General features: G+C 43.8%; 1 protein-coding gene across 1 annotated transcript; it reads right to left on the bottom strand.

The window, feature by feature from the left end:
• Positions 1-1,044: 1,044 nt before the first annotated feature.
• On the bottom strand, positions 1,045-25,110 carry LOC124553339 (TD and POZ domain-containing protein 1-like). The gene is made up of 4 exons (XM_047127215.1): positions 24,557-25,110; positions 19,458-19,607; positions 15,661-15,679; positions 1,045-1,380 (listed from the first exon to the last, which is right to left on the bottom strand). The coding sequence occupies exons 1-4, from the start codon at positions 25,108-25,110 to the stop codon at positions 1,045-1,047; spliced, it is 1,059 nt and encodes a 352-aa protein (XP_046983171.1).
• Between the last annotated feature and the right edge of the window lie 36,560 nt (positions 25,111-61,670).

The following is a 61,670-nucleotide window of genomic DNA, read 5'->3' as shown; positions in this document are numbered from 1 at the left end:
CCACATGAGGGCCACAGAGGCTCTTGTTCAGAATGCAGTCTGCCACTTTGGTCACACATGCACGCATGGGGATGCCAAGTCTAATTGTATCACAGCAGACAGGGGAATGAATGTTCCAAATGTGGTCTGCTTCCAAACCGCCTACAAAGACGCAAAAGTGTACTTTTTGAAAGTGATGTATATTTCCACTACTGGCTGCATGTCCCACACGATTGAGTATAATTGCCTGAGAGATGGTAGTTTGTTCTGTAAGAGGAGCAAGTGAGGTGTTTGGGAGTGGAATGATTTTAGGTGGTTCTTCAATTCTCTTTATGTGAAGGTGAGCTGCAAGAAGGCTGCAGATGGTGTGAGCATGATGTGGTGTGAGCATTGCTACAAATGTGACATCACAATTAAACATGAAAAGTACTTGTGCAGTGGACGCACAGAAGTGAATTCAGTGTGAAGTCGGAAGTGAAGATACATTCTAACTGAACAGGTTATATGGCAGTAATATGAGTATGGTGCAGTTTCCAGGGATGTAATGTAGCAACGTAGACACTGCTAGCAAATAGTTTGCAGTAATTAGGTAATGTAGCGGACTGGTGGGAAAAAGTGACGTTGTTGCAGCTGGGCGACGTGTTACACAACAACCGGTATTCTCGCATTTGTCTCTTGGAAGAGATTGGGTGTTTACGTTTCGAGATACACGCGGTTGTGAGAGACGTCGGCTGTATTCGTGTAACCTGATTGAATACTGTATGTGGGACGAGAAACACAAGAGGGAGAGAGAAGTGGAGTTTATGAATGATGGAGTATTTGTCAGTTGTTGCCGAGTTTTTGCAGAAATTGCTTGCAAAATGTTTTACAGAGTGAATTCTGAAAAGGAAGGTTTGTCACGGTGGTTTACAGATATCTCCTGTTGTTGCAGTAGTTGTCGTGTTACTGGAGTAATTGTGTGGACTGCAAAAGGTAGAAATGAATAGAGAAAGCGAACTTTTTTTCAATTTTTTATTTTACTATCATGTAGAATGAAGTACATGTCATTTCCTCTAGTGGCACGTATTAACGCTCTGTTAGCATCTGGACGAGCTGGTGATGGTTTTCCTCCCTGGCGTAGTCCAGGGGGGTCCTCCCATCTTCATTCGTCGCCCCCCTGTCGGCTCCGGCCTGCAGCAACGCAGCCGCCGCTTCTGCTTCGCCATTCCGTGCCGCATCGTGCAGCGGCGTCTCCCCCCACCGATCCCTGGCGTTGGGGTCGGACGCCGCAGAGAGCAGCAGCCGCACCACAGCCGCGTCGCCTCTCCGTGCAGCGCAGTGCAGGGCGGTCCACCCGCCCCAGTCCCTCGCCCCCACGTCCGCCCCAGCCGCGAGCAACGCCCGCACCTCCTCCACCGCCCCCTCCTCAGCCGCGTCTATCAGCCTCCTGCCTCGCTCCTCCTCGGAAAGGCTCCTGCACAAAACATCGACACACTTACTCTCTACTATCGAGACACACACGCACCAAATGAAAGAAACTGTCACAACCGCAAAACTGCCAACAATTCGGAATACACTTCTTCCGAGCAACGAGTCACAACTCTAGAAATCTCGCTTCTGCGATACGGGTTAACCAGCGTATTACAGACACATCCACAACACTAGCCCATAATCAAAAACTTCAGCCATCTGCCATTAAAAATAGGTGCACTCCATCTCCTAACATATTCATTTGGTTTTCCTCGTAATTCACTCCACAGATCCGCCTCCTTTCACCTCGGCATGCAGTTGCTACCCAATCCTTCATCTACATTCAAACACACCCCTAAAACTACCTTCTCTGGGTACCAATTCCTTCTGTCACTTAGGAAGAAAAGACTAGAAACTATACACATCTGTAAGTACAGAAATACAATTTCCTCACCAGACAGCTAAGTGATTCAGACCAGTAACATGGAAATTTCCTAACATACCGACAAAAAATATAAGTCACTGCTTCGTACACAATAAGTTGGTCGACATATTTCAAATACAACAAGGGCACCAGGTAGACTCTCCCTGACACACACACACACACACACACACACACACACACACACACACACACACACACACCAAGAGATACATCCACTGCAACATTCATTTCCATCTACTTACACACTCTGCAAGCCACCATATGGTCTGTGGTAGGCGGTATCCTGCACAACTACTATACTCAGTCATGTTAACTTTGTGTAACTTTTTGCAATTTTTGAAAATTCTGAACACAAACTAAGTTACACACCGCTACAGGCAGCATAACACTTTACATTTATAGTTAAAAAGGTCTTCGGAACTGTAAACGTACACCAACTATGTTGCTCTTGAGTAAAATTTCTGTTTCAGTAGTAGTAGAAACACTTAAACCGTAACTTTAGACCAGTCTCAAAAATGTACTATATTTCCTGTATCTAATGCTAGGCATAAATCAGATCATGCCAGAAAGAAATCGGGTGTTTGTAAGAAATAGAAAAACTCAGTGTTAAATTGATTATTGCATGTTCACTTACAAATATCAAAGTACTTGTACAGATCTGGCATTGCTGAACTTGAACCAATGTCACGAGAACCTCTCCCCACAGCTGATGCAAGTTAAAGGCTAATCCCAAGCGAGAGAGCCAGTAAGAAGCTCCAAAGACATGTGAAATACCAACTAGAAACTACAGAGGTAATAAAACTGGTGCATTTAGTTCAAAATAATCAATGTAGGTCGAGCAGCAACCATATGAAACAATAGTAGTAACTGGTACACATAGAAAGTTATCCTAACCGACTGCAGTCATTTCCTCTTTCCGTTCTGCTCGCAAATTCAGCGAGGGAGAAACGACTGCCCGTATGCCTCTGTACGAGCGATAATGCCTCTCACCCTACCTTCACACCCCTTGTCTCAAGTGTACATTGCCAGAACTAGAATTGTTCTGCAGTCAGCGTCAAAAAACAGTTCCCTAAACTTTCTCAACAGAATTCCTCGAAAAGAATTTCGCCTCCCCTCCATTGATTCCGATTTGAGTTCCTGAAGCTTCTGCACAATACCTCTGCGCCACTCGAAACTACCGGTAGCAAATCTAGCAGCTCAGCTCTCAGTCCTACAGCTGCCTTCCTTTAATTCTACCTGTTGCCGATACGAAACACTCCAGCAGTACTCGAGAATAGGTCGCACCAGCGGCCTACATGCAGCCTCATCTACAGGCCAACCACACTTTCCAAAAATTCTCCCAACAAACTAAAGTCGACCTCCCGCCTTCCCTACCACAGTCCTCTCAACCTCGTTCCATTTCGTATCGCTTTACGAACTTTCGCTCAGACATTTAAGCGACGCCTCTGTGACTAGCGGAACACCTCCACTGTTGTTTTTTTTTCCTACTCACCTGCATCAACTTACATTTTTCTACTTTAACAACTGACTGCCATTCATCACACCAACTAGAAATTTTGTCCAACTCGCCTTGTGTCCTCCTACACTCACTTAACGACATCTTACTGTACACTAGGGGACAGTCAGCAAACAGCCACAGATACCTGTCCACCAGACCATTTATGGATACAGACAGTAACAGCGGTCCCATCACCCTTTTCTGGAGCACTCCTGCCTCTGGCGAACGCTCGCCACTGAGGACAACATACTGGGTTCTGTCACTTAAGAGCTGAGGTCCACTCACATACATGGGAACCTATTCCACACGTTTCTATCTCCTTCAACAGTCGACAGTAATCCACCGTCTGAAATACTCTGTGGACATGTACAAATATGTTATTCAGAGGTGATCGATAAGCGCACCACATCACAGGAAAATCTGCACAATGCAAAGAATTCCGATCTTTGGTGTAAAAATGGCTCCGTCACCTCTATTGCAATCACGGATTGTATTAAAGAGTCGGCGCAGAAAGAACTGGGGGTAATGTCGCCCGTCTCAAAGAAAAGGATTGTAGTTTACACAAAAGTCAGCCTTGCCGCTATTGGACGCATCAGAAAGGCGACTGAAAATAAACCACGCGGTTTGCCAGAACCGCCAAGAAAGTGCACTACAAAATTTGGGGAATAAATCCGTCATTTGCAGGCAGCTTCTCAAAATCGGTAATTTGATCAACCATAGGGACTTTTCTATGGCTAGAAGATAGTGCTGACATTACACAAATTAGTTGTTGCCGTAAAAACAAAAGCAAAAATTATTTTCCTTGGAAGAAAGCTGTTTAGTGTAAGACACTGCATGAAATGCAATTTACTTGCAACAGACCTGTAAGTAAAGGAAAGGTCTCTCTAGAGAGAAGTCATTACTGGCTGGCGATGCAAATACTTGATACAAGTCAGGAAATTAACAGAACTCTTTTCTATCGACGAAACTTGGGTGGTGAACCAACGACATTCCTCTTAGAAGACTATGACAGGGTCGTGACATTGGCACCAAAATGGACAATATGACAGTCCAAGCAACAGCGGTGAATGTTGAAACCAATACTTGGTTTATTTATTAGTCTACATCAATGTCGTCTTCACCAAAATATTTCCTATTACATATTATACATTTATTCCAGTGGTTCTTCCAATGCTTAAAACTGTTCTGGAACAATCCTTATGGTAGCGTTTAGTTCTCTCAGAGGTGCAGTTTGAATGTCATCTTTTATGTAAAAGACAGCTCTTTAAGGTTTGTCTTTATTTTTGAGAACAAAATGTCACACATGGAGCGAACGTGGGGCCAAGGACATCACTACAGTATTGTTTCTAGCCAAACATGCACAAGCACGCAACGAACTGTGAGCAGGTGCGTTATCGCAGTGCAGAAACAATGAACTGTTCCGCCACAAAGCCGGACTTCTTTCTGCGTTGCTTCAGGCCATCGGGGTTGAGCTGGTGAGAAGGACTGTATACTGGCCGTTTCATCTTGGGACGAGGAGTCGTGGTGCACTGTACTGTCAAAACCGAAGATCACTGTCAGACACGTAACATTCACATTTCAGTGGTCTTGGCCATCTGTCACCGAGACGATTGAGTTTTAGTTTACGCATCGTTTGGTTTAACTTTCAGTTCGTCTTCTATTATGACCTTCTCGTCATCCTCATCTTCTTCGAAAGGTTTATACCGACCGTAAACACCTATTTTACTCGTAGGAGACTCAGCAAAAGCAATATATAATATTTCTAAAACCGTGATGAATTTTAATCCGTTCTCATAGCGAAATTTAATACAAATGCGGTAATCCGTTTTTACAGTAAACAAATAATCGCCGATACTCTTAAAATACCAGTAACCTATCTACAGGGTGTATACGTGGACAAGGAAAAAAAATCCCGGATTTCTCCCGTATTTCCCAGTTAAAAATACACTTTCTCCCAGGTGAAAATACACTTTTCCGTGTTAAGTGACAGTATACTTTTCCTCGGAACTATAAAACTTATCAATTTATAGAGATTGCAACGCGCTGTTGTAAGCCAGTCGTAGTTCATGTCACGTGATCTGGCCAGCCGATACAGCGGATATTCAAAGCAAAGGACACGTCATGTCTTCAGCCAATAGCATTATCACTGTTAAGTAGCGCGCACACACAAACAGGAAAAGTTAATGGTTTACATTAAGATACATAGTGTTGCTACAAAAAAGCAAAGCTTTCACGTACAATATTGGTATCAATGATTAATAAGCTGCAAGAGAAGCTTAACTTTCACGTTTCACGTATAACGTTGATCGTCTTTGCGCGTGTTACACTTTAAGATACATCACACAAATGTGCCAGTAAATTTTTTAATGACGACATGAATGTATGATCTTCTGGGATCGAAATTTTTCTAAATGGTCATCCTGAAAGAGTTGATTTTTAAATGAGAGTCAAACGCTCTGTGATTAAAGAAATTCATCGCACATAGTTCATCTTCGGTAAAAGGAAATTTACTTTGAAAGTAACGCTTTTCAGTCAATCATTCGCAATATTATCCCGCGACCTGTTAGAGGTTTGTTTCAGCAGTTGCCAGAGAGCGCCAATTACAGGCGTCACACCGCTTGTGCAGCTACGATGACGCAAGAAGCCCGCTATGTTCGTACATGTAAAACATTAAAAGATCATACGTTACGTCATAAAAGAACAAGGCATCAGAGGATATTCCAAGGGCATCGGAATTTCGTGAACCATAATAACGTGCATAATTCGGTTTAAAGTGCGCATTCGTACGTCCAGATTCGGTTGTAAATTTTCTTGGAATACCAGTACTGTTTTATTTCATATTTGGTTCTATATTATGGCATAATGCCATACTTGCAAGAAGACGAAAACATGCTCTTTTGAAATGCAGAGAACAGTTAAAACTAGCCAATAGTGTGGAATTAAGCATTTCGTTACAAATAAATTGACTGCCTCAGCGGAACAGGTTAATAAATACCACTTTTCTTTAGCAAACAGACAAAAATAACTTCATTGTTCTGCAAGGCGATTAATGCTTGACTGAAATTGCCGCCTGGGGCAGATACAGATACCCCGGTTCGCTCCTAGTGAATATGGCAGCTTGCGCGCGACAGTAAAATTTTTCCGAATAGCATCTTGCTGCTACTGCTTATATACCTAACACACACACTTTAGTAGCCAGAAGCGGGAGAATGTACTACACACACACACACACACACACACACACACACACACACACACAGACGTGCGCGCGCGCGCGCGACGCAACTGCGCATGCGCATGGGCCCGCACGCAACTTGCGACGTCACGCTCATCGGAGGCAATTTGTTGCCTTCCTAAAGCCTCTGACACATTTTGCCGCTGGCAGATGCTTGTATGAGCACTGTGTTTTGTTGTTTTACATGGCACATTTCCTTTGCAACTTAAGTTTTATTTTAGTTTTTTTATCTCGTTCATGTTTTATTGCTGCAGTATTATTCTGCAGTAGCGGGATACAGTAATATCCTTTGTTTGAATATTATTTCTTACCTGTCAAAATGACAAAAATTTACCTGAAAACTAAAACAAAAAACTTCCAGAATTCTAAAAAATTCTTGTGTTTTTCGCGGTTTTCTCCCAATGAAAAAATTCCCGGGTTTTTCCCGGATCTCCCAGTTGTACCAGGTCATATACACCCTGTTCTAACACCTGACAACACACTAAATAACCGATACGCATAACGTTGTACACACAATGACAAAAAGGAAGTACGAATCTCAGTAATAAAACGCGTGAAATGACGAGTTTCCCCTTACTTCTGAACAGTACTTGTATCACAAGAATGGTTGCGTTTCAATCCACCCAATCAAGGGGAAGTTTTACCTCTTAGAGCAAACACAATGGAAGAGCAAGTCTTCAGTTGTCCGGTATAATTACACCACATTTCGTTTATAATCGCTTCAGAATGTATCCATACAATTAGAAGGGAATTGTAAATGAAAATGCATTCACATGAACAGGCATTCGGTTCTGACGTATATTTGTAATAGATGTAGCAACCCTGGTTTTTTATTTCTGTTCCTGTGTTGATGTAATTTACTCCACAATGTTGTGTTTCGAAAGAGGGCTATCGTCTGCTGTCTCGCAGTGGTGCCAACTCATTTACCTAAAAATGAACGCTGCCCGGATGCGTCTGCACAGTGCGTCGCCACCGATTTAAGGCGCGCGCCGCGGAAACGCCGGCACGGCATTTCGGAACCGAGGCGTATAGGAAAAGCAGGCAGGCCATTCCGGCCCCAAGCGAGTAAAAAACTCGCAGACGCCCTCGCGCGCCTTGACGTCACGGAGAGGAGGCTGCAGCGCCGAGCATTCAGCTTTGAGACAGCCACGAGCAAGGCTCGCTGTAAGTGCGCCGTGGCACATTGCATCAATAGTGCTCGGACGACGACGGACGTTACGTATCACGTGTTTCCCAAGGATGGGCACTTGCGACGTGAATGGATGGTTCGATGCAAACGCAAGGTCAAAGTGAATGTGAAAACTGCACGTATGTGGTCAGGTCACTATCGGCCAGAAGATTGTGAACGGGATTTGAGAAATGAGCTCCTAGGGTTACCTTCAAGAAAGAAGTTATTACCAGCAGCAATCCCCTGCATAAACATTCCGAACTGGCGTGGACAAGAAATTGTGGAAAGCGGTGATGCAAACGAAAGGGTAAGACGTCTGCACATACATAACACTTTCAATAATTTAAACTGAAAAATTACCGTAATACAAACGAAATCACATAAATGGAATGCTTTTTGACGCATTAGTATATTGCTTTACGGGAGTGAATGACTCGCTATATTGTACGGGCAATAAATAATGTTGCTCAAGTGTATTTGCTTTTCCTCATGGATATAATAGCTACATTTGTCTTAGAAATAGCCGTTTTTTTAAGTATTCTCGATATGTTGACTATTTTAAAGCTAGTATATAATTCAGATGACAAAATCAGCATATTTCGCGTAATTTGTTTACATTCACTTCTGTAGCAATAGCTGATGCTGACCAGTTGACTTCGCAGCGTAGTGGTATGCTTTCTGACTCCCATGTTGGAGGTTATGGGTTGGTATACCTGTATTTCCTCTTACATTGTATTTCTACATTTTATCAAACTACGCTATTGTAGCCGCTTATGCCACTGATATTTAATCGCTTTTGTCAATTGATCTTCTTTTTAGTGAGAAATTAATGCAGTTGCATAGTACTTGGTCAAAAATTTTAGGAATAGTAGGCCTACCTCTATAAATAATTTTAGGAATAATAAAATTAAAATTAAATTTATTCCTTAGGGATCCGGAAATAGTGCACAACGCTGTGGAGCAAGAAGTTTGCAAAAGCGAGCTTTGACGGCTTTAGAAACTGCGTCACCGAAAAAAAAAAAAAAGTCGACCGAAGCACATGTACAGATTGCGTTCATGCAACCATTGAACTAGTGAATAAGAATTTGGAAATTAAGGGACTGAGGGCCGAGATTGAATGCACAGAAAGAAGCGGCACCAAAAAATGTGATGCAGCCTTACGAAGTAAAACGAAAGATCTCCGACGTCTTCTTTCGCTGAAGCGGGTAGAAAAGTCATCTGACGTGAAAGCAAAAGTCAAATTGCACAAAAGTGTAAATAGTGTATTGTCAAAGTGTTTTACACCGGCGCAAATAAGATGCCTATTAAACGAAAATAAAAGGGTAAAGTGGAATTCAGAGGACATAGCCCATGCATTAACTTTAAGAGCTGTGTCACGTAAAGCATACACTTATTTGCGAAAGCGAAAAATTCCTTAGTAGTGCAGGGCAACGCTTCAGAAATGGACAAAGGAATTTAAATGCAGACTTGGCATTCTTGAAGATATCCTGTGTTTATTGAAAGCCAAGTCACACACTTACTACTCGAGAGAGAGAGAGAGAGAGAGAGAGAGAGAGAGAGAGAGACTAGCTGTTCTGACATTTCACGGAATCAATTTTGATGGCCGCATGTGTTACGATTCGTCTGGAGACGTAGTAGTCGGACCACATTCCAATGTACACGTTTGCATGATACGTGGGTTGTGGAAGCAGTGGAAACCACCAGTTTACTATGATTTTGACACTGTGATGACCAGTAATTTGCTTCAGAGCATCATTAAGGCGGTTGGAGAATCAGGAATCGGTGTTGCTGTGACGTGTGATATAGACGGAAAAAATATAAAAGTTTGGAAGGAACTGTCTGTCGATACAGAGAGAACTTATTTCGTAAATCAAGCAGACGGCACCACGAATGTATGGGTTTTCTTCGGTGTACCACACCTGTTAAAGTTATTACGGAACCGTTTCTTGGATACAGGCATTACGCTACCTGATGGATCCAAAATATCTAAGGCAGCTATACAGGAACTTTTAAAGCATCAGAAGAGTGACTTAACGATAACACACCACATTACTGAAGCGCACTTAAACGTAACTCGACGAGCAATGCAGAATGTGCAGATGGCAGCGCGACTATTTTCACGACAAACAGCTCAGGCTTTGAAGTATGTTCTTCATAAAGACGTTGAAAGTAATTTTATTGAACTCGTTAACGACGTCTTTGATGTCTTGAACTCAAGAGTTCCAAAATATGAATGCTGATCCCTGTGTAGTGGGTTTGGAATCCATCTCTCAATTTGAGAAAATACTTTGAACAGATTCTTAGATATCTGTCCAGCAATGCGCGTTGGTGACAAAGGAAGAATGTTGCCTTTCCAAAAAGGTTTTATAGCTTCAATAAAATCTCCCTTTGGTCTTTTCGAAAGTCTGAAAAGTATGAAAGTTAGCTATATATTAACTTGTAGGCTGAATCAAGCTTTTTTTCTAGGGTATGAGGATTAGGTATATTTCATAACAATCCTACACCTATTTAAGTAAGGAACAGGGCAAGTCTCCTCATACTGACAGGTAATGCAAGTGATATATATCTCTCTCTGGGAACACGCCAGTTACTAAAGAATTAAACACGGAGTCTTCCCAGTGTGACGTCGACCCGGATCCTGCATCCCCAAGTTTCATTACCAGTGAGCTCTGTGTGTATGTTGTTGAAGAAGCGCCACTATGAGAAATCCCAGAAACTGTGAATGTGGAAGAAAATTAACTGACAGATGTGGTAACAATGGGGGATGACTCTGTAATGTGAGATGTTCTTCCAGATGCAGTACAATACAGTACAGGCTGTATTGCATTTAAGTGCCACAACATTGATAAATCACTAGGCTTTCCAGCAGCAAAAAGTGAAGGAGATCATGCTGCAGACTGGATATCAATTACATCTCGTGGTGGTCTTTACACTCCAACGCCAGCATGGGAGAACAACAGTGTTGCTGTTTGAAGAAGAATTTGCTGCTTTTCATGGAAATGGATTGTGTAAACAAAAAATGTAAAGTCTCTGTGGTCTATTACAAAACAAAAGTTTCCTGAGGTTCATGAAGCAGTTATTACTCCTTACATAAAAACGAGAATATTTATAAGGATTAGGTATCTCAATCAAGAAGCAAAGTTGGAAGCAATGAAGAAATGTGCTGCAAAGAGGAAGCAGTTATGGATTGCATCGTCGTCTGGTAAACGGCAGTAGAAACAGACTACATTCATATTTGCTTCTTCATCAAATGAGCGAGTTATTTTCCAACTTAATTATCATCTATTTACTGTTAATGTGTACAAAACCTGCCGTGCCCCTGGTTTTGACTTTTACAGATGCGTATCGAACGAAAGCGAAAGTAAAGTGAACGAGTAACATGGCACCGAGTCTGTGGTGCGGCGCACTTGCCGTGTAAGCACACGGCTGCGCCGCGCCAGGGTCCTCGTCGTGACGTCACGGCGCTCCACCCAATAGCAAGCGTTTTCGCCTGAGTGCCTGCCCCCCTCCCCCCCCCCCCCCGCCAGTGTTTCGGAACATCCCGTAGAAGCACCTCGTGACGTGGCTGGGTAGGAAGGGCGGGCACTCGCTAGCTCGCTCGCTCGCTCACGAGGTTTCAGACACACGGTACTCCGCTGTAAACACAACACGGCCAGGCTAGGCTACGCCACTGTACCAGACCCCTCCACTGTTTACTTGTCTGCACTGCAGAACTACCAAGCAACCGTGTCGTCTATATGCAGGTCATTTCTGGTACAATTTACGTTGCATGCAGACGTGTACACTAATGAGGCGAATTTACACTGCTACTTTTATATGGCGAATGTCAAAGAAATTTTGTCGAAACAGGAACGTCTGTCCTTTCCGTCGTCGTTCATCCCGCCGGACCCTTGCACGCATTATTAGGTCAGTAGTGCGAAGAGGCAGCTTCGACGTCTCACAGAGGACGAGGGCGAAGGCTGCAGCCGACAGGGCACTGGAGGAAGCCGCTCTGGCTGCGACGCCTATCATTTCGCACAGTGGCACCAGACGTACAGCCGAGGAATGAGGGGTCACCAGACGAGTGTCACTCCCACCTCGCATTTACATTAATGCCACCCTTACCATCTGACACTCCACAGGGAACTCCTGAGGACGTGATTTCTAACGTGGCTTAAAATATTGTCTTTCTGCGCTGCAGTGCATGGCAGACGATTCTGAAAATCGCTTCATCAGGTAGAATACTAACGGCCTTGAATTACCAATGTATGATTTGGCATGATACGAAATTACATTGTGGGACCTCACTTCATCCACGGGGTGATTAAATGGTAATACGTATGCACATATTCTTACTAACATTCAGCCCGTTCTTGTAGAGGTAGTTCTGTGGACAAGCGACAGTGTATGTGGATCGAACACGGCCGCTGCCCAGACCCTCCCCTGCTCCAAAGCGACCAATGAATGGGAAGTTTCCCGGCCGTTGTATGGGACGGAATGCTGCAGTACAAAGGCCAGCCAGGTACCCTGATATGACTCAAATGGATTTCTTTCTACGGGGAGCACTGAAAGATAGAGTCTGTCATGAACCTGAGGTACGTCAGATGATGCGCGCCAGACCACACAACGACGTATCATCCAATGTAGCTTGTCCAGTACATCTCCCTCTCTCAAACAGCCATTCCAAATGTGCCTAGCAGTCGATGGTGTGCAATTTGACTATATTCTTAATTAAAATGTAACAACACACTTCACTAAGGAAAGTATTTAGTTTGTGGATGACAAGGCATCAGTTATTTTGAATAAATGTTTAGCTTATTTAAAATCTATTCCGTCTACGTACAATTTCGAGTAGTTTCTGATTTCTAATTGACAGCAGGTCTTTTGCGCTGTAGAACCACCCGGGTGCTTCCAGGCAGAGACAGGCTGAGCTGACAGAAGGTCATGGGATAGCGATATCTACACATACAGATGGCAGCAGTATCGCGTTCGCAAGGTATAAAAGGGCAGTGCGTTGGCGGCGCTGTCACCTGTACTGAGGTGGCTCCTGGGAAAGGCTTTCCGACGTCTTGATGGCCGCACGACGGGTTTTAACAGACGTCGATTGTGGAATGATAGAGCTTGCCTATGACTTGATATTTTTAAAATGTACAGTATCCGATGTATCGACATAAAATAAAATACCGTTATCTGCTCCCCATGTATCGCGGAAAGTATGGATATATCAGCGCAAAATCATCAACGTGCCTGCCTATAAAAATATGGGCTGCACGTTGTAAGTAGGCTGCCGGTTTTAGACCTGTACGTTGGAGTATTGATTTATTATTGGATACTCTGTACATCAACAAGCTATCCCCTCAGAGCAAGAACTGAAAGGGAAACGACGGATGTTCACGCCTCCCGACAACCACCGTGCAAGCTGCGGTAACTGCATGTAAGTGGCACACTGAAAGGTGTCTCATGGGTCCATCGTTCGGTATCGTCACGTATCGGATTTGTCCGCAACACTTCACGTCGACTTCCCTGCTTTTTCATTTCAGCAAACGCCAGCGACCCTGCGGCTGTAGCGCCAAAACTGGGTCGTGAATCTGCAAGTTTGCCGTTTCTGTTGGTAGAGCTGGGCGCCGATTACGTCAGAAGTTCCCTCAGTCCACTGCAGCGACCAGTTTTGTCGTTTAGATTTTTGTTCATTTTCAACGTCTGTTTTTGAAGAATGTCGATGTGGAGAAAGAGCACACTAGTGTCGATAAAAATTGTTTTTAAACGCCAGTGGTGTGCTGTTCTTTCACATCGGAAATCTTTGTGTCATTCACACCGCCACCCCGTAGTGCAATCGCTGTTGTACGTTTGTGGCACAAGTGCTTGTTTCACTCAGTCAAAGAGAAAGATTGGACGCCATACAGTCGAAGAGAAAGGTTGGACGTGACGAAAACTCAAAAACTAGTAAGACTCCTTCACCCAGTGAAAATAAAATTATATCATACAACAATTTCAAAAGAACAACGTATGATGTTGAAACTTCCTGGCAGATTAAAACTGTGTCCCCGACCGAGACTCGAACTCGGGACCTTTGCCTTTCACGTGCAAGTGCTCTGCCATCTGAGCTACCGAAGCGCGACTCACAGCCGGCCCTCACAGCTTTACTTCTGCCAGTATCTCGTCCCGAGTTCGAGTCTCGGTAGGGCACACAGTTTTAATATGCCAGGAAGTTTCATATAAGCGCACACTCCGCTGCAGAGTGAAAATCTCATTTTGGAAACGTATGATATTTTATGAACGTTGTGAAAAGAATAAAAATAAAAATTCAAGTAGTCGATATTGTTTTTTGATATCGATATATTGATATCCAGAACTGAACTGAACATTCCGACATGCACAGTTCCAAGAGTGTGCCAAGGATACCACATTTCAAGCATTGTGTCTCAGCGTGGACAACGCAGAAGCCGATGGCCTTCACTTAACGACAAAATGCAGCGGTATTTGCGTAGTAGCATTGTGACTGCTGACAGGAAAACAACACTGCGTGAAATAACCAAAGAAATCAGTGTGGGACGGTACGACAAAGATATATGGCAGACAATGCAGCGAAATACGGTGTTAATGGGATACGGTAGTGGCCGACCTAGGCGAGTGTCTTTGGCAACACCACAACGCCTGCAGTGACTCTGCTGGGCTGGCGAGCATATCGGGTAAGAGCTGATGGTTGAGTTCGCGTGTGGCGCAGGCCCCACGAAGCCACGGACGCAAGTAGCCAACGAGGCACTGTGCAAGCTGGCCGTGGCTCCATAATGGTGTGGGCTGTGTTTACGTGTAGTGTACTGTGTCCTCTGGTCCAACTGAACCGATCATTGATTGGAAGTCGTCATGTTCGGCTACTCGGAGGGCATCTGCAGCGATTTACGGACTTCACGTTCCCAAACAGTGGTGGAATGTTTACGGATGACAATACGGCACGTCACCGGGCCAAAACTGTTCGAGATCGGTTTGGAGAACATTCAGGACAATTCGAGCGAATGATTTGGCCATCCAGATCGCCCTGCATGAATTCCATCTAAAATTTATGAGACGTAGTCGAGGGGATAGTTGGCGCCCAAAAGTCAGGAAACCCGCTGCAACAGCGTTTTTGCAATTATGGGCGGCTGTAGAGGCAGCTTGGCTCGATTATTTCTGCAGGAGACTGCCGAAGGCTTGTCGAGTCTGTGCCGCGTCTGGCAGCCACTCTGCGTCGAGCGTGAGGAGGTCCGGCGCGATGTCAGGAGGTGCCCCGCGACCGTCGGCACCTCAGTGCACTGTCGCTGACGGAACAGCAGGTGCCTGTGCTGTTACGAAGGGCGACGCAATGTTCCTGAAGAAAAAGGCACTGCGGCGACCGCAGCCACTGCAAAATACATCAAAAGTATCCGCAGATGCGTATGCGGACAACCGTCAGCTGTATAAGGGAATGAAGACTGAAGATGTGTGCCGGGCCGGGACTGGACCCCGGGTCGGTCGCCTTAACCGCTTTGTCTGCTTTGCACGACACACGGTCAGCCACTAACTTCCACACGTCGCCGTTCTTGCATCACAGCCTGTACTCGTATACACACTAATCTCCGTACAGGGGAGGTCACTGCAATTGAAAGTGATTGTCTGGTATGGACGGATAAATACGATAATACAGAGCTGCTGTTGTTAATTCACACTCATCACAACAGCTGTAGCTGCCGCAGTGCCTGTTCGCTCTCAATGTCCAAAGGAACATTACATCAATGCTTCTAAAGAGATTGGGAGACTCCAGCCAGGGAAACGAGAGGAATCACCTCGTGTCATACAGGCTGTCCAGGCAGGAGTCCCATCCATGAAGCTGTCAGGCGTTAGTTGCACCACAACTTCCTGTCACGGGTGAAGGGCACCAACTCCAGACTTACTGGAACATCAGCAGCAGATCTGCAATGCATTGATTCAGAATCGTTTTGTCAGTTAATGGGGAATATGGCCGATCGATTTGTTTCCTTCATTTGCTAGCTTACTCACACTGAAACATTAAATATTCGTAGTTTCCAACTTCAATTCTTTGACGTGGAAATTTCGATGCGGCACAAGGCGGAAGGAGACAGGACGCGCCCTGACGTCACTGCACTGAGAACTGCATCCACAAGCCTACGAAAAGTCGCCGTTGACGTCACCGTAAACCTGGCCGTGTCCGTGTCCTGTCACTGGAGCGATTCTGTTTAGGATGGGGTTTGTCACCACACTCATTAATCTTGTTCTCAACGTTCACAGTACTGCAAAATCCAGTAGAAGCCAAGTGTTGTCTTAACTGCTAGTGCAGGAGTTGAGATTCACTCCTGTGAATTCAGGATTGTTATTCCGGCGTTGCTGTTTTGCCTACGGTGACACCTAGGAGAGCGTGACGAGGCTGTCTCGTGTGTAACAATCTAATGGGTAAAAAGTTCGCCCATTTGTGGAGCTATGCAGGCTGACAACGACGATGATGTGACAACGTGCCAGCGGACGGAAAGGAACGAACGTTTAAATATACTGAAGAAGTAGGAGAAAAGAACGAAATCAGTGAGAGATTTTCATGGGTTCTCGGCAGTGCGCCACTGGGACATTAACACTATTCAAACACACAAAGTTTCAGTGGACCGACAGATGGAACCTTCGTTTCACTAATTGAGTAACGAAATCCCATTATGAAAGTAGAAAGCCATGGGGCCCAAGGCAACTAGATCCACACATTGCAGTTGACCATTCTAGACAGTCAAGCCACGAGATCCTTGATTCTCTGTATAGGGGGCAAATCGTTTTCTAAAGTTCATTCATACATTTCATGCGCCATTTGAGTTACATTTGTTTCGTAACCACCTTTTGCCTTGACCAGTTAGGTCACTCCTATATTTCATATCAGTTTGCTGCATCCTGCTCTGATTAATTTCAATGCCATGATGAATAATCACACTTGTCCGTCCTAGGCCTGTGCAAGTACTATTCTACTACATGAAGCACCTTTTTTAAGTTTAGTGAGACCTTCAATGTCAATTGAATCACTATGTTGCATACCTCTCAATTCACGGTCAGACATAATATTTTATTTTATTTTATTTCATTATTATTATTTTTTCATAGGGTCAACTATCTATGTCCGCTACCATCAGTTCCTGATTTCGAATAAGCAAAATGAATGTTACAAAGGTGTTAAGGAAAAATTGCTCTGTGATGAATGAAGAAGTTGTACTCAAGATACCTGCCATATTCCATCAGCAGCAAGCGTGGTTCAATGCTGGAGAGGTGTGCAGTCCTACATACATAACGTAGAAGCAGATATCCTCGGGGTAGTGAAGCAACTTAAATAACTTAACAAAAGCAAGTCTATGAACCAGACTCTATACCAGCTAGGTTGCTTTCATAGTATCCTGATGCAACAGCTCCATCCTTAATCATATACAGCTATTCGCTCGATAACAGATCCGTACCCAAAGACTGGAAAGTTTCGCAGGTCACCCCAATATTCAAGGAAGGTAGTAGGAGTATTCCACTACATTACAGGCCCATATCGTTAACGCCGATATGCAGCAGCATTTTGCAACATATATTCTGTTCGAACATTATGAATTACCTCGAAGAGAACAGTTTATTGACACACAGTCAACACGGATTTACAGTACTCCGCTCTTGTGAAACACAACTAGCTCTTTACTCACGCCAAGTGTAGAGTACTTTTGACAAGGGATTTCAAATTGATTCTACATTTCCAAAAGGGTTTTGACACTGTACCATACAAGCCTCTTGAAATACGTTAGCGTACTTATGGAATATCGTCTCAGTTATGCGACTGGATTTGTTATTTCCTGTCAGAGGGGTCACAATCCGTAGTAACTGACGAAAAGTCGTCGAGTAAAACAAAAGTGATTTTTGGGATTCCACGAGGTAATGTTATAGGCCCTCTGCAGGTCCTCATGTTTATAAACAATTTAGGAGACATTCTAAGCAGCCTTCTCAGGTTGTTTGCAGATGACGCTGTCGTTTATCGACTAATAAAGTCAACAGAAGATCAAAACAAATTGCAAAATAATTTAGAAAAGATATTTGTATGGGCCAAAAATTGACAACTGACCTTAAATGACGAAAAGTGTGAGGTCATCCGAATGAGTGCTAAAACGAATCCGTTAAGCTTCCGTTACACGATAAATCATTCAAATATAAAGGCCGTAAATTTAACTAAATACCTGAGAATTACATTTACAAACAACCTAAATTGAAAAGAAAACGTAGAAAGCCGGCCGGAGTGGCCATACCGTCCTAGGCGCTACAGTCTGGAGCCGAGCGACCGCTAGGTCGCAGGATCGAATCCTGCCTCGGTCATGGATGTGTGTGATGTCCTTAGGTTAGTTAGGTTTAATTAGTTCTAAGTTATAGGCGACTGATGACCTCAGAAGTTAAGTCGCACAGTGCTCAGAGCCATTTGAACCATTTTGAACACACAGAAAATGTTGTGCAAAAGGCTAACCAAAGATTGCGTTTTATTGACAGGAGACTTAGAAAATGTAGCAGATCTTCTAAGGAGACTGCCTACACTACGCTTGTCCATCCTCGTTTAGAATACTGCTGGGCAGTGCAGGATATTTACCAGATAGGATTGACAAGATACATCGAGAAAGTCGAAAGAAGGGCAGCCCGTTTTGTGTTATCACGAAAGAGGGGAGAAAGTCTCACTGAAATGACACAGGATTTGGGCTGAACATCATTAAAAGAAAGGCGTTTTTCGTCGCGGAGGAATCTTCTCACAAAATTCCTATGACCTACTTTCTCCTACGAATGAGAAAATCTTTTGTTGATGCCGACCTACATATGTAGAAACGATCATCATAATAAAATAACGGAAATCGCAGGTCGCATGGAAAGGTATGGGTGTTTGTTTTTCCTGTGCAGTGTACGAGATTGGAATAATAGAGGATTATTATGAAGATGGTTCGATGAACCGTATAACAGGCGCTTAAATGTGATTTGCAGAGAATCCATGTAGATGTAGATACGTCTTCACTCAGCCACACCCACAAGAGAACTGACCAGATTTCTCACTTATTGTGAGCAAGCACCATAGCTGTTATGGGGCCTGTGCATGTCTTCACACCTCACTCCAACTTTCATTGTGGCGAATGTTTTCACCCACAATTCTTAAGCCAAACCGCTAGAGGTCCTGACATACATGCATTGTATTAAGACTTGCAATGGTCGCTACATAAGAAAGTGTCCTAAAAAGTGTTTCAAAGGCAATTCAAAATATCTAAGCACACACACAGAACAAGCCATACCCACACACCTGGGGTTAATATCCCGTTTTTGGGTCTCTTACTTCTAATTCTGCTTACTCTTCCTCCGACGTATCTATTTTTTCCCACGAGACCATCGCTATACCTATATACCCAATGATTAATTCACATAACGTCTAGGTTTTGTTGAGAGGCAAAGCACTGAAATCCTGGTTTCACTCCTGTTTCCTTCAAGACTAATTTGTGACATGCATAAACACAATGAAAAGTGAGAATTACATTGAACACAGTAATAAACAAGAAAATAATTTTCCCTGATAACTGTAAACTCAGCGTTATCAAAAATTAAAAAAGAAATTGAATTCTTTTTTTTTGCCACAACATTTGGTTGACACGCCAGTTAAGTGGCGGTACAGGTGAAGAACTCGTGCACCTGCAGTGGCGCAACTCACCGCAAGCGAGAGACGGCTGCGTCATCAGGTGGCGGGGGAGTGTGTCGGGCGGGCTCGGCCGGCGCAGCTGCGGCGGGAGTCTGGGCGTGGTCGCTGCGGGGCTGACGCGGAGTGGCAAGGCAGGGCCCGCCCCCTGTGGCGGCCGGCGAGCTGCAAACACAGAGAAACACTGCGTGGGCGGGTGGGCGTGCTCACACATGGGGGCCAGGCGGCTGCTTACTGCTGGGGGGACACACCGCAGCGGCAACACGACACGCTCTGCCCGCGACGGTAGTTGGTTCGCTGAGATAGTCGACTTACTGCTGAGCCGATCAATTTACTTACTCCTTCTCCTGTGGTCCCCGTAGCTACAGCTCAGCACACCAAACAAGTTGCTCACAATAAAACACAATTTAATAGGTATGTACTGGGGCAGGAAGTCATGCTGGACTGATACAAGAACTACTGGGCAGCACAGTTTCAATACATTGCAACAACAGTCACACAGAAATTACAATGGCAATAATCATTAGTTGTTGTCGGTATCACACTATCATCTAATGGTGTTTAAACTGCTAGTAGCTCATTTGTCAGGGGTTGGGATGTAGCAGGTAGATAATAAACAAGAGGGATAGCAGGTTTTCAGCTAAGCATGAAAGGAAATTCAGAGAACGAAACGGCACATAAAGGTGACGACCAATGTTCAGCTTACTGGAAATGGACCACTGACTGCAATGGACTGCGTAGGGAAGGTCACAGAATAAAACAGCGCAGCATAACTTGGACAGCCTCCGGCAATGCCGCAGATAACTTCAAGCAAGACGGGCGGGCAAAAGCTTGACCCCTGTTACTGCAGGAAGCCAGTGCAGCGTTTTCGCTAACTAAACCCGCTCCCTGGCTGGCAGAGAACGGATTGTATCGAAATGCAGCATAACTGACCAGAAAGGACAAGAAAAACCCTGGGGAAATGTACAGGCAGCTGTGGAAGTGCCCGGAGCAGCTGCGAGTGCTGGCCTGTGGTGTTCCCGGGCGGCCACAAGTTGTGTGAGGAGCGACCAGCTGCAGCCTCCCGCACGTGTGCTGCACTCACATCGCCCACTAGAAGCGCCCCCCTGAACTACCCCTACATTCCTCTTCTAGGAACCTAGTTTGCTTCTTAAAATTTTTCAGTAATTCGCTTGGTACTGCTTGGGAAGAATAAATCAAGTTTGATACTAACATTGCTATACATGGAAGAACCCTGGAGATACTAGAAGGTTTCAGATAGATTATATAATGGTAAGACAGAGATTTAGGAACCAGGTTTTAAATTGTAAGACATTTCCAGGGGCAGATGTGGACTCTGGCCACAATCTATTGGTTATGAACTACAGATTAAAACTGAAGAAACTGCAAAAAGGTGGTAATTTAAGGAGATGGGACCTGGATAAACTCACTAAACCAGAGGTTGTACAGAGTTTCAGGAACAGCATAAGGGAACAGTTGACAGGAATGAGGGAAAGAAATACAGTAGAAGACGAATGGATAGCTCTGATGGATGAAGTAGTGAAGGCAGCAGAGGATCAAGTAGATAAAAAGACGAGGGCTAGTAGAAATCCTTGGGTAACAGAAAAAATACTGAATTTAATTGATGAAAGGAGAAAATATAAAAATGCAGTAAATGAAGCAGGCAAAAAGGAGTACAAACGTCACAAAAATGAGACCGACAGGAAGTGCAAAATGCCTAAGGAGGCATGGCTAGAGGACAAATGTAAGGATGTAGAGGATTATCTCACTAGGGATAAGATAGATACAGCCTACAGGAAAATTAGAGAGACCTTTGGACAAAAGAGAGCCGCTTGTATTAATATGAAGAGCACAGATGAAAACCCAGCTCTAAGCAAAGAGGGGAAAGCAGAAAGGTGGAAGGAGTATATAGAGGGTCTATACAAGGGCCATGTTCTTGAGGACAATATTATGGAAATGGAAGAGGATGTAGATGAAGATGAAATGGGAGATACGATACTGCGTGAAGAGTTTGACAGAGCACTGAAAGACGTGAGTCGAAACAAGGCCCCGGGAGTAGACAACGTTCCATTAGAACTACTGACGGCCTTGGGAGAGCCAGTCCTGACAAAACTCTACCATCTGGTGAGCAAGATGTATGAGAGAGGCGAAATTCCCTCAGACTTCAAAAAGAATATAATAATTCCAATACCAAAGAAATCAGGTGTTGACAGATGTGAAAATTACTGAACTATCAGTTTAATAAGTCACAGCTGCAAAATACTAACGCGAATTTTTTACAGACGAATGGAAAAATTGGTAGAAGCCGACCTCAGGGAAGATCAGATTGGATTTAATAGAAATGTTGGAACACGTGAGGCAATACTGACCCCATGACTTATTTTTGAAGCTAGATTAAGAAAAGGCAAACTTACGTTTCTAGCATTTGTAGACTTAGAGAAAGCTTTTGACAATGTTGACTGGAATACTCTTTTTCAAATTCTGAAGGTGGCAGGGGTAAAATACAGGGAGCGAAAAGCTATTTACAATTTGTACAGAAAGCACATGGCAGTTAGAATAGTCGAGGGATATGAAAGGGAAGCAGTGGTTGGAAAGGGAGTGAGATAGGGTTGTAGCCTCTCCCCGATGCTATTCAATCTGTATATTGAGCAAGCACTAACGGAAACAAAAGAAAAGTTCGGAGTGGGTATTAAAATCCAAGGAGAAGAAATAAAAACTTTGAGATTCGCCGATGACATTGTAATTATGTCAGAGACAGCAAAGGACTTGGACGAGCAGTTGAACGGAATAGACAGTGTCTTGAAGGGAGGATATAAGATGAACATCAACAAAAGCAAAACGAGGATAATGGAATGTAGTCGAATTAAGAATGATGATGCTGAGAGAATTAGATTAGGAAATGAGACACTTAAAGTAGTAAAGGAGTTTTGCTATTTGGGGAGCAAAATAACCGATAATGGTCGAAATAGAGAAGATATAAAATGTAGACTGGCAATGGCAAGGAAAGCGTTTCTGAAGAAGAGAAATTTGTTAACATGGAGTATAGATTTAAGTGTCAGGAAGTCGTTTCTGAAAGTATTTGTATGGAGTGTGGCCATGTATGGCAGTGAAACGTGGACGATAAATAGTTTAGACAAGAAGAGAATAGAAGTTTTCGAAATGTGGTGCTACAGAAGAATGCTGAAGATTAGATGGGTAGATCACATAACTAATGAGGTATTGAATAGAATTGGGGAGAAGTGGAGCTTGTGGCACAACTGGACCAGAAGAAGGGATCGGTTGGTAGGACATGTTCTGAAGCATCAAGGGATCACCAATTTTGTAATGGATGGCAGCGTGGAGGGTAAAAATCGTAGAGGGAGATCAAGAGATGCATGCACTAAGCATATTCAGTAGGATGTAGGCTGCAGTAGGTACTGGGAGATGAAGAAGCTGCAGCCTACATCCTTCTGAATCTGCTTGATGTATTCATCTCTTGGTCTCCCTCTCGATTTTTACCCTCCACGCTGCCCTCCAATACTAAATTGGTGATCCCTCGATGTTTCAGAACATGTCCTACCAACCGATCCCTTCTTCTAGTGAAGTTGTGCCACAAACTCCTCTTCTCCCCAATTCTATTCAATACCTCCCCATTAGTTATGTGATCTACCCATCTAATCTTCAGCATTATTCTATAGCACCACATTTCGAAAACTTCTATTCTCTTCTTGTCTAAACTATTTATCGTCCACGTTTCACTGCCATACATGGCTACAATCCATACAAATACTTTCAGAAACGACTTCCTGACACTTAAATCAACACTCGATGTTAACAAATTTCTCTTCTTCAGAAACGCTTTCCTTGCCATTGCCAGTCTACATTTTATATCCTCTATACTTCGAACATCATCAGTTATTTTGCTCCCCAAATAGCAAAACTCCTTTACTACTTTAAGTCTCTCATTTGCTAATCTAATTCCCTCAGCATCACCCGACTTAATTCGACTACATTCCATTATCCTCGTTTTGCTTTTGTTGATGTTCATCTTATACTCTCCTATCAAGACACTGTCTTCCGTTCAACTGTTGTTCCAAGTCCTTTGCCGTCTCTGACGTAATTACAATGTCATTGGCGAACGTCAAAGTTTTTCTTTCTTCTCCATGGAATTTAATACCTACTCCGAACTTTTCTTTTGTTTTCTTTATTGCTTGCTCAATATACAGATTGAATAACATCAGGGATAGGCTACAACCCTGTCTCACTCCCTTCCCAACCACTGCTTCCCATTCATACCCCTCGACTCTTTATAACTGCCCTCTGTTTTCTGTACAAATTGTAAATAGCCTTTCGCTCCCTGTATTTTACCCCTGCCACCTTCAGAATTTGAAAGAGAGTATTCCAATCAACATTGTCGAAAGCTTTGTCCAAATCTACAAATACTAGGAACGTAGGGTTGCCTTTCCTTAATCTATTTTCTAAGATAAGTCGTAGGGTCAGTATTGCCTCACGTGTTCCAACATTTCTATTCAATCCAAACTGATCTTCCCCGAGGTCGGCTTCTATCAGTTTTTCCATCCGTCTGTAAAGAATTCGCGTTAGTATTTTGCAGCTGTGACTTATTAAACTGATAGTTCGGTAATTTTCACGTCTGTCAACACCCGCTTTCTTTGGTGTTGGCATTATTGTATTCTTCTTGAAGCCTGAGGGTATTTCGCCCGTCTCACACATCTCGCTCACCAGATGGTAGAGTTTTGTCAGGACTGGCATTCCCAAGGCTGTCAGTAGTTCTAATGGAATGGTATTACATGCATTTCAACAGTACTTATCACTGCAAGTAAGGGACGCATCGCTTAGATGCCAGAACAGATTATGTAGCTGCAAAATGATTTTCACCTCTATGATTTTGTTCGTTAATTTAGCTGCTTATCTATGTGGCTCTATTACAGAATTTGTTCTGAGAAGGTAAAGAATCAGCACACGTCTGCTGTAGCTGTCGGTTAAGGAACATTTCAGACTACGGACACCAGTGAGGAGAGTCAATAGGAAAGGATAGCATACTGATGGATGTAGGCTTATGGGGAGATATATATACACAGATTTGGGAGAATAGGTGACACCTCGTTCGTGCATACCTGTCTTCTGCTGGTGGCTCTACGATCAAGGCCATTAAGTCCACCAGGGCATGCGGGTACCGGGTCTTCGTCTCTTTCCAGCTCTGCGTCATCATCACCTTCCGGGTGTCGTCCTTCATAAGCGCAACGGCAGCCTGCAGGAGCCGGGGGCAGGAGTGCCTCAGTGCGAGCACACCCAGAGCCGCCGCGTTCTCCAGCGCCAGATCCGCTACCGCTCGCTGCTCGCACGCGTCCTTCAGCTCTGGCAACCTGTAGGTGTGGGCGGCCGCCAGCAGCTGGGGGGCCATGTCGGGCAGCTGCTGCGCGGCCTGCAGGGTGTACGCGTAGGAGAGCAGCTGCCGCAGCACCGGGCCCTCCACGTTCTCCACGTTCACTTCTGACACACCGTTGCCGAACATTGACTTGAACACCGGGCTCCTGCTCTCCAGGACTGCCCTGTGGGCAGCCAGCCGCGTCTCCCCCGCCACCAGGGTGACCACGGCGCCCTCACCTGCGTCCAGCAGGGCGCCCAGGTCCACGGCCGCCGTCTCCTCGACTTGCTTCCTCGCTGACATGGTTGCCGATTCTGGAACACAGCGCACTGATCAGCCTACTGTCCTCACACAGAGCCCGCAATACTTCTGCGGCGCACAGGCGGACGTGTATTAAGCAACAGTCGGTCAACGTTGACCGCCGCAAGCGAATTCAATCTGTAGTGTCTTTGCTGCCTCAGACTGGTCCTACCGGTATATAGCTCTAAATTTTGAACAATAATCCTTTAAACAATTTCCTTTTTGAAACTTTCTGGCACATTAAAACTGTGCTGGACCGAGACTCGAACTCGGGTCCTTTGCCTTTAGCGGGCAAGTGCTCTACGAACAGTTGGTAGAGCACTTGCAGAGAAAGGCAAAGGTCCCGAGTTCGAGTCTCGGTCCGGCACACAATTTTAATGTGCCAGCAAGTTTCAAATCAGTGCACATTCCGCTGCAGGCTGAAAATTTCGTTCTGCAATTTCCTTTTTGTTTTGGCACAAATACTTAGCAGGTCAAGTCTCACAAGGAGCAGAGCCCTCATTTTATTTTACTTTTATTTTTTCTACAGTGATATATTAACTGAGACTGTTTTAGCAAAATACTAACAACGTCAGAAACAGCTATAGTAGTACATTTTTCAACGCGTCACCGTTTCTCCACTCATTTAGGGAATCAACACTGTTTTATGACTGAAACTTGTGTTACTCTGCTCTTAACCGCAGTGCAGTATCCTACCTAGCACACACAGCTGACCAATCACCAGCTAGTAAAGGCCAGGCTGCCTTGCCATGGAATATTTCCTCAGGATAGTGGGTCCAGTTGGACCGCAGTTTCTCCTCAACCCTTCTGACATATTCCAACAGGACAACAGCTAACAATGTGTAGGGTGATTTTTCAGAGCGAGTCATAGAGGATACGTCTTCCTTTCAACATCCATATGTGCTGTAGTTTCGTAACTGACGTCAGACTGCCTTAGTGTAACACTGGGTACTGATAACAGAAAGGAGTGTGGCAAGTGTGGACATAAAATCGTAACAATTACTTTGAGTCTATAAGTAGGGGAGGCATTTACAATAGTCACTGAGCTATTGTCGATAGGAGTAGTAAAATATGGCAAACGATTAGATATGCTGAGGACACAGATATTTTATGTGAAAGTGAACAAGATAGCAAAGTAATCTTAGACACGGTGGATAAAGCAGTGGGAAAGGCGTATAACATCAAAATATATCACTGTAAAACAAAGAAAGTATTTGTGACAAAGGAGGAGAAACAAATGTTTGCTTACATGTGTGTGACAAGCTGTTGCTACAAGTTGACTCTCTTAGTTTTGAACCAAGATCACTGCACTTGTAAGAACGAAAGAAGAAATAGGAAGCACAATTTCCCAAGCCGAAAGTGCCTCCTATAAATAGAGAAACATGTTATTCTCTAAAAGTAACTGGCCACAAATCAGAAAATGGCTTCTGACAGCGTCTGTACGTAGTATGGTGTTGTATGGCTGCGAGACCTGGACTCGAGGGGCTGGGGAAAGCACAAGACTGAATTACTGTGAGGTGTGGTGGTACAGGCGCGTCTTGAAAATCAAACAGGTGATAAAGTCACAAATGATGAGGCCCTCGAAGAGTGTGAGAGGAGGCTAGTTTACGGAAGAAAGTCCAATTATTATTTACCTAGTGAGAAATTACCGGCTCCTAAAAATAATGTGTCATGGAAGGAGAAATCCAGTCAGACCACTACTGAAGTACATGGATCAAGTTATAAAATATGTCAACGGTGAGGAAAGACTTGAGGACTGAAGTTCTGCTGTTTGCGGTGAAGACTAAAGAAGAAGAAGAAAAAGACAAAGTCATTGCACACAGTCTGGAATAGGAAACGAAATAATTGACGCTGTAACACTTTACCTCCAGCAGCTGCCATTACTAATTTTGTGTATCATGTATTGTTATTTCACAGTTTCTCGGGCGTCACATCAGCGTTCGTGGTCTGAGTGTTTCTCTCACCTACAGTGTTCTTTATCGTAGCGCACACCGTCTTTCGTCTTAACGTTCACCTTCTTACTGGCCTTGTTACTATTACCAACTACTATGACTTCTGGGCATGCTTGATTTTAACCTTTCGCAGCCAATGCTACTTTTTACGTGCACTATCTTACCCAGTTCTTGTAAAATGTATTTCTATTCTATCAGACAGAGAGATGAGAAAGCAAAATTGATTTACATCGCTCTAACACAGTATGGTTACTGCCAGAAATATGAAAATCTCAGTTAAACGAATGAAGTCACCAATCCGGAAAATTCATATTGAGGAGCCCGTTCATAGATACTTCAAGGTGGCTGTCAAAAACAAAACCGTCTGATCCACTTGAGTACCATGCTGATGTGTATTGAAAAATGTCAGCAAAAATACATATATTCCTTTATTTGCCCTAAATAAAAATTGCTTTTCCTTTTTTAAGATTTTGTCACTCAGTTCTGAGATGGCTTAATGTAAAAAGAGTAAGGCAATAAACTTCCACATATCTTACAAGGAGACGGCACGACCGTGGGGTCGGGGATTTGTCCGAAATTTTGTGTGGTGAAAGAGGACCCCCAGCACCTCACGTGGTTAAAATATTAGGACGCACTACTCGGAAAGTCCCGAGAAAAATCGATCCAAAGTTTCTCAGGTGCCGTATGAGTATAAAATGTTAGTACATTCGCGGGCCGCCGTTTGGCCTACATGGTTAGCGCTCGGACTGTTACACTGGAGACCTCGGGTTCGATTCCTCCTCCGGTACTTTTCTTTTTTGTTCTGTTGCTTGCAAAATTACAGCGCATTTTTACAGGAAAATCGTGAAATTAATTCCCAGGAAGATTGTATAAAAATTCATTCTATAATTCAACATCAATTATCGTCACCAATATTCCGAGAAATGATTCAATATTCCTTTTTTGCCTCAAAATTATCAGAAACTCAAAACGTTTTCGTGAATGTTCATGGGGCATGTTTTTGTTCAGAGTTATTGCAAACGCCCTTTGATTGTAAAAAATCCGTTTTCATATGTTGCGCAAGATCTCGCAAAAATTATTACTTTTTTGTTTTTATGATAATTACCACTGCAGTTCTTCTTTATATTTATTATATTGAAAGGGTACAGTACCGCCCGACATTGAAAATAGGTACAACATACTTCATTATTTTTGTCAGAAGAACACATTTTTTTTGTAAAATAACTCAATTTCAATTAATACAGCGAAGCCGGATACCAGTGTGGGAAAGAATGACAATTTATTTATTTAATTGATCACATGTGCACTCCCACAAAGCAAATCCCTACATCCAGTTGGTGAGATCTGTGAAATGAATGAATGTATGGTCGTCTGCTAACCGCAGATAGTGAATGTGAATATATGATCATCTTTGAGTCGATCCTTTGGCCACCTATGGTGGGACCAAAGAGATGAAATTTGCCTGAGCTTTGAGCGCCTGAAATGTGGCTGACCAATAGGGTAGCAAGTTGCTTCCCCCACCTCGACAGAGATGGGAGATGACCTGGAGAACGGCCATGTTTGAGCACTCTGCCGCTGGATCTTGTGCTGTTAAGACCTGTTTTAGTTGTGCTTCGTAATGATGGAAGAGTGGAGACATGGTATGCATGTGGAATATTTAAGAGTAGTTTGAAATAATAATTTCTCTATTTCAGGAACTTTTGTGGGGAGAATTAAATGCCAGGTAGGTAATATTAAAGGGATTGTAGTAATCTTCGGAAGTGACCAACAGTCACAATGAAACCACGTGTAGCAATAAGTTGAAATACTTCCGTGTGCTTAAGTTAAGCTGAATTACTAGCGTGTGTACAATAAGTTGAAATATTTAAGAAAGAGCGTGTGTACCATAAGTTGAAATATTTAAGAAATGGCGTGTGCAGGACTTGAAATTAGAGACGAGTACTTCCACGTGGTGAGTACTGTGTGAGTCTCAATCTGTGTATGAGACAAAGGATAAAGAGAACTACTCGTCCATGGTATCAGTTGAGGACTCGCGTGTGTGATGAATACGTTCTTAGTATTACCTTGCGTGATGTAATTCCGTGTGATGCTGGATTCAAACTCTGAGAGAGAAGCAAGGTGAGTCGGCTGTCTATCCAGCAACGCCACTTGGCTTGCATTGCACAGGTAGACGTGCAAATATCTCCAGAGTTCATAGTAGGAAAGTAGATTTATGAAGTGGGGCAGTGTCGTGTGAAACTGGGATAAATATTAATTGAAGTGGGAAAGCTGAAAGTGATAATGTTGTGACTATTTTGTGTTTTGTATTCCATGTCGTAGTGTGGTGTATGTCATGTAATTTGGGTATGTGTGGTTTGCATGGGAGAGTAGCGAGGTAGTTTCAAAAGATTAGTGGGTTATGCTTGTTCCTTTTGTACCGCTCGGTCTGGAGGAAAGTTTAGTGGTGATGGTTGTCAGAGTCGAAGTGTGAGATATAGCAAAAGATCCACCATCCTATCCAGAATGTGCACTGTAGCATTAAGTAATTACGAGACCATAAGATAGAGAATCACCAATGTAAAGCCATGCCCACTGGGCGGAATTTCTCATGTGTTATTGTTGTAGGTTATAGAATTTGTGTGTTTAGGTTGTAGAATTTATCGGAATAAATAAGATAGTGAAAAGAAAAAGATTGGTGGCCTTTTCCTTCGAATTGTATGTTGTCATGTCCAGAATTTATAATGTGTGCGCCATTCATATTCAGTGCGGTGGCCACGTGTTGATCAAAGCCGTTAAATAAGAAAGAAAATGTGGTATTGCCAGTGCGTAGTAAACAGTCAGAGTTCTGTAAATTACTGATAGTCAGATGTGCATTTCCATTGCGTATTAATCATACAGGAGGATAATTTGTAACTTAATTGTGAGTACGAGGGTTCATGTTACTCGATAAATAAGAATGAATCCACTCGCTTGGCAGACCACTCATCTTGCAGGCCTGACTGCTTGATGCCACAGTATGAGCAAGGCATGTGGGTGCCTCTCAATATGTATAAAAATTGAATGTTTCCCACTCGACTTTGTGATTCTGATTAAAAACTTAATGCTTTTTCCTCATATACTTTACAATGAAAAATGGAAAACCCACCTCCATGAATTGTGTTGTTGGACAAAAAGAAAATAATTTTTATTCAATAATGTAACTAATTTGTTAAAGACAATGTAGGTTTGGGAAACTTTCTGAATAATTGGTGGAATAAGAAAAGAAAATGAAACAGAAGAAAAAAAGTGACGGCGGAGGAATCGAACCCGAGACCTCTGGCATAAGAACACGAGCCCTAAACATCAAGGACAGACAGCGACTCGGCAATGCATTCAAATTTTGTACTCATATGGCACCTAAGAAACTTTGGATCGATTTTTCCCGGGATTTTCGGGGTAGTGCGTCCTAATAATTTAACCACGTGAAGTGTTATGGGTCCTCTTTATGCTCGTGCCGTCTCCTTGTTAGCGCCTAATTATTCGTACTTAAAGACGCGAAGTAATGGTTCTTTCCCCAGTAAATAACTTTGTCGTTCGTTATCTCACACACAGCCCACTGAAGTGTGATGCCTCACAGCAACATGTCTGCATTAGTGCGGGACTCTTATCTGTAATGCAGTGCTGCACACATTCACAGAGGGTCGCCCCCCCCCCCCCCACACACACACACACGTTCCGCATGAACTACTGAATTTTTGATCTGTGGACAGCAGCTGTTATGCCGATATACAGCTCTGAAGTGAATGAAATACCATTTTCTTAACTAGGTTGGAGTCACTGTGTTGGCATGTGTTAAGACATCCCTATTTTTTGTGCACGCATGTACGAGCTATTTTCCCGTATAGGGTAGGGTTTGTAACATGAGGCGACGGCTCTGTGTCTGTTTACACTGACATACTGAGGAGTCGTCTTATCAGTTAGCAGTGTGTGGCACGAGGCACGCTGCCACGGCGCTCCTCCGAGGTTATTACCGGGTGTGCTTTACAGTGAGCGACAATGGCCCTGCGTGTTCCTTGAGTGCCAAAATTGATTTCATTTGTATGTTCGAGCAATTTTCTTCCCACCTGGGGAATCCAGTGTCTTGGAGAGTGATTGGTTGGCCGCCCTGCCTCTCTATTACGGGATCACCGTGCTGGCTGCCAGCCTGGAGGTGTTGGAGCTGGTGGGCTGAGTGAGGAGCAGGCGTCCCTGGTGGGGTCTGGGCTTCTTCCCAGCTGGCCTTCCGCCGCTGGGCAGAATGGGGCGGCTGCGATGCCTGGCATGTGGCTCCGGCGATCCTACTGTTGGTTCCTACGCTCAGCACTAACAAGGGGAGGCCCACAATTGTGAAATTCACATTCGATTCATACTGCGCATAATAGAAGCTCATGGCCAGAGGTGTAGTGTGGCAAAGCACCAAGATGCACTTCTCAGCCGTTGTCGAGAAAATCGACAGTTAAAAGAAACCGTTGCCGTGAAATACTTTCTACGATTAATAATTTTCTACAGCGTCGTGGCGCAGCGGTAAGCGCTCGGGTTCGTAATCCGAAGATCGCTGGATCGAATCTGGCGCCATACAACCTTTTTTTTACTATTGTAAGTAGGCTGTTTAGATTTTTATATTGGTAATGCCACGTAGCGCTCTGTATGAAAATCACTGGCTGTGCTGTGTGCAGTATGTGGCTAGTTTGCACTGTTGTCTGCCATTGTAGTGTTGGGCAGCGGCAGCTGGATGTGAACAGCGCGTAGCGTTGCGCAGTTGGAGGTGAGCCGCCAGCAGTGGTGGATGTGGGGAGAGAGATGGCGGAGTTTTGTAATTTGTCATGAACTGCTATATATATTATGACTATTAAGGTAAATACATTGTTTGTTCTCTATTAATATCTTTCATTTGCTAACTATCCCCATCAGTAGTTAGTGCCTTAAGTAGTTTGAATCTGTTATTTAGCTGGCAGTAGTGGCGCTCGATGTATTGCAGTAGTTCGAGTAACGAAGATTTTTGAGGTATGAATTTCACAATTGGCGGTCTCCCCTTGTAAATATGACACGGTGCCACAACTCTGGCGCAGTTGTCAGATCGGTTACCGCTGCTACACTGGCAGGTCAAAAACGGTTCAAATGGCCCTGAGCGCAATAGGACTTAACGTCTGAGGTCATCAGTCCCCTAGAACTTAGAACTACTTAAACCTAACTAACCTAAGGACATCACACACATCCATGCCCGAGCCAGGATTCGAACCTGCGACCGAATCGCAGGTCATCCACATTTAAGAGAGGTAGGAGGCAAACAGGCCGACTTGAAGCAGGAGAGGCACCACAGCACATTTTAATTTCGGCTGTCTACACTTTTACAAATAAGTTCATAAAACTTTGTCAGCCTGACCAGGAAGCATTCAGGATTCACACTCATAGCAGTGCAAATTTAAAAAAATAACAAACTAAATGTTTTCTACATGTCAAATTCCATTATTTTTTTCACTAACTATTGGCTGCACTTTTTTGGTATAGGTACACTTTTCTTCATACCTAAGAGAGATTCTTCGATGAATTTTGCACAGCATACAAACTATACTTACAGGTGTACGACGCTCTACAATTTCCCAAATCTATTAAAAACTGTGGGAAAGAACAGAGCGTGTGGAATTGTTGGCCAGGAGGCGCAATCCGGGGAAGTTCGTCCGCCGAGTGCAAGTCTATTTCAGTAGACGCTTCATTGGGCAACTTGCGAGGATGAAATGATGATGAGGACAGCACATCATCCAGGCCACCAGCGGAGAAAATCTCCAACAAGTCGGGAATCGAACTCAGGCCCACTGCATGGGAGGCCACCACGTCCCACCCACTGAGGTAAAAATTGGCATAATTAACTACGCTACTAGCCATTAAAATTGCTACACCTCGAATATGAATTGCTACAGACGCGAAATTTAACTGACAGGAAGAGGATGATATGATATGCAAATGATTAGCTTTTCAGAGCATTCACACAAGGTTGGCGCCGGTGGCGACACCTACAACGTGCTGACATGAGGAAAGTTCCCAACCGATTTCTCATACACAAACAGCAACTGACCGGCGTTGCCTGGTGAAACGTTGTTCTGATGCCTCGTGTAAGGAGGAGAAATGCCTACCATCACGTTTCCGACTTTGATAAAGGTCGCATTGTAGCCTATCGCGATTCCGATTTATTGTATCGTGGCATTGCTGCTCGCGTTGGTAGAGATCCAATGACTGTTAGCAGATTATGGAATCGGTGGTTTCAGGAGGGTAATACGGAACGTCATGCTGGATCCCAACGGCCTCGTGTCACTAGCAGTCGAGATGACAGCCATCTTATCCGCATGGCTGTAACGGATCGTGCAGCCACGTCTCGATCCGTGAGTCAACAGATGAGGACGTATACAAGACTACAACTTCTGCACGAACCGTGCGACGACGTTTGCAGCAGCATGGACTATCAGCTCGGAGATCATGGCTGCGGTTACCTGCATCACAGACAGGAGCGTCTGCGATGGTGTACTCAACGACGAACCTGGGTGCACGAATGGCAAAACTTGATGTTTTCGGATGAATCCAGGTTCTATTTACAACATCATGATGGTCGCATCCGTGTTTGGCGACATCGCGGTGAACGCACATTGGAAGCGTGTATTCGTCATCGCCATACTGGCGTACCATCCGGCGTGATGGTATGGGGTGCCATTGGTTACAAGTCTCGGTCACCTCTTGTTCGCAATGACGGCTTTTTGAACAGTGGACGTTACATTTCAGATGTGTTACTACCCGTGGCTCTGTCCTTCATCCGATCCCTGCGACACCCTACATTTCAGCAGGATAATGCACGACCGCATATTTCTGGTCCTGTACAGGCCTTTCTGGATACAGAAAATGTTCGACTGCTGCCCTGGCCAGCACATTCTCCATATCTCTCACCAACTGAAAACGTCTGGTCAATGGTGGCCGAGCAACTGGCTCATCACAATACGCCAGTCACTACTCTTGATGAACTGTGGTATCGTGTTGAAGCTACATGGGCAGCTGTACCTGTACACGCCATCCAAGCTCTGTTTGACTCAATGCCCAGGCGTATCAAGGCCGTTATTACGGCCAGAGGTGGTTGTTCGGGGTACTTATTTCTCAGGATCTATGCACCCAAATTGCGTGAAAATGTAATCAAATGTTAGATCTAGTATAATATATTTGTCCAATGAATACCCGTTTATCATCTGCATTTCTCCTTGGTGTAGCAATTTTAATGACCAGTAGTGTATATACTTTGAGTTTTTTCCAACACGAAGTTTAAAATGTAACAGATCATTCATTTTTTCACAGATTAAATAAACTCAGTGCGCGCTCGTGGTCTCGTGGTAGCATTCTCACTTCCCGAGCCTAAGATCCCGTGTTCGATTCCTGGCGGGGTCAGGGATTTTCATCTGCCCCGAGATGACTGGGTGTTGTTGTGTCGTCATCATCATCATCATCATCATCATTCATCTCCATTAAGGTCGGGAGGAAGGCAACGGCAAGCCACCTCCATTAGGACCTTGCCTAGTACGGCGGTATGGGTCTCTCGCATCGTTCCCATACGCATGGGAAGCATGGGACTTCATCATCATCAAATAAATTCTAGAGTTTCATACACCTGTAAATATGGTTTGTATGCTGTGCTAAATTCATCAAACAATCTCTTTCTGACGAAGAAAAATGTAGCAAAAATGCATCCAATAGTAAGTGAAAAAATAACCAAATTTCACAGGTAAAAAAAAATTTTTTTTTTGTTTGTGAACTTCCACTGCTATGAGTGTGAATGCTGAATCCATCCTGGTTGTGCTCACAAAGTTTTACGAATTTGTTTGTGAAATTATAGACAGTGGAAATGAAAATGTCCTGTGGTGCCTCTCCTGCTCCAAGTCGGCCCGTTTGACGTCCTACCCCAGTTAAGTTTGAACGTGGTGTTACAGACGGCGAACGAGCCTGGGACACAGCATCTCCGAGGTAGCGATGAAGTGGGGATTACCCCGTACCACTGTTTCAAGAATATATCGTGAATTCAGCAATCCACTAAAACATCCAAACTCCAATATTGTTGCGGCCGGAAAAACATCGTGCAATAACGGAACAAATGACACAAGTGCAACCCTTCCACAAACTGCAGCAGATTTCATTGCTGGTCCATGAACAAGTGTCGGCGTGCGAACCATTCAATGAAACATCATCGATATGGCCTTTCGGAGCCGAAGGCCCACTCGTGTGGCCTTGATGACTGCCAACACAAAGCTTTACGCCTCGCTTGAGCCCTTCAGCACCGACAGTGGACTTTTGGTGACTGCAAACATGCTGCCCTGGCCGGACGAATCCCGTTTCAAATTGTATCGCGCAGTTGGACGTTTATGAAGGCGACGTCATGAATCTGTAGACCGTGAATGTCAGCAGGGGATTGTTGAAACTGGTGGAAGCTTCGTAATGGTGTGGGACGAGTACAGTTGAAATGATATGGGACACCTGATACGTCTAGATGCGACTCTTGACAGGTGACATGTATTAAACATCCTCTCTGATCTCCTGCATCAGTTCGTGTCCACTGTGCATTCCGACGGACGTGAGCAATTCCAGCAGTACAATGGGACCTGGCACACGTCCAGCATTGCTACAGAGTAGCTCCAGGAAAACTCCTCTGAGTTTAAACACTTCCACTGCCCACGAGACTCCCCAGACATTAACATTATTGAGCATATTCGGGATGCCTTGCAACGTGCTGTTCAGAAGAGATCTCCACTTCCTCGTACTCTTACAGATTTAAGGACAGCCCTGCACGATTCTTGGTGCCAGTTCTCTCCAGCACTACTTCAGACATTAGTCGAGTCCATGCCTCACCGTGTTGCTTCACTCCTGCGTGCTTGTGAAGGCGGCACACAATATTAGGCGGGTGTACCAGTTTCTCTAGGTCTTCAGTGTAATAACACCAACACATATTACTCGTACTTTTGAAGCGCTGGTAGGTTAGCATAAGCAAAGCTGAGAAACTGAATTACCGAATATCTGTTAGCTTTTTTCACAGTTGTGTCGCGTGAGCTGTCCTGCGATGCAGTTTGAGCAATCTGCACGGAACACAGTAAATAACATGAGAGCAATTATTTGATCTCTGAGTAACAGTGACGGCAACGTCCTCTGAGCTTATCCTGCTCGCGGCAGACACTGCAAATGGGTCTGCTACTTAAGTGAAGGACATCTTTCGATTGAAAGGTATACGATTTATGCTTTATTTCAAGCATCTGTCCATGTTGATAACTCTATGCTTGCAACAATTTGTGACCGTGACGTCTTCCAGCGGCAATTTTTAAAGGAGAAAGACATTGTCGAAGAGAAAAGTCGTGTAACACAGCCTCTACTCACCTAGGACTCGGGGAGAAGTGACGTCACGGAGTGGGCTCAGCAGGCAGAACGCTGGTGCAGCAGTGTGGGGCGGACAGCCTGCCCGCCGCTTATATGGCCGGCGGCGGGTGACGTCACTGCCTGCCTGCTGCTGCACGCGTCACCGACGGCTGGTGACGGCCCGTGTCAGGCGATCCCTAATCTAAAGTGCGCCGAGTCGTCGGGCTTATATTGTACAGTCAGCCTCCTGTGACGCCCCTGACCCTCGGAAATCGAAAATTTGGACACGTTATTTGTCCGATTGAAACTTGGGACTTCCTAAGAGATAACTTTCCACACAGTCTGTACCTGAACGGTCACAAACAGTTTATTTTCGCATTGTCTACAGAAGAGCTGTGGTTGTACTTCTGCTGGTTCTAAATTAGTTCTCTTTCATTCGAGTGAATAGCCGGAAGTGAAATCCACACAGCAGGCATACGCTCCACCAATAATGCGTGTAATTTTTTTTCGATCTTCGCTCTGGTGGTCACTAAAACTGAAACTTGAGAAACGGCTCCAGCCCAGCCTGGCGCCGGGTAGCACTGAGCTCACAGGCGGGTCACTCCGAGCAGCTGCGGCTCTCCGACACACCCCCCTCAGCCGCAGTGGCCGGCGAGCGGTGGCTGCTACAGGTCGCCGGCAGCCCGTCACCAAATATTTCCAGCACGCATTCGTTTACGCACACGCGTCCGCTGCACTGTCAACTCTAATAACGGATGTGCGTCGTCTAGAATGTTCAGAACTGCGCGAGAACGTGCTTAGAATACAGGTCGCTCATGTCAAAGACAGCGGCAAGAGCTATTCGCATACGGACCTGCGCGTCTTACAACGACGGCATTTGTTTTGCAATGTGGAGGTAGTAGCACCGAAAGCACAGCGAAGGAAAGAAAATATTGCGCAATGTCTGAGTGGCAAGGGTCGTTGATTTCGTAAGAATACAAAGAGAGAAAGACCACAAGTAAAGTTAAACGGTCGTAATTTCATCCGCAGACGTCACTCTCCGCTATACAACCGACTTTTTTGCGACACAAGTACTAGCTCACGTTATATCACGTTTAGCAAACTGTAGGTACTGAATTCACACACCAGTATCATCGTCTCAAAATATGATCACTTTGGTGTCTGACGTTGTACTGCCTGCATGCAAAAGAGATGCTGAATGTCAGACAAGTGGCTTTAGGCGGCTGTGCGTATTCTTGTACTCCACTGCGGTTCAGCACTTCACTGAAATCGCAACTCCTGTATATCCAACTCTCAATGGCTGTGCAACTCTTCCTGGTCAGCTGAAAATGTTGCTGTAATTATTTTAAGCAGACGGGAGTTGAGCAATAACTCACAACATTGAAACATATGTGTCTTTGTGTTATTATGTACATATTCTTGTTGTTAGTCTTCACTTAGAACTCGAACAGGTGATCATTCATGTCTCGTGGTAAGACGTGTTGTTTTGCATGCGAATGCTTCATATCATTATTTTTTGAATGACCAGTTTATATTATAAGTTTATTTTCGTGGGTTTCTAAGCCTTACAGTTCACGCAGTTACCTTTTAAGACTAAGAAACTCTCTTTCAAATATCCTGTAGAATCCTCAAGGGAGGTGTGAGCTCTGTACAAATCCTAAGCCACTTCCTGTCCTATTCCCGTCGTGCGGCTATCGTGGGACAGAGGTCTGTCTGCTGGTGGATACTTTCACCACCAGCAGCTCACGCGCCCAAGTTCGCAACTCCACAGTCTCTCGTTACGATTACCACTGTAACTGTCAAAATTGATTGGTATTTTTAACTCTCCTTTGAACAGATTGACAGAGTCTTCTTTCTTAAGAAAAAGATGCAGCGTCCATCTCCGAGGTAAAGAATGCTGTATATCACACTCATAAATAATGTCGCCGTCTTATCCGAAAGTTGCAGGGTATGGTGTACCCAGGTATCATTTCCAGGCTGAGCAGTTTAGAAATCAACGACAGTGCGTCCCTTTCCAGAAGATGTATTGTGGAACTCTGCACATACATCAGCCGAGAATCACAGATGTAAAGAGAGAAAGTGTTGAAAAAGAGTGAAAAATTGATATCGGGTTTAGGGGAAATATTAGAATACGGATGCGCGATCATATTTCTTTTCGTACATATCTCCTTTCGGCGTGGGCGTGTTTATATTGTATCTTTGCCCCATAGCACGTTCCGATACTTATTAGATGACATGTACGTCATGGCTGAACCAAAGTAAGATTTTTAATACCTCCGACATCACTCTTTTGACTCTCCTGGTCGTATGAGGGGTAAACGACGGAGTCAGTGAAATAGGTCCACACCCTACAGTGTAAACTGGTTTCGTAAATTCAGACAAGTGGGTTTCGCGAGCACGGCGCCCACTTTTTTCGAAACGTGCCGACTTAGCACCTCCATTACACCAGCGTAAGAGGTCTGCCGGACCGTTACGGTGCTAGCAGAGCGCCTAAGAATTCGTCCCAAGGCTTCTGTGGCGGCCGCTCGACGTGGATGGAGACGCCGAGGCAGTGCTGCACAGAGCGTAGCGCCGGAGGTCAGCGCAGGGTCGCAGGCCAAGACGTGCACTGCAGGCCTCTGGAAGCCACCCGACCAACCCAAGTCTTCCTTTCCTATTCCCTATTAGTTAATTGTACACTTGCTTCCGTTTTATATCGCTTCGTGGTTTTTTCGCCTCCCCACTCCCAGTATTCACTCGATGCTGTTGGCTTAAAACTTTGGAGACTGGCGTTCTAATCGCATAACAAACGACTTTTTGCTGTTGTTTACAGGTATTGTTACCGTATTTGGCTACATGTAAGTGGTACTGGACGTCAGTAAACGAAGTGAAAAAAGCTCCATTGCTGTTCACATTTCGGTATAGTCTTCTAGCAACGACACATTCCTCGTCTAAGGAACAGATGATTGCATCTTACAAATCTTTTATGTACTGTCTTTTATAGATCAGGGTCGGAGTGTGACTGTTGTTTACATTGAGCTTTCGCGGTGTAACGTACCAGATCACTCAAACGTTTCCCGAGCTAGTGACAAATCTCCCAAGACACTGAGCGCGATCGTCGACAGCGAGCTATGGTCTCGAATACCTTTAGCGCATTTGGGAGAGACAATCTTCCTACGCACCTGCGCCGTATAACCGAGTGAGAAACGTGTGCGATGTGGAGGTATTGGACCGCATATGAAGGGCGCAGCGGGGAGACACTCTGGACTCACATTCGGGAGGACAGTGGTTCGACTTCCTGTCGGGTTACCATGTTCAGGCTTCCCCGGGTTTCTCGCAGATCGCGTGGTTGACGACTACTGCTCGTATAGTGCCACGGATTCTGACACGCCCCTCCGGAAATATGGCACCAATTATCGTGAGTGCCATTACAGCTCCTCTTAAAAGAGCACGTGTTATTTCCTTCGCCGCACACCTCTGACCGTAGCCCGTGTTCCGTCTCTGACGACCCTACCGTAGACGGCAGTTCCCCACGCCGTGCGAAGCGACCTTCACGCGCCTCAGAACGTGCACGACGACACGTCGCCGGACTGGCGATCACAGGTGTCGGGAATTCCGATAAGGTGGCCTCGCATTTTAGCTTATCGCTTGTTGTCAGCTCACTGACATTTCTAGATAAACGCGTTTTAACGCGACAGTACAGACTGATATCAATCAGAGAAAATGGGTCACCCCTTTCCCTAAATAATTTACAATTTTTTCACAGCAAATGCCGTGGTGTACGAGACTGGAGCAGTGACAAGTATCGCGGCTGAGAACCCGGCTGACATTCGCTCGAGTCTAGGGGACCACGCCTTCTGAGGCGACGCGCGACAACACCTGCCCTAACAGGGGTGCGGCGCACACGCCTGCCTGCGCTCCTGAGGAGGGGGGGAGGGGCGGCCGCTGCCACACGCAGTGAACGCCGAGGTGGCGACGCGTCTCTGGACCACGTCGCACTGGGATGTGTCGGACGTGCTGCACACCGAAATAAACCGTGCTGCAACGTAGCGAACAATAATAGTAACAAGTCACAGCAGCCTCGAAATTAACGGCGGGATAGCGCTAGGTGACGATCAGTTTGGCTTTAGGAAAAGTAAAGGGACGAGAGAGGCAATTCTGACGTTACGGCTAATAATGGAAGCAAGGCTAAAGAAAAATCGAGACACTTTCATAGCATTTGTCGACCTGGAAAAAGCGTTCGACAATATAAAATGGTGCAAGCTGTTCGAGATTCTGAAAAAAGTAGGGGTAAGCTATAGGGAGAGACGGGTCACATACAATATGTACAACAACCAAGAGGGAATAATAAGAGTGGACGATCAAGAACGAAGTGCTCGTATTAAGAAGGGTGTAAGACAAGGCTGTAGCGTTTCGCCCCTACTCTTCAATCTGTACATCGAGGAAGCAATGATGGAAATAAAAGAAAGGTTCAGGAGTGGAATTAAAATACAAGAGGAAAGGATATCAATGATACGATTCGCTGATAACATTGCTATCCTGAGTGAAAGTGAAGAATGATTAAATGATCTGCTGAAAGGAATGAACAGTCTAATGAGTACACAGTATGGTTTGAGAGTAAGACGAAGGTAATGAGAAGTAGTAGAAATGAGAACAGCGAGAAACTTAACATCAGGATTGATGGTCACGAAGTCAATGCAGTTAAGGAATTCTGCTACCTAGGCAGTAAAATAACCAATGACGAACGGAGCAAGGAGGACATCAAAAGCAGACTCGCTATGGCAAAAAAGGCATTTCTGGCCAAGAGAAGTCTACTAATATCAAATACCGGCCTTAGTTTGAGGAAGAAATTTCTGAGGATGTACGTCTGGAGTACAGCATTGTATGGTAGTGAAACATGGACTGTGGGAAAACCGGAACAGAAGAGAATCGAAACATTTGAGATGTGGTGCTAAAGACGAATGTTGAAAATTAGGTGGACTGATAAGGTAAGGAATGAGGAGGTTCTACGCAGAAACGGGGAGGAAAGGAATATGTGGAAAACACTGATAAGGAGAAGGGACAGGATGATAGGACATCTGCTAAGACATGAGGGAATGACTTCCATGGTATTAGAGAGAGCTGTAGAGGGCAAAAACTGAAGAGGAAGACAGAGATTGGAATACGTCAAGCAAATAATTGAGGACGTAGGTTGCAAGTGCTACTCTGAGATGAAGAGGTTAGCACAGGAAAGGAATTCGTGGCGGGCCGCATCAAACCAGTAAGTAGACTGGCACATCATCTGAAACAAGCCCAAATGAATCTGTGACGCACCAAATACCGACGCTTGCAAATTTGTACATGCATAATATGGTTGGTTCAAATGGCTCTGACTACTATGAGACTTAACTTCTCAGGTCATCAGTCCCATAGAACTAACATAAAGACATCACACACATCCACGCCCGAGGCAGGAACCGTAGCGGTCGCGCGGTTCCGGACTGTTGCGCCTAGAACCGCTCGGCCACCCCGGCCGGCACATGCATAATATAGTTCTTTACTTTCGTGTAGCTGTACGTTTTTTTGGCCGTGAGACTTGCAGCTGGTTCGATGTGCGTCTTCACGAAATGCTCTCCTGTGGGAACTTCTTTATCTCGGAGTAGCACTTGCGATCAACATCCTCAGTTATTCTATGGATATATTCCAATCTCGGTCTTCCTCTACAGTTTTTACCCTGTACATCTCCTTCAAGTGTCACGGCCTTTATTCGTCGATGTCTTAACAAATGTCCCCTCGTCCTGTCCACTCATTTTGCCAATATTTCCCACCTGTTGCATTTCTCAGTATTCCTACTCTGAACCTCCTTTTTTCTTACAAGTCCACCCGATTTTCAGAACTTGTTTATGGCACCCCACCAGAATCGCGTACATTCTCTTTTTTCCGATTTATTCCACACTGCATGATTCACTTCCACAGAAATCTCCTCTTCAAATGAAGGTCAGTGTTCGACTGTAGTAGACTTCTTTCTTCGTGTGAGTCTGCTTCCGTCGTCTGTCAGTTTGTTTCTAATGTAGCGAAACTGATTTACTTTGTCTACTTTGTTGAGTGTCCCATCTCACTCCTCCCAGTTTTCATATTAAGTTTATCGCCAATCTCACAACGGATACACCTTATTTCTTTCGTATTTTTTCTGTTTTCCTTTCAACCCGCAGTGTGTGGTTAGCAGACCGTTAATTCCATTTAACGTGTCTTGCAATTGAAACTTCCTGGAAGATTAAAACTGTGTGCAGGACCGAGACTCGAACTCGGGACCTTTGCCTTTCGCGAGCAAGTACTCTACCATCTGAGCTACCGAAGCACGACTCACGCCCGGTCCTCACAGCTTTGCTTCTGCCAGTATCTCGTCTCCTACCTTCCAAACTTTACAGAAGCTCTCCTGCGAACCTTGCAGAACTAGCACTCCTGAAAGAAAGGATACTGCGGAGACATGGCTTAGCCACAACCTGGGGGATGTTTCCAGATGAGATGTCTTGCGATTCTTTCTATCGCTGAGGATAGCAATGTCATTTGCGAATCTTGTTGTAGACACCATTTCATCCTGAATTTTAATCACAGTCCTGAATCTCGTTCATTGCTGTGTACCCTGAACAATAAGACTACACAATATATCCCTGTCTTATCACCTTTACCGGCCGCGGTGGCCGTGCGGTTCTGGCGCTGCAGTCCGGAACCGCGGGGCTGCTACGGTCGCAGGTTCGAATCCTGCCTCGGGCATGGGTGTGTGTGATGTCCTTAGGTTAGTTAGGTTTAAGTAGTTCTAAGTTCTAGGGGACTTATGACCTAACGTGTTGAGTCCCATAGTGCTCAGAGCCATTTTTCTTATCACCTTTATAATTGGAGCACTTCGTATATGGTCTCATTCTCTGCCTCTTGGTCCTCACACATACTGTATACTACCCACCTCTTCTCATAGTTTAGACGCAGTATTCAGTAGTCTGGGCAGACTCCCTGTAGACGTCCATCGCCCGTCTCCTGTTGCTGCTGTTTGCGCCTATTCCCTCTCACTGTGCTGCCATCGTCTCAGACACAGCACTTACAAGTGTCTCGTCCACGAGTCGTTCCCCACGTACCGTTTTGAGGTGGTGCTGGCCTCAGGGCAGAACTGCTGACTCTGTGCTGTGTGATCGGTGTAAACAGTGAAATTAGATTATGTTATCCCACCCGGCAAATGTCGGACGTGGCGCTGTGCTGTGGCATTAGCCGACAGGCAGTCGTCACGTATGCAGAGCGACATCTCTTAACACCGCATTGCATCAGCTTTGAGCAGGTTGTTCTGGCGACTTTGGGACATTAGATCACTCGCAGCAAGGACAACAGATCGTGGTAGACCTCGCACAGGTCACGTGTCACATATAGTGGGGAAGGGGGGCGTGGGGGTGGCGAAGGTTGCGACGACCAGAAGATGGTCCTGCAAAAAGTGTGTGAATAACTGGAGTTGTTGAGGGAGCTATGCACGCACTTGGATGGTCAGGTCTGTGTAGAGAGCTAATTGATCCGTATCACTTACAGCATGTGCGAGCTCTCGACTGATGAGACCGGTGTGCTAGATTGGAGTTCCCCTACTCGATGCTAAGACCGTGCACTGAAGATCGAAAGTTCACAACTTGCATTTCATTTCTGCATGAGGAGAGATTTACGTACAGGTGGGACAATAAATTACCACAATAGACGAGTTTGGGCAGGTGTAAATCCTCGAGTGCCAATGGGAGCAGAGCAGCAAGTGCACTCTATTACAAAGACGCCCCGGGCCATGCACGTCGCTGCACAAGTTAACAGGTGCTGCTTGTAAGCAGTTTCTGCGCCCCCGTTTTTCAAGCCTCGTACGACAGAAGACAATACGGGCAGGTGGAGGGGGGAGGGGCCCAGCAGCGTGGCCTCCCTCTCCAGCAGAGCTCTGGCCGCGTGGGCGTTCCAGCTGAGGCTCTGCTGCACGCCGAACTGGAAGCTGAGTCCCCAGCACGGGAACAGACCTGACAGCAGCCTGGCTGTAGCCCGCCCACTTAGGCTTACTTAAGTTTCGCTGTGATTATGTACACAGAGTAATTCGGTATGGCAGCAGTTGCAAGTTATTTGCAACAAAACGATATCAGAAAGTACGCAACTAATGGCCAAAATGGTAATTTATTGTACTGTCTTTGTCGAGACTTAGGTAAAATAACTGTAATTACTAAGTTCAGCTTTCATTGGTTACCTGGGATAATGGTTCATAACTATTCATTAGCTGAAAGTAAGGTTGACTATTATTCTTATTCCAATGGAAAATCAAATAATAAATCAAAACAGTCGCCAAACCTAGTGCACATAATCTGTTTCTGAATTAATCAACTATAATTACAATTATGTACACAAAACAGTCTGCCCTACTCATTCTGAAGGTGTCAGTCCCTACACATACAGAGAAAATCTTTGTCCTTGTGAAATAGTAAAATTCAGTTAGGTGAAAACTTTTTGAAGCATTTACTTCGTTTCGTTTTATGTGGAGATTAGTAGATCGATAATCGAAGGAGTAATTGACGTATACAACATGATAATGAACCGTGTAACCTCGTTTCTACTGTAACTGCCAAAAACTCTAATACAGTTTTCAGATATCTGAATATCATTAACAACATTGTTTTAATGTAATAATATGGCGTATAAATAGACAATGAAACACTTTTTCGATGCTGCAATGCAGTAGCCAAGAGATATACATAAACAAGGCCAAAAATTCATTAATATTCTTAAATAAAAGAATAAATTAATGAATTTTGCCAGATTACGTTCTTTTAAACGGTTCCTGTTAAAATTAAACTTAAATTTCAATTATTAGTCCTTTTAATCATCTTTGAACAGAAAACTCTGATTACTTACAAACAATCACAACTTTAAATCATAGAAAGCTTTCAGACTTAGAAGTACACTACTGGAAATTAAAATTGATATACCAAGAAGAAATGCAGATGATAAACAGGTATTCATTGGGCAAATATAATAGAACTCACATGTGATTACATTTTTATGCAACTTGGGTGCATAGATCCTGAGAAATCAGTACCCAGAACAACCACCTCTAGCCGGCCGGAGTGGCCGTGCGGTTCTAGGCGCTACAGTCTGGAACCGCGTGACCGCTACGGTTGCAGGTTCGAATCCTGCCTAGGGCATGGATGTGTGTGATGCCCTTAGGTTACTTATGTTTTAGTTCTAAGTTCTAGGGGACTGATGACCTCAGAAGTTAAGTCCCATAGTCCTCCGAGCCATTTGAACCATTTGAACCAACCGCCTCTGGCTGCAATAACTGCCTTGATACGCCTGGGCATTGAGTCAAACAGACTCGGATGGCGTGTACAGGTACAGCTACCCATGCAGCTTCAACACGATACCACAGTTCGTCGAGAGTAGTGACTGGCGTATTGTGACGAGCCAGTTGCTCGGCCACCATTGACCAGACGTTTTCAATTGGTGAGAGATCTGGAGAATGTGCTGGCCAGTTTAGCAGTCGAACATTTTCTGTATCCAGAAATGCCCGTACAGAACACAAAAATCATCATTAGACTCGGAATGCAGAACGATGTACCTTGGATCCAGATACAGGTAGTAATCAATTGGAAAAAAGCTCAGTCTCTGTATTCACATTTCGTACGAAATTCATATCGTTCTGACCATCGCTGTGTGGATGTGGGCAGTTGTTACTTGCCAGCTGTAGCCAGCCACCACCTCTTGATGACGTCGAGCAGCTGTCCGGAGGAAACATTCTGCAGCACACAGAACGTGGTGTGGTGGCAGACCTGACGTCCATACGTCAGTCAGTGGCGCGTCATCTTCCAGCTGGACCACGCTTCCCTCGTTACTCCTATCAGCACTCACGGCTGTTCCTCATCTCCTTTGCTGTGACACACTGGAGCAGCTCCGGTTACCATACTGCAGCGAACAATAATCTGGCACAAAGTCTTCTGTTCTGGAAGGGAAATATGAAGTGTCCAGGGTAAGTGTACTTTACTTCCATTCCGACGCCATCAGTGACCACACAAGGATCCAACTGCACGATACCCCATTCGTAACTTACCACATAGCTATTCTCGATCGTTATCGTGTTCCTCACCTTCATTACTCCTGTGTACAGTAACCTAAAACAGTGTTTCGAAATATCTGAGTGAACAGTGAACAATATAAATATAGCGAATTCCTCTTGATTTACTACAGCATCAGCAGCATATAATAAACAACCCATTCTTTAGTTACAAATTACCATTCTTCAATCCTCACGTATGTTTCTCAGCTCCCTTACTGTGACATGTAAGGCAAACTGTAGGTATGAGGCAAGAGGGGACAGTGACCTAAAGTGATCTCTGGTGGTTACTAACACTTTGGAGTGTGTTGCATTATAAGGCTAACCTTCCCTTTGTTTTTACAACATTATTGGGAAATGATATTCCAGGAGGACAATGCGTAATTTCTCACTTACGTTGTCATTTAACTTTGCCACTAAGCGTGGACGTGTTGAAAGTGGCTGTCTCAGTGCAGGTGTGTGACTGGCAGTCAAGCAGGAAGATTTTATATGCCATAGTGTGAGGTTTATGTTCATTAGAAAAACTGGAAATTATTTTAGAACATACAGAAGAATGCTGAAGATTAAATGGCTACATCAAGTAGCGAATGAGGAGGTACTAAACAGAATTGGGGACAAGAGGAATTTGTGGCACAACTTGACTAAAAGAAGGGATCGGTTGGTAGGACATGTTCTGAGGCATCAAGGGATCACCAGTTTAGTATTGGAGGGCAGTGTGGAGGGTAAAAATCGTAGAGGGAGACCAAGAGATGAATACACTAAGCAGATTCAGAAGGATGTAGGTTGCAGTAGGAAGATTGCACAGGATAGAGTAGCATGGAGAACTGTATCAAACCAGTCTCAGCACTGAAGACCACAACAACAACAACATTTTAAAACAAAATTCCTTGTAACACATTAACTATCATGCGGGCTGTACGCCATTGCCAACGAAACTTTGGATAATATATAAGAGAGGAGCGTGTGAGGGCGTTTGGGAGCAGCGCTGTGTTGTCTTGCTGGAAGACTACGTCTGACTCATGTCGTGGTGTAGGCAGCATCACGGGCTGGTTTTGTGCCACGCACTGCAGCATTCCTCAAAGACTAGTGACGGTACACCCAACTGGTTTCAACAACTGTTTGACTAACCAATTCATTATCCATTCACACAGTTTTTCAGTTGAATGGAACAACCGGATGGAACTAGCCTTTGTGGCGATGTCAGTAATACCTCCTGGTAATGTGTTTTAGGGACGTGGGCTAAAAAGACCGCTGGATGTGTTGTGGGAATACTGAAGAACGTGGCATCACTAATTACACTTCGGCTTCTGTATCCAGAACATTAATGTGAACTAATCTCCCAGCTGTGTGAGGAGCAGTAGTCTAAAATAAGTTTTGACCTTGTTGAAGAATCATTGAAGTGAGAATGATAAATAAGGCCTCTTCAGATTCCGTTTGTAGAGAATCATCAGGTCTCTCTCTCTTAGAACTGAAGAAATCCCCATTTCTTACTTATGCTAATATTGAGCTCAGCCATCCTTCTCTTACAACTGAAGAAATCCACATTTCTTACTTGTGCTGTTATTCACCTCAGACATTTCTTAACTCTCTTAGCTTCCCTACAGTTTCATACATGACCATGCCCTGACATTATGTCGCAAGGAATGTCGCCTAAAAAGAGCTCTGTTTGCACTGAGGAGAAACTGAAGATGAGTGCACGAATAACGCCAATTCAGCTAACTTTCCGAGAATGTTAGTGGGAACTGGTCTTCCAGTTGACCATTTTTCCTCAGTTCGGGGCAAGATGCGGGAAATTTTAAGTGAGTGCCCAAATAACGCCGATTCAGGGTCTGTTCCTGCACCGTCACCGAGATACGACGTTCCAGCAGGACAACGCTACGCTACTTGCTGGCGTCCAATCGAGTCCCACCCTCCCTCTTTCTCCTGTGATTTCTTCTCAATGTCGAACAAACACAAATGAACGAAATTAGCGACTAGCACAAACGACGTCAATTACGAATGGGTAAGAAATAGGAAAATCGTATAAACAATTTATTTGAAATTGTCGATGTATGTGTATCCTTTCAGACAGTTATTAAGTGAACTGGCGAGTCAGATGGTCAGTCTCATGCGACTCTGAGCGAGGTGTGTTGGCGGCAAAGCCGACGTGTCGCCCGCCGGCAGTAACGACACTGACGCAGACGGCGCCCCCCCCCCTCCCCCCGTTTACCGACTGACCGCTGTTCAGCACGCTGTCGCAAGTTTCATCTGTAGCCTGGAGTAACCGTCTAGGTAAACCTGAGATGGAGTGACGATATAAAACAACCTGCGGGGAAAATAGCTATCACGGTGAGTCGAAAAAATGGAAGCAAACTTAATTAACCCGCGAAAGAAATGGCTTACAGAAGACTCTTTAGGCAAAAAATTTCCGCGAACAAATTCAAGTCCAAAACGAGTTCGTAACTATGAAGAAAATCGTATAGACTCCTACAGTTTATATACGCCAGCGGCGAATGGTGGGTACAACGGGAAAAATCGTCCGCCGTGTTTTTGGGAGACTGTGTGTGGGATGTACAACTGGGTGAGTTCACAAGGTGGAATGTAGTCGGCTATTATCTGCAACAAGAAATGGATTTCACAAGTCCCGCTAAAGGAAGAATTGCATTGTGTTTTAACAGCGTAAACCTAACTCCATACCATGGCTTCATATTTTAATTGCGTAGTATGAATGACTCTGCTGGAAAGCCGTTTCTACGTCCAACCATCGGCATAACTAATGGAAGGAAATTCACATAATCCGATATCTTGGAAGAAATGAAACCAGTCCAGTGTAGTGTCTTTTGTTTAATTTCAGAGAGACGGCATCGATTCTAATTTGTCTGCACGGATATTTACCACTGCAGTTCATCGCAAGCGACAAGCTTTGAAAATCTTTCCACATTTCTATAGTATTTATGATCTATATAATTATCCGTCAGGTTCCAGCACTTCTCTGTTGTACTGGAGGACTTGTGAAATCGATTTCCTTTCGATACATCGCGAATAGCTGAAATCACGATCCACTTCTACGTGACACCCGTGCATTGCCAGATACAACCGGACACAGAAGAAATTCACGTGTGTGTGTAGCCAGGCCCGGACTGGCCGTATGGCGGAGGCGGCGCTCCCCAGCCGGGTCCCACCCTGCGTGGGCGTCGTCCCCCTACCCTGCCTGCCCCCTGGCTTATGACACGCATGTGAAATACAGACAAATAGAGAGAAATGAGAGAGACAAATTTGAAAAATCGTGGACCCTGAGACCAACTCTGGAACTTTCCGTTATTTTCGAGCTCAGAGCGCTCAAAAATATTTCTTGTCCGGTTTACTGAGCACTTCCAGCTCAGAAATTGGACTTTTTCGTCAACTGTCGGGCTCCTGTGATTCGGGAAATAGCAATGGTGCTTTTTGTGATTTTTAAAAACATATTTACCTAGCGATTAACTGAATTGTGGCTATCGATGCTGTTTTTTAGCACAAGAAATAATCTCTTAAAAATATTCTTCCATAAAGATATTTTTTAAAACTTTTGGTAGCAATATCCTCCAGATGAATTAACATACCACGTTGAATTTCCTCAGTTAAGTACTAGACATTGTGTCCTTACAGATATTTACGTTGGTTAGGGATTCACAAAGTTATTCTGAAAGAAATAGTTTTTTGTAAATTTTTAAACGGCCGTAACTTTTGACTGAAGGAAGCTATTTGTTTCTGATACACGGCATTTGACGTTGTTTGTTGAGAAAAAGTGCTGACTACATATTGGAGTCAGTCACTTGAGCCGTTTTAAAAGATAGAAAAATAATTTATTTTAAATTATTTTCGTATTTTCTCAAAATTTGTTCCAACTTTTCAAGTAATGTAAGTGAAATCTAGTGAAAACACTTGAAACGCCGCGAATCTCATTTCTGTCGGTCACTCCATTCAGAAGCTGCTTGCTTACACACACACACACACACACACACACACACACACTCCCAAACACACACGTACATCTTCGTAACAATGATCAGAATGCTTTCTTAGGGCTTTTTGTTGTCATTCAAAGTTGTGGTGTGTTTTAATTCTCGTTGTACATGTAAAGTACATAGTGTACCTAAATCGTACGTCACAATAGAAAAGATAGCTTACATTTTATTTGCATTGACTTTCGAAATAAAAGTTATTAATTTCAATCTTTTGTATGTAACAATTACTTAAATTAATACTTTTTAGACACATTTAGGGTCATGCAAACACAAATCCGGTTCTGAAAAGCGGAATAACAAAAGAAAGGTCAAATTACAAATAGCGACTTGAACCCAAATCAGTCCAGGGTTTCTTTCACGATTACATTTCAGCGCCTGGAAGTCCTGAAAACCGGTATCAAACGCAGCTAGGTTACAAAATTAGTGTTGATCCAATTTCCTTTTTCTGATTTAACAAGTCTAATTTATAGTTTCCCTGCAAGAATGTTGACCCGAGGTTTCACTGTTTGATTCCCTTTTATCTTGAAAATTAAAGCGATTGGACTCTGTTAAAATTGTCTGCTTTAGATCAAAGTTACGTCTATCTAAAAGTAAACATGTGTACTTATTATTTTGACAGGACCATGGTCGACACCATCATCAAACAAGAACCCGGACAGTGTTCCGCACGGGAGTGGTTCAGAACAGGGCACTGCAGCGGCGGCTGTCGTGCAGGTGAGTCCTGACACAGCACAGGAAGCAAATTAAGGCGTTCCTGATCCTACAGAAACACTTCTCCAGGTCTCTGGCGCAAATACCGACAGCTGTTGCTGCCAGTGCCGCTCACATATTTTTCTCCACCAGGAAAAGATGCCACTACTGCAGAGAAAACGAGTTCCTCGTGAGTCCACCCTATCCAGCCCTCAGGTAATAAAAGCAGCTTGCCCTTTGATGGAAATCAAGTTTACTACCGAAAGTAACGCACCTGAGCTTTAATTCGAACAAATTGTATCTCTTATTTTCCATAATTAAATAAGATATTTGACGCTACTCAAATTTGTTTTCGTCTGACGATAAGAAGAAAGAGGAAGGAGGGAATAAGATCCTTTATTGATGGTGTTACTCCATCAAAAAACACGTTTATGAACAATTCGTGAAACACGAAGAGAGACAGTCATGAATTAGCCGCGGTCGGCTTACGAACAGCAAAAATGAGACGAAATGTTGGGCAACATCTAAGGCGATAAAAATGTGCATGAGACTTCTAATAGGTGTCTCGTTCTGAGAAGATACACTTACATGTTGTTGTTGTGGTCTTCAGTCCAAAGACTGGTTTGATGCAGGTCTCCATGCTACTCTATCCTGTGCAAAGCCCTTCATTTCCCAGTACCTACTGCAACCTACATCCTTCTGAATCTGTTTAGTGTATTCACCCTTTGGTCTCCCTCTACGATTTTTACCCTCCACGCTCCCTTCCAATACTAAACTGGTGATCCCTTGATGCCTCAGGAAATGTCCTACCAACTGATCCCTTCTTTTAGTCAAGTTGTGCCACAAATTCCTCTTCTCTCCAATTCTATTCAATACCTCCTCTAGTGATGTAATCTACCCATCTAATCTTCAACATTCTTCTGTAGCACCACATTTCGAAAGCTTCTATTCTCTTCTTGTCCAAACTATTTAACTTCCATGTTTCACTTCCATACATGGCTACACTCCATACAAATACTTTCAGAAACGACTTCCTGACACTCAAATCTATACTCGATATTAACAAATTTCTCTTCTTCAGAAACGCTTTCCTTGCCATTGCCAGTCTACATTTTTTATCCACTCTACTTCGACCACCATCAGTTACTTTGCTCCCCAAGTAGTAAAACTCTTTCACTACTTTAAGCGTCTCATTTCCTAATCTAATTAGCGCAGCATCACCCGATTTAATTCGACTATATTCCATTATCCTCGTTTTGCTTTTGTTGATGTTCATCTTATATCCTCCTTTCAAGACACTGTCCATTCCGTTCAACTGCTCTTCCAAGTCTTTTTCTGTCTCTGACAGAATTACAATGTCATCGGCGAACCTCAAAGTTTTTATTTCTTCTCCATGGATTTTAATACCTACTACGAACTTTTCTTTTGTTTCCTTTACTGCTTGCTCAAGATACAGATTGAATAACATCGGGGCGAGGCTACAACCCTGTCTCACTCCCTTCCCAACCACTGCTTCCCTTTCATGCCCCTCGACTCTTATAACTGTCATCTGGTTTCTGTACAAATTGTAAATAGCCTTTCGCTCCCTGTATTTTACCCCTGCCACCTTTAGAATTTGAAAGAGAGTATTCCAGTCAACATTGTCAAAAGCTTTCTCTAAGTCTACAAATGTTAGTAACGTAGGTTTGCCTTTCCTTAATCTATTTTCTAAGATAAGTCGTAGGGTCAGTATTGCCTCACGTGTTCCAACATTTCTACTGAATCCAAACTGATCTTCCCCGAGGTCGGCTTCTACTAGTTTTTCCATTCATCTGTAAGGAATACGTGTTAGTATTTTGCAGCTGTGGCGTATTAAACTGATAATTCGGTAATTTTCACATCTCTCAACACCTGATTTCTTTGGGATTAGAATTATTATATTCTTCTTGAAGTCTGAGGGTATTTCGCCTGTCTCATACATCTTGCTCACCAGATGGTAGAGTTTTGTCAGGACTGGCTCTCCCAAGGCTGTCAGTAGCTCTAATGGAATGTTGTCTACTCCCGGGGCCTTGTTCCGAGTTAGGTCTTTCAGTGCTCTGTCAAACTCTTCACGCAGTATCATATTTCCTATTTCACCTTCATCTACATTCTCTTCTGTTCCTATAATATTGTCCTCAACAACATCGCCCTTATATAGACCCTCTATATACTCCTTCCACCTTTCTGCTTTCCCTTCTTTGCTTAGAACTGGGTTTTCATCTGAGCTCTTTATATTCATGGAAGTGGTTCTCTTTTCTCCAAATGTCTTTAATTTTCCTGTAGGCAGTATCTATCTTACCCCTAGTGATATGTGCCTCTACATCGTTACATTTGTCCTCTAGCCATCCCTTCTTAGCCATTTTGCACTTCCTGTCGATCTCATTTTTGAGACGTTTGTATTCCTCTTTGTCTGCTTCATTTACTCGATTTTTATATTTTCTCCTTTCATCAGTTAAATTCAATATCTCTTCGGTTAATCAAGGATTTCTGTTAGCCCTCGTCCTTTTACCAACTTGATCCTCTGCTACCTTGACTATTTCGTCTCTCAAAGCTTGCCATTCTTCTTCTACTGTATTTCTTTCCCCCATTCTTGTCAATCGTTCCGTAATGCTCTCCCTGAAGTTCTCTACAGCCTCTGGTTCTTTCAGTTTATCCAGGTCCCATCTCCTCATATTTCCACCTTTTTGCAATTTCTTCAGTTTTAATCTACAGTTCATAACCAATAGATTGTGCTCAGATTCCACATATGCCCCTGGAAATGTCTTACAATGTAAAACCTGTTTCCTGAGTCACTGTCTTACCATTATATAATCTATCTGAAACCTTTTAGTATCTCCAGGCTTCTTCCATGTATACAACCTTCTTTCATGATTCTTAAACCAAGTGTTAGCTTTGGTTAAGTTATGCTCTTACTTACATAATAACATACTTACATAATAATATACTCACATAATAATATTTACATGCAAAGAATGTGCGGCTTATCGTGGGGAAAGTGAGGCCCTGTACTCGATGACAGATATCGCCGACGGCCGAAACCAGAATCACTGAAAATTTTTAAATTTTAAGTTCGTGGCGTCCGTTCTTTCTGATATCTCCTATAGGACAACACCGTTTTGATCCATCAAACACTATGAATTAAGTCACAAATGAATTACAGACACTGGCTGCGAGTGGGCACTGATTTCAGTCAATGGAGAAAGTTGAAAATATGTGCCAGACTGTGGGTCGAACCCAGGTCTCCCGCTTACCAGCCAGGCGCTCCGACCGCTACGCCATCCGACACAACGACCGCGCGGGCCGCCCTGGCCACGCCCCCCGCCACGCCCAAACGCTCGACCCGCCCACGCGCTGCCGGCGGACTGCACGCTGCCCGTTACGCTCATTACTCGCGCCATTCCGTCCTGCCACACTTGTTGGTAAGACTTTTAATTTGTTTGTCGGAATTTTCCCGGTTCTTTTCGTAGTAGAAGTGAACCCAGGCGCAGTAATCTTGACGCATCACTTTGATAGAAAAGAACTTGCGCTATAGTTTTAAGACGTAAGGACGACGCTATTTTGCGAATATTTCATTATGGTCGTATTTAGACATTGACAAGATACACAACTTGGCCCCAAGGAACACACTTCGTTATTATATGTACTTTTAATAGTTTTTAATACGCACTGTGTGGCAGAGGTACTAATGCACTGTTCATTCACACGCTATACAGGGTGGTCCATTGATCGTGACTGGGCCAAATATCTCACGAATTAAACGCCAAACGAAAAAACTACAAAGAGCGAAACTCGTTTACCTTGAAGGGGGAAACCAGATGGCACTATGGTTGGCCCCCTAGATGGCGCTGCCATAGGTCAAACAGGTATCAACTGCCTTTTTCTTTTTAAATAGGAACCCCCATTTTTATTACATATTCTTGTAGTACGTAAAGAAATATGAATGTTTTAGTTGCACGACTTTTTTCGCTTTGTGATAGATGGCGCTGTAATAGTCACAAACATATGGCTCACAATTTTAGACCAACAGCTGGTGTAAGTAGGCTGTTTATGTTTTCTTTATGTAAGTAGGCTGTTTATGTTTTCTTATTGGCAACGTTACGTAGCGCTCTATATGAAAATCACTGGCTGTGCTGTGTGCAGTCTGTGGCTAGTTTGCATTGTTGTCTGCCATTGTAGTGTTGGGCAGCGGCAGCTGGATGTGAACAGCGCGTAGCGTTGCGCAGTTGGAGGTGAGCCGTCAGCAGTGGTGGATGTGAGGAGAGAGACGGCGGAGTGTTGAAATTACATATATTATGACTTGTGATGATATTAAGGTAAATACATTGTTTGTTCTCCATTAAAATCTTTCATTTGCTAACTATCCCTATCAGTAGTTAGTGCCTTCCGTAGTTTGAATCTTTTATTTAGCTGGCAGTAGTGGCGCTCGCTGTATTGCAGTAGTTCGAGTAAGGAAGATTTTTGGTGAGGTAAGTGATTTGTGAAACGTATAGTTTAATGTTTGTATGGGCCATTCTTTTGTACAGATTTTTGATAGTCAGATTGCGTTGCGCTAAATAATATTGTGTGTCAGTTGAAGCATAGTCTTGTATAATTTTTCAAAGGGGACGTTTCACTGGTAACAGGTAGGTTTTTTAAATTAAAATACAGAACATTTTATTTCGGTTGTTCCACTGTGATACATGTACCTTTGTGAACTTATAATTTCTGAGAACGCATGCTGTTACAGCGTGATTACCTGTAAATACCACTTTAATGCAATAAATGCTCAAAATGATGTCCGTGAACCTGAATGCATTTGCCAATACGTGTAACGACATTCCTCTCAGCAGCGAGTAGTTCGCCTTCCGTAATGTCCGCACATGCACTGACAATCCGCTGACGCATGTTGTCAGGCGTTGTCGGTGGATCGCTATAGCAAATATCCTTCAACTTTCCCCACAGAAAGAAATCCGGGGACGTCAGATCCGGTGAACGTGCTTCGACGACCAATCCACCTGTCATGAAATATGCTATTCAATACCGCTTCAACCGCACGCGAGCTATGTGCCGGATATCCATCATGTTGGAAGTACAACGCAATTCTCTCATGTAATGATACATCCTGTGGTAACATCGGTACAAATTACGTAGGAAATCAGCATACATTGCACCATTTAGATTTTCATAATGCCGCACCATACATTAACCATCCAAGGTCGCTATTGTTCCACTTGTCGCAGCCATCGTGGATATTCCGTTGCCTAGTAGTTAATATTATGCCGGTTTACGTTACCGCTGTTGGTGAATGACGCTTCGTCGCTAAATAGAACGCGTGCGAAACATGTGTAATCGTCCAGCAACTTCTCTTGTGCCCAGTGGCAGAACTGTACACGACGTTCAAAGTCGTCGCCCTGCAATCACTGGTGCATAGAAATATGGTACGGGTGCAGTCGATGTTGATGTAGCATTCTCAACACCGACGTTTTTGAGATTCCCTATTCTCGCGCAGTTTGTCTGCTACTGATGTGCGGATTAGCCGCGACAGCAGCTAAAACACCTACTTGAGCATCATGATTTGTTACAGGTCGTGGTTGACGTTTCACATGTGGCTGAACACTTCCTGTTTCCTTAAATAACGTAACCATCCGGAGAACGGTCCGGACACTTGGATGATGTCGTCCAGGTTACCGAGCAGCATAGACAGCACACACCCTTTGGGCATTTTGATGACAACAGCCATACATCAACACGATATCGACCTTTTCCGCAAATGGTAAACGGTCCATTTTAACACGGGTAATGTATCACGAAGCAAATCCCGTCCGCACTGGCGGAATGTTACGTGATACCACGTACTCATACGTTTGTGACTATTACAGCGCCATCTATCACAAAGCGAAAAAAGTGGTCCAATTAAAACATTCATATTTCTTTAAGTACTACACGAATATGTAATAAAAATGGGGGTTCCTATTTAAAAAACGCAGTTGGTATCCGTTTGACCTATGGCAGCGCCATCTAGCGGGCCAGCGATACCGCCATCTGGTTTTCCTCTTCAAGCTAAACGAGTTTCGTTCTTTGTAGTTTTTTCGTTTGATGCTTATTTCGTGAGATATTTGGCCCGGTCACTATCAATGGACTACCGTGTATAACAGACTGCGTCGATTATTCAGGATGGCCTGCGTCAAGAGTCAGTAAAATAATTTTATGATTTTAAACTCTATAGTCTTTTCTGACATGCAAGGGCCCGAAACATGATTTAATTAAGTATCAGAAAAAGTTCCGGTTGGCTCACGTAACATTTGGGCTGAGATTTTGTTATCTGCGTCGTATTGAACTTTAAAGTTAACTTCCGACTGTCACCATTAATATCTTTGAGGTTCGTAGCAAACTGTTCACACTAAAAAATTCTGAATGCAATCACTTTTTAAACTGCTACAGCCTATTTAGTTGAAAGTTACTTGTTAATGAATTTTCCTTTAATAAACAGTTAATTAATATTTCTCCTCCATAGTTTGAACTTTGAGAAGTAATTATTTCTTAGGATGTAATTAACGCCGACTTGGCGCGGGGAAGTCTTTTGTTAAAGGAAGTACACTGTTCAAAATAAACTCTTTTGTATTTGCAATACTTTCTTTACACAGCACAGGTAAATAAAACTTTTACTGCATTCTCAATAAAAACGCCAGAAATCAAACCAGTAACCGTAAATTAGCAACAAGAGCGAGCAATAAGAGCAGCAAGCGAGAAACAGAAGAGAGCTGACAACACCTTGTGGTGGCTTGCGTAGACCGAAACAGTCTGCGACACCTCTTTGTATTTAAATAACACTGAACTTAAACATTTCATTTTGTTTATAAAGAAAATAGTAAAGGATGAGTAAAATACGTCGCCTATAACTGACAAAAATGGGAGAGCGCCTACACAGGTCCCCTGGACAAATGCTGCGCACGTAAAAGCTTACTCCACGACCAGAGTCCAAAGAGACAAAGCACGCTTTCACTTAAGCAGTCCACAGTTTCTCTTACCTATTTGAATCAAACTCTTAAGTGCCTCTAACGAGGTTGCTTTCTTAAGTTTCTCGTGTCAGCGAGAGATGGATCCAGTTGCAGCTGTCGTAACTTCAACAATCGTAATTTCATCGAATAACCTTTCGCACTTCAATAACTTTACGCGTTGTTGATGACTTGCGTGCGCACTCTCATGAATTTTCGTCTGTATCAGCTCTCACTGAATTTCCTGTTATTATCTACAACTCCAGCTACCTACACATGTGGTGACGAATTCACTGAATGACAATTCGGCTCCTACGGCTGCTTGGTAAATACGGTTTATATTAATATTGTGTTGTTTGAAAGCGACAATAATTTCTGCATTATTCCAGTCCACTTGCACCTGTATCCTTGAGTATTGTTTGGCTCAAATAAAATATGGCTGCCAAAGCAGAAATATCCTTGGATATCATCCTGATTTTCCTCTTCCATGTGGTCAAACGCGGATTCACTAATTTTCTTTGCTTATTCAGACGGTGTAATATTACTGCTTTTCCTGAACGTCTGGTATATTATTCCTTCAGTGCTATACCAAAATTTCCTGCAAAAATATATGCATGCTCGAAGGAGACACCCTCAGGATGTGTTAACAGTATTAGAAGATTAGCCTTCCCACAACTGAAGACCTGATAAATAAAGCACTATATTACTGGGAAGCTATGGGCCATTTACGTTCTCCTTACGGTTTCAAGCATCACCACTGTAGGACCAATCGCCTACTACAAGACCCTTTCGTTGAGGTTGTTACGTCCTCTCGGTCATGGTGGTAACTGTTCGCCTACATTAGGGTGCAGGGGATTTTATAGAGCAATAAGATAACAAATGTGTGGCTCCGAAACTTTTTATACTCTCACATACAGCTGGAGGTACAAACATACATAAATAAGACCGTAGTTCCTACGCCCACATCTGGTATAGTTGAACTACACATCTCCAGCTCCGTCGATGCACAGCATGCGTCGTTGAGTTGAGCTATGGTTCCTTCCAACAGGGGGAGTGTTTGTCGAAATACTCTAGCAGATTGCTCCACAATATCTCACAGAACCAGTAAACCTATAACTGTCGCCTTAGTCGACATTCTAACTCATGCTGTGTTGCGTAACTCGTATACATTAGACTCCCCAAAGTCTGCTCATGTAGATATGTGCTCTCTCTGTTGTTCCGTGGCTTGACTATTCCAGGGAACTCCCCTAGTCAGAACGTACGACCACTCAGTACCACCGACAGTGAGTGGACGTAACTGTGGAACGAGGCCGAAATCTGCACTGACGTACCGCCGAGTCGGCGCCGTTCGTCCTCGTGTGACGTTGCTCCGATGTTACAAACGCGACGGATTTCAAATGCTACCACTGGGTAGAGCTCCCAGTGCGGTAGCATACCGGCACTGACATGTTTACACCTGTTTGTGTGAGGACAACGTTATGTCCATGCCAGGTGGTTGCTTCTGGAATCTGCGAGGCAAGTTAGCTAAGCTCGCTTTTTGTTTCGTCTATGCTCCAAGCGTTAAAACTTACACCCCCTTGCACCAGGGAGTGTTGATATGCGTGTTGATGTCCTCACACTTTGACGTTTCTGCCGCAAGTAAGTTGATTGTTTACTGATTGCTGTAAATATTTACGACATTCGCAACCTTTACTCTCATTAATATTATCTAGTTACCTGTGTCGGTGGACGAGTGGTTAACACATATAGGCTGGTATTCTAGCCGGCGTGCTGAAGTCTCGTCTGTAACGATGACGTAATGAATGTCGCATTGCGTGGCTGATGCGTGCCTCAGCGCCTGCCCCTTTACATTTTAAGTTTAAGAACTGCGAGCGAGTAGGACGCATTTATTTACAATATTCGTCATGATTCTGCTGCGAATACCGACACTAACGCTGCAATGGCACAAAAAACCCCAAGTATAAGGTCATAGAAACGTAGTTATATCGTGAAAGACTGATCGGTATGTGTGAAATGTTCCAGTTAAAACTCATGTCCAAACATTTCCGCATACTACCAAGAAAAGCATAAACTTGGAGACATCCAAATCCAAACCTAGGAGAATTTCGACTGGATCAGATAGCGATATCGAAAAGGTATATCACGGAAATTATGAACGTTAAAATAGTCAGAAATGGGGAATTCTACTCGGATCATTATCTCTCTAAGATTACAATAAAATTTCTCCCATCTAATGCAAAAAAGCGACTAAGAAAGTGATGGGATACAATACTACTACAGCCAATATTACAAAGGAAAATTTAGAGAAGAAATTGAAACAAGTGAAGAAGGTGATTGGAGTGAACTCCAGATGCATGTAACTCAAGCAGCAGAGAAAAATTTCAGATTGGCCAAGAATAAAAAGAAGGCATGGTGGAATGAGGAGTGTGAAGAAACAGTGATACAAAGAACTCAAAAATGGAGAAGTATGAAAAAAGAGGAGGTCCCAGAACAATTCAGACAACAAAGAAAAGAAAGAACTAAAATAATCCGGAAACTCAAAAGAAACTTTGAAAATTCTCAGCTTATTGAAATAGAAGAAACTTTCACCAAAAATAATACTAAAAATTTCTACCAAACATTTAAACACATACTTCAAGGATATCAGGCACCAACTATTTGTTTCAAAGATAAAAATGGCAAAATGGGATTAAATAACAAAAAGAAAATTGTGAAATTTAACAAAATTTTTTGGAAAGCTGTTAAACTATCCAGTTTCAACAGATAAATTTGAATTTCCAGTGACACCTCAAAATCTAGAGGATGATTTACCACCAACAGACTTAGAAATTCATGAAACCATCAAAACACTCAGTAACAATAAAGCAAGTGGTGAAGACTCCACTACAGCAGAATTAGGGTGAAGTGGTCAGAACCAAAACTCATAAAGGATCTGCAACTACTTCTTGAGAACATATTGAAAACAGAAAAAATTCCAGTTGTATGGAAAACAGCATTAATCCAACTGTTACATAAAAATGCAGACAAACAAACTATCAATAATTACAGAGCAGTGTAACTTCTGCCAGTGGCATACAAAATATTATCAAAAATACTCTTACACAGAGTGGTACATACTTTAGACAAACAACTGGCAGAATATCAGGGTGGTTTTCGAGAGGGAAGATACTGTGCAGAAGAAATTTTTAAGTTATAGTCAATAATTCGCCATAGAATGTTAACCAGGAAACCAATAACAGTGTCATTTATTGACTTCAAGAAAGCATTTGATTGTACACACAGAGAAACAATAGATAAGATTATTTTAGAATTTGGTGTTAAATCAAAATTAGCAAATTTATGGGAGAAGTATCTCAGCTATTTGAAATAAAAACTGGTGTTAGGCAAGTTGATGGTTTATCACCTTTACTGTTTAATTGTGTTCTAGAAAAAATTGTAAGTATCTGGAATTTGGAGCTAAAAAAATCACAAAATTGAACCAATAAGTCTGGGAAGGAACAAAGGTAAACTG

Source organism: Schistocerca americana, chromosome 11 (genome assembly GCF_021461395.2).
Source record: "Schistocerca americana isolate TAMUIC-IGC-003095 chromosome 11, iqSchAmer2.1, whole genome shotgun sequence".
Taxonomy (NCBI): Eukaryota; Metazoa; Arthropoda; class Insecta; order Orthoptera; family Acrididae; genus Schistocerca; species Schistocerca americana.
Note: the sequence above shows the minus strand (reverse complement) of the source record. Positions and strands in the feature narration are given on the sequence as shown.

Excerpts from the sequence above, each read along its gene's own strand:
- LOC124553339 (XM_047127215.1), bottom strand. The coding sequence starts at position 25,110 with ATGTCAGCGAGGAAGCAAGTCGAGGAGACGGCGGCCGTGGACCTGGGC. Across the intron at positions 19,608-24,556 it reads GAGCCACCAGCAGAAGACAG|CTCGCCGGCCGCCACAGGGG; the intron begins GTATGCACGAAC and ends CTGTGTTTGCAG.